The sequence below is a fragment of the Pieris rapae genome, chromosome 23 (genome assembly GCF_905147795.1).
Source record: "Pieris rapae chromosome 23, ilPieRapa1.1, whole genome shotgun sequence".
Taxonomy (NCBI): Eukaryota; Metazoa; Arthropoda; class Insecta; order Lepidoptera; family Pieridae; genus Pieris; species Pieris rapae.
Genome location: NC_059531.1, coordinates 3,361,640 through 3,433,728, shown reverse-complemented (window position 1 = coordinate 3,433,728; position 72,089 = coordinate 3,361,640). Strand labels below are relative to the sequence as shown.

The 72,089-nt window shown below is 33.5% G+C and overlaps 2 protein-coding genes across 2 annotated transcripts in view; both read left to right on the top strand.

Annotated features, from left to right (window-relative positions):
- The window catches only part of LOC123690306 (chymotrypsin-2-like), a 3,296-nt gene extending 3,115 nt beyond the window's left edge, over positions 1-181 (top strand). The window contains exon 5 of the mRNA XM_045633566.1: positions 1-181. This exon is cut by the window's left edge and continues 8 nt beyond it. Coding sequence (XP_045489522.1) covers positions 1-145 — 145 coding nt within the window. The 3' untranslated portion in view covers positions 146-181.
- Positions 182-38,760: 38,579 nt separating this feature from the next.
- LOC111002046 (pair-rule protein odd-paired) lies at positions 38,761-71,730 on the top strand. The gene is made up of 3 exons (XM_045633556.1): positions 38,761-38,874; positions 43,675-44,438; positions 70,378-71,730. The coding sequence occupies exons 2-3, from the start codon at positions 43,751-43,753 to the stop codon at positions 70,986-70,988; spliced, it is 1,299 nt and encodes a 432-aa protein (XP_045489512.1). The 5' UTR covers positions 38,761-38,874; positions 43,675-43,750; the 3' UTR covers positions 70,989-71,730.
- The last annotated feature ends 359 nt before the right edge of the window (positions 71,731-72,089 follow it).

The following is a 72,089-nucleotide window of genomic DNA, read 5'->3' as shown; positions in this document are numbered from 1 at the left end:
TGGTGGATCCTTGGCGTGCGAGAACAAATCTGTTGGTATCGTCTCCTGGAACATTCCGTGTGCTCGTGGAAAGCCTGATGTCTACACGAGAACCACCAAGTACTCCAAATGGATTAAGGACAACATGGAGGCTAATAAGCCCTAATTGAGTGCTAATTAAGGTTTTACTATGATTGCTATATAAGTATCAATAAATGTTATATTTCTTTATTTAAATTGCCCGTGATTACTACTCCTAAATCACTAAATGAACCAACAAACAAATAATTATATCATTAATATCCTGAATTGAATTTTCCATTTTCCACCACAAAAACAAAGCATTATTTAGATACAATTTTTTAACACACACTAATTAAATCTACCAAGAAACCAATATATTTATAGCACCTGTAACGTAATTAAAAAAAATTAAAAAACTCTCTACATAGTAGCTTATCCTTTAAATATATCAAATACGCAATACTCGTCGAGTTTGCTAATCGGTCGAGCCGTTTCGGAGGAGTTCAATTACGTACCCCATGACACAAGAATTTTATATATTAGATAATGGTGTATGGTGGATATAATAATAGTAATTATTATTATTATGTAAGCCTTAAAAATTTTATGCGGCTGAAAAAGCTAAAGCCTGCAAATACAGGGGTCTAGGCTCCGAATATGATTTTGTCCCATTCGGTGTCGAGACCCTTGGTCCGTGGGGTCCTAGTGCTATAAGGCTTTTTAGGGCAATATCAAAAAGACGACATCACAGGAGAACGAAGAGCTGGCAGCGACCTCGCACAAAGAATAAGTCTAGCTATTCAAAAGGGGAACGCTGCCAGTATCTTCGGAACCTTGCCTAAAGGGACTTCTTTTTAAAATATTTTTTAATTATTAAATTTTAAGGTTAGTTATTATTTATATAAGAATTAACTACAATTATATGTTTCATTGGTTTAATGTATTGAAGTCAAGTTTATGTAATGTATGTTTGTAATGTTTTTACACAAAAACTACCTTTTTTCACCATTAGAAATCTTCACTTACTGAGACAATAATTTATTTTACAATACTTCGGAATATTCAATAAGTAATAAATTATATAAAGTGTTGCCTTATTAAAAACTGATTATATATATTGATATTCTGAAATTAATTTATAGCATTGAAAGATTTACTAAAATATAATACAATATTTACATTCCTACTCTTGTCTATTTTTCTTTTATTGGCAAAGGCCTCCTCCAATTGCAAAAAAGACGCAAAGACTCTTATTTCATCAACCCACCTTAGGAATGGTCTACCCTTTTTTCTCTTCATGTGACTTGTGTACCAATTCATCGATTACTTGCTTCATGTTGACTGTCCCTTGATGGTATGCCCAGCCCACTTCAATTTTAGTTTTTTAATTATGGTAGTAATTTTTTTTGTATGATTTTTTATTGTGTAATGTTTATTCTGTCATAATTTTTATTTCATTAGTTCATTAATTTTAAATTGCACCCACGGATGCAGCATAGAAGACAGGAGACCTATCAGTTCATATAGCAAGTTTTTGTGTATTATCTGTAAATTATTTTCACTACATCTATCACATACTGTTGTACTTTGCTAGAATACACGTCACTCACGTCTATATACGTACATCTAAACTACCTAGATGGCGCTGTTCTAAAGAAATCTTGTATAAACTGTATTTATTTGTTAAATAAAAAAGATACAGTTTGTCAAATTCTAAAATCAGTTTTAAATTATTTTTGCTTAAATCAAATCAAATCAAAATTTATTTATTCATGTAGGTAACAATGTACACTTATGAACGTCAAAAAAAAAAGAAATATTAAATGAATTTAATTTTACATTTACTGCCAGTTCTAAAATCAAGGGCGTAGAACGGAAGAGAAGAACTGGCAATAAACTTAATTTTATGTGTCAGTTCTTATTTATACATCTACAGAAATACATACATTATCTATTATATACTATGCAAATACGATAATTTCGAGAGCCATTAAATAAAATACAATTATGAACATATATAATATTAAACACATAATATACACAATATCACTCTGCGAACATATATGTCGATAGTGTCAGATACAGCATTCAGAAGGCGCAACGTCCTGGATAACAGGGATCTGTGCAACAGAGTGGTTTTTGCTCTTGGTGTCGCAAATAACGTAGGCCTTCGCCGTCGCACTTATCCCATAGTGTCTGTGAAGTTAGCACTTACCAGCAGAGGACACAAAATAGAATTCTGGCGGCACACTCAATAGTTCTATAGTACTTTTAGAAAGTTTTTTTTTTTAATAATATTTTCTTGACTTTGAAGTCCAGAAAATATTATAATCGTAAAATGTTCTACCAGCTTCTCGATCACAGGAGAGCATTTCTTCTCTATTTTGATAAATAAGGTCTCATTAAAGCAACCAATTCAATAGTTCCCTATCATTTAACACATTGCATGCTTAAACAATGGATAATCTTAATATATATATTTCTTGTGTGCGTGTGTATGTGACTGAACTCCTCCTAAACGACTGGACCGATTTAGACGAAATTTTTTGTGTGTGTTCAAGGGGATCTGGGAATGGTTTAGATTCACAATTTTTGTATTTTTTGAATTGTTTTTTTAATTAATTTTCAATTGATTAGTTGTTGTTGATTTTGGAATGTTTTACATTGGATCCGACAGACGGCGCTACCATCGCAGTGTCAAATTTTAAATAATATTCGAATTTTAATTTTAGTCTGTCCCGAAATTAAAAAAAAGTTTTGTTATCATTGTGTTATATCGTGTGTGACCATGTGCTGGATCGTTAGATATTGTCATAACATTTGAATAAAAATTTTCATCAAAATGGCTTATTAAAAATTGAAATTTTGAAATTAAAGACGTGTAGACAGGACAACGTCTGTCGGATCCGCTAGTAGTGATATAATTTTTTTTAAACAAAACATTTTTCAGATGCACGTGGTTGACATACAACACACAACACATTGGGTGCTGAATGCTTGGATCCGTGAGCTAGTCATAGCAATAGTTTCTAAAAATGACGGCATGCTCGCACGGATCCGAGTGGGTGGCACCGCTATTAACTACGCGCTCCACTCGGATCCGAGAAAAGAACACTTAATGTGTTAATTCAAGAGTAGAATGAGTTCTCTTTCTAAAAACTATCAGGAACTGTGGAACTCTCCTATTCCTTCTCCTCTTGTATGTGCTGCCAGAACTCTCATTTATTGGCGCTCTGCTGGTAAATGCAAACTTCACAGACACTATCTCATAGGTAAGAAACCCAATTATCCCTACCCGCATCAGTTAATAAACCTACATTACAAAGCAATTAATATAAATAACATAAAACTATTAATATCCAACCGTGAGCAAACCACCAATAAATGATCAAAATCATCCCTTTGAGATGTAATAAATAAATTGTTTTATTGTGTCATTACAAATTACTGTTGAATTGAGACATCCCGCTATCATTTATTAGGCACGTGAGTCAAACTATCTATTTATAATATGCTAATGAAGCCCAAAAACAAACATCGAATGTGTAACAATAAATATGTGATCGTTAAAATGAAACAAACGTCCGTAATTTATTCACGAGTCACCTTTAAGAATTCCGTGGATGCCTTCGCGGCGGGGACCCGCAGACGCGATATTTAAAGGCGCCACAAAAAATATTCAATAAGCCATTGGGCATTACATATCGTGGACATAAATATCTTTAGGTATAACTGGGTCATACTTAACGTGTAATTCCCGTTTTCCAATTATGAGTCCCGGTGTCCCCGATCTGTGCGCAACTGTCCCGATTTCCGTTTTTCGGAAACCGCGCGAAAATGTTAGCAGCAGAATATTAAAACAAAAACGAGTCTAGAGTTTTTGAAATTCTAGTTATTATTAATTAATTAGTTCTTCATCTATATCGTCACCAAAATTTGTTATTCTGATAAATATGAATACTTATTATTAATATGAAACATGTTGGGTTTCATATATTTTGTGATTGTACTAATTTTAAGCAAACAAACTTTGTTTAAATAAATAGCTTTAAAAAGTGCTTTTTTTTTCATTGACTAATTATTTGACCTAAATTGAACCGATATCAGTTCATTTTCCTAGATTTAGAAAAAATTACAGTCATAGCTAATGGGTCAGAAAGATTGCAATGGCCCAGTGAGAAGAAAAGTGGAACCACCAGAAACATGGGAAGACAAAGAAAGAGATAGCGGGGAAACATTGGTAGATAGTTGTGTCTTCGTCGAGTGTACTTACGCCCGAACTAAATAATATATAATTAATCAACAATCTGTGACAGTCGATCGATCTCCTATCTGCATCCTAATAACTAAACCCTACGAAGACAATCCATTTTTGGCGACGGATAGAATGCAATTCGCTTTTTACACTCATATTTTATAATCAATATAAACCAAATAAAGTAAATAAAACCGTACAAATAATATTAAAATATACATGTCTATGTTTACAACGTATCAAATAGCTTTTTAATTATTTTAAAAACTGATGTAAGTTAAAATCTTAAGATAAGATATTGGCACAGTTGTCATTTTCATACAAAAGTCTATCCACATAGACCGATCCGACCTATCTTGGATAGCTTATATCGACAGCTATTACAATCCGTCGATTGGCTATTAGCACTACTTGATCTATATTTGAAATGAGATGTCTATCTCAGATGGTGCAAGAGAAGCAAATTCGCTCGACAAGGATTGCGTGTTTTTGAATTTTTAAAATAAGATACATGTGCTATGTTTACGTAGTTGTGTATTCGTCATAATTCTTAAAAGGCCGGCAACGTACTCGCGAGCCCTCTGGCATTGAGAGTGTGACTTAACATCAGGTGAGTCTCCTACACCTTTGCACCCTGTTCTATAAAAAAATATACAAAAATAACCTGTTGATCGAATTAGTTTAAAATCTTTTTGTGTCAAATGATTTATGTAACGTCTTTAAATGTAAAAGGTCGTAAATCAAAACACACAAAATGTCCGGATATTTATGACTTGCTATTCCTAGAACATTGTGTAATTTAAAAATCATTGTTCTTATCATCCTTTGTTTTAGTCACATGTGTATTGTTTAAGTAACCGTACTCAAAGAAGATTTAATGGTGGTAAAAAAAATGTTTTATTTATTTTTTGTCATTATTACTTAGTGGAAAGAGTAGACAAGAAGATAGATTGTTAGTATTTCCCTTAATAGATGTAAGTAGTGTTAGAGATGTTAAAAATGCTTTAATTAAATTGGGTTAAGTTCTTATAGTAGTAGTAGTCGTAATGTTAATATTTATATGTTCGCAGAGTGAATTCAAAGTAGCGATATTGTGTATATTATTTGTTTAATATTATATATGCACTATATTATATTTTACTAAATGAATCTCGACATTATCGTATTGGCATAGTCTGTAAGGATAAAGTATGTATTATTGTAGTAAATAAATAAATAAACAAGTAAAAAATTTATGCAGAGACAAATTATAAGTAGATAGATGCAGAACGCTAACATCTCTAATGGCAGGTGCGTCTAAGTAAAATCTAATTAACATACGTTGTAAAATAAAATACTTTTTTTGTTAAATGGTATCACATGAATTTTATCTAAATACAAGCTGACCTGGCAAATGTCGTTTTGCCATGTATATCATTTATAATAAAAATAGGGGTTGATCGTAGAGGGTTGAAAATTTAGGCCTGTATCTATTTTTTAATGCTGTTGCATTTGATAAAAAAAAAATTTATATAAAAATTAAAAAAAATATTTAGTGGTGTACCTTAACATTTAGGGGGATGAAAAATAAATGTAGTCCGATTCTCAGACATACCCAATATGCACACAAAATTTCATGAGAATCGGTCAAGCCGTTTCGGAGGAGTGTAACCACAAACACCGCGACACGAGAATTTTATATATAAGATATATGATCTCAAAGAACGATCTTCCAGTTAATGACGTAAATGATATGAATTTGGTTGCTGTTTTATGTAATGCAACGAAGTGTGAATAAATAAATAATTTGTTCTAAATAAAATAAACGCGTCAATAATTACGAAATTCAATTAGAAAAAAACACCATTTCACTTCATCCCGATGAAGTTTTGCCATCATGCTTCCATAGATTATGGCACATGTTTAATTACGTTGTTATATTCTTATAAAGTTTACAATACGGCTCACCCACCGTTATTTGATAGATGCATAACACGTCAAAACTTACAGAATACTGCAAGTAATAGTGGTCAGTTTTTATCTCAATTTATCTCATTTCCTTTCGACTTTATTATTCAACTGATTTATGATATGCACCGTCACTGTGGGTTTGACCAGTTGAAATCTGTGTTTTCTAAACATAAACATTGTTCGAATTCAATGAAACCTCCTTGAATGCTAAATGTTTTGTTATGCATCGTATTGTATATCGAAAATTGTCGTTCGAGCTTCCTCGTATTGATTTATTGTATTGTTTCACATTGAAATATGCGTCTTAATTGTTGTTATATTTGTATTTTAAAATTTTGTGTAGTCAGGTTTTTGTTTTATATTATTATTACTGGCTTATTCTTCAGGGTATGGATAACATCCCTGAGATCGTAGGTTCGACCACCACATGTTTGCTTATTCAGTCACTATTTGTGACTTTCGTAATCGATAGGTACATCTCAGATCTTACAAAAATTGTACTAAATATAGACAAAGATGGAATACATATATATATAAAAAGATTCAATCATTTATGAACGGAAAAATATAGTAAAACTTATTCAATACATTTAAGGCTCTATCCTAGCACAAATTTCTGTGTCAGTGACTCGGGGCGGACTGCAGTGCGAATAATGTAATTTTTTTTTTTCTGAAATGGATTACTCGGTTTGCGATAAACTATATTGTGTAAAGTTCAAAATCATGTTCTATATAAATTTTCTTCATAAAATGAATTCAAAGTGTCTAAATTGACTACGTTTTGATTTCTTTTCTATCGAGCGAAGTTATTTAAATCGTATATCGATATTTCAAAATGGATACAAAAACTACTCAACTCCATCATGATTCAGGTTAATTCTCCTTTTAAGCATATTCCCAATTAAAACACGCCAAGGCTTAAATAGTAGACGTGTGAGAATTAATTAAAAATAGGCGTTTGTAATGACAGCGTAAACGCTAAACGTCGGAATTTGTTGAATTACAATCTTCAAAAACTCAGCAGGTTTTTTATTTAATTTTAAATCGAACAGTTCATGACACTGCCATTAAACCCTTTTGACTCACTCAAAAAGCTCGAGAAATTTCCATTTTTTCTTATTTATTAATTCTTATATAGATTTGTTTTAGCTTCATCACATAATGTGAAATGAAATGAAATGAAATACGTTTATTTGGTACATAGGATCATGATGGTATTACTTATTCTACGTCATTAAATTCGAGCCTGTTAGCATCCGTACTCATCGGCAAAGAAGACAGAGGGTGTTGGCCAAGAGAAAAAGCCGGCGTAAAAAACTCTCGGTACTCTTTTTTAAAAAAAACCAAATCATTAAACAATTCTACAATATTTAAAACAAATATAGCAAATTAATTAGAATTAGCCTGCCCAGCACTAGTCCCAGGACCTTTTATCAACTAGATAATCGCTAACTTTATAGTAAGCCTTTTTACATAGCTTTTCTTTAATACATTTCTTAAATTAAATAAAAGGCAGAGATAAAAGACCCTCCTGTGTATTGTCATGTTAAAGCAACTTATTACGAACGAAACGCCAAAAGAGACAGTATATTATGTATATTTATTTGAATTTGTGTAATGTTGGGATTTTCATTTGTATGTTTTGCAATGAGTGCAGTGGTTACACATTAAAAACAAAATTAAAATTGTAGTAAATACGTAGGTAAGTACATTATTAACAAGCAAGAATATCGTAGCCAGAAAAAGTGAAAGTTTTTATAACTAATGATCTGTAAATATCAAATCAAATCAAAAATCATTTATTCACGTTGGTAAAATAACGTACTAAATTAAATGCTTTTAATTTTACATTTACTGCCAGTTCTCAAATCAAGGGCGTAGAACGGAAGATAAGAACTGGCAATAAACTCTCCGCCACTCTTTTTAATCGCCAAGTTTACTTTAGTTATACATAATAATAATAGCCTTTATTCAGATACATTTACATTTGAATACATTTCTATTTCAATCTACTTTAGGTTGGTCTTGTATTGGCAAATGCTTCCACCAGATCTCGCCATCTCAGCACTGTAACAATCTCTGTCATGTACCTACCTGCTGATTCTTTAATGTGGTCCATCCACACTCTAATGTGTCTTCCTCTTTTTCGTATGATGTACGTTCGGCACCAGTTTAGTACTTTTTTTGCCCCATTTAAGAAAAGTGGAGTTATATACAAAGGTTATTGAATGCCTGCGAAGGTCAAATAATAAACAAATAATTTGCAATAAATTAAAATTGCGACTATAATTTGAGATTTAAACTATCCTATCTCTCAAGTTGGATCGAAATGCACATGGTGTGCGAATTTTATTATAATCGGTTAAGTGGTTTAGGAGTCCATTGAGGACAAACATTGTGACACGAGATTTATATATATTAAGATATATCTAGAATTAGACATATATTGTATTAGCTTTACGTTGGTACTTAAAAGGAAGTCGATATAACATAACCCAGCTATTCCACTTATTTTAAAACAAAAAATAAAAATGCATTTAAATTTATTGCGTCCATTAATCGTTTTTAAATTATAAAAATGCCAACATAATATTTATAAAGCTGAATATAAGTGCCATTTTGTAAATCTCTTATAAATATTACCATACTCGACACCTGTCTTTAAATACATCTGTTTTCGATATACCGATTAATAAAATATGTCTCGTGAACTAAATCACATGAAATAAGGTTGATAAGGTAACCGGTTGTTAGGCGGCGCCTCGTGGGAGGGGCGGGCGGCCACGCCCTACGCCCGCTACATTATGTTTTCAACCCGTATGTATCATTTAATTATTATCTACTATGTTATATCTTAACACTAAAACATATTCGTTGCTAGTAGGTGAAGGTAGCCTAAGAAATAAAGAACACAGTATCTTCTGTCAAAACTGGGATACTAATTACATAGTATTGTCTTTTATTAACATAACTTTTACACATGTAAAAAAAAAAACATTACGTCGGTTGAATTTAAAATTATGTTTAAATAATTATAAGTTTAAATACAATAATACATAACTATAATCCGTAAAACAGTGTTTTTCTACTAATTACATTTTCATTACTAAATAATTGCGGTACAAAAAATATTCTGTCTTGTACACGTAAGAAGGATTTATCGAATTTGACGTCATCATCATCTCAGATTTGAGATGGATATCACTCGCATCCCCGACGTCGTGAAAGAGACGCGCGTTGGAACTAAGTTGGAAAACAGTAGGTACATAATGATCAAACGGAGAATCTGAGTCCAAGACCTCAACGGCCACTGGATCGTTTTTTATTATAGAACAGGGGGCAAGCGCGGAGGCTGACCTGATGTTAAATGGTACCGCCGCCCATGGACACTCGATGCTAGAAGGCTCGCGAGTGCGTTGCCGGCCTTTTAAGAATTTAGGAGAGTACATTAAAAACCCTCCATAAAATACAATAGAAGACTCTGAATGATGATAAAACAGATGAACATGGTCCCACGTAAATTCTAATAAATTGTTCGCTGCAGTAATAAATTACCGTCGTCCGATATTTATGTTTTCAATTACCGTTCTGTTATATTAATGTTCCTATAGTAAGCTATTTTGATAAACTATGTCTACCTACGCTAGGTAAAGGGAAGGTGGAATCACCATCAAGATCAGCAGTTACAGCCGTATATGACTTTGAAGATCTTCTACGGTTTTTTTTTATAGAACAGTTGGCAAACTGGCAGGACGCACCTGATGTGATACCGCCGCCCATGGTCACTGTCGATACTAGAGGGCGAGTGGGTTGCCGGCCTTTTAAGAATTGGTACGCTCCTTACTTGAATGACCCTAAAGGAATTTGCAGGCTTTGTCAGCTATATCACAAGCCGCACCAGCTATGTTGCTGGTTCCATGAAGGTGAAGGGGCTAGTGTGCCTGATAGAGAAATTTATCCTCAATAACTATCATGGTTTTTATTAATGTTTCACTTTTAATTTGATTGTCGAGTGAATTATAGTGTAATTAATATGAATATTAAAATGAATTAATATTATTTGTCTACAAGCCTACCTTTTTAGTATATACCAACATATGAATCATATTGCTACTCCATAGAGACTGTTATTTACAATAAAAACCAAAGTACAATTTTTAGCTACATAAAACCCTTCCTCATACTACAAGGAATAATTTATTTATTTATTTATTTATCACTACATTTTTCTATCTTAACAGTAATTACTAATACGATAGCATTCCAAAATCCCACACCAACTATTCTAGATAAAAACATTAAAAAATTAAACTTATATTCCTAAATCTATCTATCCATAACTAACAATATAGCTAGCAATAAAATATCTTATTCGGTTATAATATTTTGAAAAACAATAAACAATCGTTTTACTACCGCATTTACCATGGAGAGTGTTCAGAGGAGTTGTTCGGATTAATACCTGCAGCTGAGTTTCATCATCGGACGTCAAGGCGGAATACGAAATTCCACCCGTATCACCTAGCCGTCCGCCGTTCCACAACTAAGTGTTTTTCAGGGCAGTATTTGCCGCGCACCACCACTTTGTGGAACCAGCTGCCCACAGAAGTATTTCCGAACGAATTTGACTTAGGGTCCCTTCAAGAAAGGAGCGTCCATGGGCGGCGGTATCACTTAACGTCAGGTTTTTCCAGCTCCTACAGAGCTCCACTTATAATTGAAGGCATTATCTTTTTTTTTGTTTTTTTATAGAACCGGGGGCAAACGGGCAGGAGGCTCACCTGATGTTAAGTGATACCGCCGCCCATGGACACTCTCAATGCCAGAGGGCTCGCGAGTGCGTTGCCGTCCTTTTAAGAATTGGTACGCTCTTTTCTGACTGACACTGTCTGTGTAATATTTTCTCTCTGTGTCAGCTTTTGAACACACTTTTTGGGTTTTAACCCTTGTTTACCGCTATAGCCTTTTATATTGTTTTATGCAACGGTTAGGTTTGGGCACCCCGTGGCGACGCAGCGCGCATGCATTTGTCGGGATCACATTTATGTGCCACTAAAAATCAAATAATTTACAACATAGACATACTATTAAAATACACATTTTAAAATAAACGAAAACTAAACAACATGGCTTAATGTTATTTAATTTGGACAGCATACAGCTTGCCAGTGGAATGTGTAATGCGTAGGTTAATTTATATTTAAATGAGTATCTGTATAGTGTTGACCTAGTGTCTTCAGCGTGCGCATAGCCGGGGATCGAACCTACGTCCCTCATTGCGAACCAATGGACTTTCTTTGTGTGTAAAATTCGCTTGAACGGTAAGAACGGTGAGGAAGCTAACTTGCCTTAGACCCAAAAAGATGATGTGTCAGGCACAGGAGGCTAATCATATTAGATGGACAGACCATCATGAAACAAACTCAAACTCAAAATATCTTTATTCATATAGGTAAACATGTACACTTATGAACGTCAAAAAAAAACAAATTAAATTTGCATTTTACAAACAGTTCCCAAGTCAAGGGCGTAGAGCGGGCAAGAAGAACTGGCAAGAAACTTTCCGCCACTCTTTTCAATTTAAATTAGTACCAAAGAAAGAAAGTCTGTGACAGAATGACCAGCCCTGTGGAACACGTCTACTCAACAGCATAATGCTGAACCAGGGCCAGTTTCAACCACAACACACACACACATTATTTCTTTTTCAAATTTATTATTTTGTGTGTTTCGTTAATAATACAGGACCTGGATGACCGAGCTTAGCTCGGTATTTTTTTTTATAAATCGTGTTTTTTGGAAATTACATATAAGTACGAATTACATACTAATAAAATGATGAAATATGAACAATATCGATTATATATGCTGGAATAGCTTTAGTGTTGTTGTGTCGTTAAAGCTATTTAAAAAAAGTAGTATTATTATTCGCCGAAGTCAGTTTGAATTGGGACTTCTCAAACACCACCTTTTTGTAATTTTCTATCATTTATTCCTAGCTAGATCGATTTATCGCTCCCGAAATCCCCCGTATACTAAATTTCATCAAAATCGTTGGAGCCGCTCCCGAGATTCCAATTATATATATATATATACATACAAGAATTGCTCGTTTAAAGATATAAGATAAGATATTATGTCTGTCTGTTATATGTGGTGTATGTATTAGCAAGCTCCATTATATAATTAATACCTATATGAGAGGGTGACATGTAAGTACCTAACTACTCTACGTATCCCTAAGCCCTTCAGACGTACCCTTAGTACTTGGGGTCCTAGCGCTATAAGGCTTTTTAGGAAAATATCAAAAAGGTTAGTCGACATCATAAGAGACCGAAGAGCTGGCAGCTACCTCGGAGAAATAATTAGTGTATAGTTATTATATAAGAATTATTTTTATTAGGTAAATCATGTCTGTATTTAACATTATACTGTTTGTTATATATCGAAAGCATTGTTGGGTGCCTTTCTCGAACCTAATTCGCTGTTTTGTTGATGATTTTTTTTTCTGCTCTATGTATCAAACATTCTTGATAATTTTATTTTATTGTGTGCTTGTCTAATCTTGTATATGTTTTTAATAGTATTTTTTAATTCCTTTTTTTTTTACAAAACTTATGTGTACATATTAGATAGAAGATTTATTAATTTATTAAAAGGCAGAGATAAAAGAGCCTCTGAGATTTTATTAAAGAAGAGTATCCCTTTTCCCAAAAAAGAATTACTAACTTTACATAGTCATAAACATTATCTTAAATACTTCTTACATATATCATTCTACCGTTAAAATGACTAATTCGATAAAACGTTTTTACCTCACCGATTATAATATAAAAGATATATTAATATAGCTAAATTTTATATCTTACAGTATTTTCAACTCTATAATATATCTGTATTGCGTCTTGATTTACTGACTTAATGTCCCCAAAATGAGGCAGTGGGCTTTATTAATTAGATGTAGTTTTTGAGGAAAATAAAAGAAAAACCCATAAAGCATACTGAATTACTAAGGTTTAATAATTAAATATATTATGGTTCAATTGAACCTAAGTTGTTTATAATACCGTGAAATCTTTACTCGGTAGCTGCAATAATTGGTTCAAAATCTTTTTGGTTTCTTCCCGTGACTATAGTCTATGGACGTGTCTCTGCGGGGTTCGCAAATAACTTGATTTCAATTGTACCAACATTACAATAACGAATACAATAAGGCCTACTAATAAAAACAATACAGATTGTATTGTCTTTTATTAACATAAAATTTACTGATTTAAAGAAAACACTTTTGTAAAGGATTGAACCTTTGTCATATAAACTTATAATTATTTAACATAATTTTAAATTTATTTAATTATAAGTAATCTTACAGCTTATATTTATACATATTATAATACAAAATACTAAGACAATACAGAAAGCCAAAAAAGATGACATAGATAAACAATTTATTTATATAAAACAACAAAGTGCATTAATAGATAAAGTTACATTTAAAAAAAACAAAAAAATAGTAAAACTAAGTTAACTGAATAGAATTTAAAACTACTACTTAAACAAAATCAGAGTCATCCCGCTTCTTCAAGTACTTCTTGACATCTTTCTTTATGAGGTGGAAAAGATCAATATCTTGATAATGGATGTCATAGTTCGATAAAACCCTAAACATTGGCGAATTATGTAGGTAATTCGACGTTATCCGATGTTTCGCGTGCTTTACAGCGTGCATGGTCACGGTGACTGAAGACAAAAGGTGTTTAATGTCAAAAAGTCACAATCACAGCCGTATTCAATGTCTTTTGACTTCGGTTACTATAAGTTTATTTATTTATTAACACTTCGTTGCATTACATAAAAGGAAAATATTAAACATAATTTAATGAAAAGCAACTGCCGGCCTTATCGCTTTAGAGCGATTTCTTCCAGACAACCACTAGTTTATACATAGCTTCAATCCGTTAAAAATGTGTTTTCTTTAAAAAAATTGATTTTTTAGCTAGAATTTTGTGAGGACATTGCGGTACGAAGTATCAACCGTAAAAAAAATTAGTATGTTTTGTAACTGTTGGTTTAGATTATGTAGGTTAGGGTAGGTTTGATTCCCGGCTGTGCACCAATGGACTTTCTTTCTATTTGTGCACTTAATATTCGCACGAACGGTGAAGGAAAACATCGTGAAAAAACCGGCTTGCTTTAGACCCAAAAAGTCAACGGTGTGTCAGGCACAGGGGACTGATCACCTTCTTGCCTATTAGATAAGCAAGTGATTATGAAACAGATATAGAAATCATCAGACCCATAAAGCTTGTATTGCCACTACTTGGAACGAAGTTCGGAAGACGAAGACGGAAAAAATTTAGACGAAAATTGTAACGACTAAACTAGCGACATCTCTATGATGAAACGGAAACGTTTTCATAAAACAATGTACCTACATAGGAAGGTGTCAATAGAACTAAAGTCAGATTTGTTGTCAAAATGAAACACAATAAATTAATACAAAATAATCATTTTAAGCACTCAAAATTGAGCCTACTGATAAAGTTTATATTACATTACATTTGTTAAAAAAAATATTATTACAACTTAAAAAGGATAATTTTATTACAATTACTTCACTAATTAATCGAAAGGAACTTCGTTCCATCCGGGTATCCCTTGAAACCTCTTCAGTTTTTTTTATATTTTCATGTATGATTCCATTATTTACTTATTTCTACAAATTTATAATGGGACCTAGTTTTTAATTGTGAATGTTTCATTTACTATATAAACGCTAATGTATAATGAAATTATGTAAAAAAAAATATTTATTTTGTTTTAGGAGAAACATCGCATAAATAAAAAAATAATAATTTTTAATAATATTTTTTAATAATTAAATTTTAAGGTTAGTTATTAGATATATATTTTTATGTATTATTTTATTTGTTTTGAATTAATAAGAACATGTTTGTAACATATATATGATGAGGTTAACTTTAATAAATAAATAAATAAATAATAATATCTTAAATATATATACAATACAATTATATACGTTTACAGGCAGCTGACAGGTCTGAATGAACTTTTGACTTTTTACACGTAATTTGTTTGATTTGTAAAGATGAATGGCCAGCGGTAGGTCTATATGCGCTTGCGTCGCGACTTATTGTTTGGTCTTCGCGGGTGTCCCTGGAACCCTGCCATTTTCCCCACAGGGTTCTGCTAAAGACCCACCATGTTAATATAGAAGTAACCAATGTAAAATGTCAGTTTGACATTTGCATTCAACTGTTATTTGTGTTTACAAATTATACCTTTCATTTCGGCTATTAAATTGAGGCCAGTAATAGTACAAAAAATTTTTCTCTTTACATTGTTAGTTTGATTATCATCAGATAATTTTTAGACGTCTGTAGCAAACTTTTACGTATTTTTTAAGTTCAAAATTTCGTGAGACTAAGATATACATGGCAAAACGACGTTTGCCGGTTCAGCTAGTTGATAATATAACCAATTCGACTTAGGGACCTTCAAGAAAAGAGCGTACCAATTCTTAAAAGGCCGGCAATGCACTCGCGAGCCCTCTGGCATTGAGAGTGTCCATGGGCGGCGATATCACTTAACATCAGGTGAGCCTCCTGCCCGTTTGCCGTTTCTATAAAAAAACAAAAAACAAAAATTACGAGCGTATAATACCATTTATTCCAAGACTTATTTTTATTTATCATTTATTTACTAAAGTCTATATACTTCTTCTAGTTTCTAGCTTTACCTTAGGTGTGGACTGTTTTCACCACGATGTGCAAGCGGCGGTCATAGCGGGAAGGGTGGCATATTCATCATTTTATTCAGCTCATTAAGTAGTTAGTATATCATCTCTTCTTTTTCCTGTATCTTAGTAATAAAACTTCTTACGCCCAATACCAATAACCTATCTCAATTCATTTTTAAGCATCTGAGAAAGACATCTTAATCCAAATATTAATAAATGTGTGCCAATAACCAATCGACGGAATGTAATAGCCAACTATCGAAACAAGCTGTCCATGGTACATTGGATCGGTGTATGTGGATAGACCTTTGTATGAAAATTACAGCTCAACTGTGCCAATATCCTATCTTAAGATTTTAAGTAAAAACACTTTTTAAAATAATTAAAAAGCTGATAATGTTATAAACATAGAGATGTATATTTTAATATTATTTGTACGGTTTTATTAACATTATTTGGTTTATATTGATTATCAAATAAGAGTGTAAAGAGCGAAGAGATTGCATTCTATCCGTCGCCAAATTTGGATTGTCTTCGTAGGGTTATTGGGATGCAGACAGATAGATCGACTGACACTATCTGATTTTATAATATTTTTAATCTGAGATTGTGGATTAATTATTGGGTAATGGGTAGGTTCGGACGTAAATGGCGTTCATATCTCTCTCATTTTAATGTACGGTATTCATTGGTTCAAGTACCATTTAAACCAGATCACTGGTTTGGAAGTACTTGGTAAATGCACATATAAGATGCCCATTGAGGAGCTCTCACGCACGTGACATTCAAAGAATGGGGTAAGGGCCAAAAACTATTTATGTTCATTTAAAGGAACATATGCGATTTCTACTTGAGTAACTTCAGTGTTCACTAAGGTGCAGGAAATAAGAGGTATGCTAACGATCAATGGACCAGTACCCCTCAGAATTAAGCACAAAGATAAAAGGAAAAGAAGAAGGAGAAGAGAAGTAATAATATGAAGTAGAGTTGTATATATATATATATATATATATATATATATATATATATAATTTATTGCCAGTTCTTCTCTTCCATTCTACGCCCTTGATTTGAGAACTGGGAGTAAATGTAAAATTAGAATCATTTAATGTATTTTTTTTTGACGTTCATAAATGTACATTATGTTACCTATATGAATAAATGATTTTTGATTTAATTTGATTTGAAGGCATTTTTTATTTATTTAACAAGAGTTCATCTTATGTTAAGTGGCCTATCACATTGCCAGGCGCGCAAGTACGTTAGCGGCCTTTAAGTAATTGATACGCTCTGGAATCCTATTCGGAAATACTTGGCGGTGTTTCGTATTTTGGCACGAGGTCTGATGATGTAATTCAGCTACAGGTCCAAAAAACTCCTCTGAACACTCTCCATGCGGTAGACGATGCAGAAAGAGTGAAAGAGTGGTGGAAAGTTTCTTTCCAGTTCTTCTTACCCGCTCTACACCCTTGACTTGCGAACTGGTTGTAAATGTAAATTTACAATTAATTTTATTTGTTATTTCGACGTTCATAAGTGTACATATTTACCTATATGAATAAAAATATTTTTGAGTTTAAGTTTGAGACAACGTATTTCAAAGAAGTGATTATTAACTAAAATATGTTTTTAGGTACGGGATTTTTCCTTTCGAACGCGTGCGACTAAAGTTCGTTTAGAGTATTTATGTAAAACTAAAATATGTATGATCAATGAATGCTAAATCTTTTGATAAACGATCGCAGTATTAAAATAACAAAATGTCGTCGATATATCGATGCCATTTTTTTGTTTTTGGTAACACAACATGTTCATCAACTGAACTGAAGGAATGCGTCATCTCACTACCTTAAGAGGGTATATTGCCCTCATTATAAGATGTTTTAAGTGTTCTTGCGCACTTGCTACGCGAACAAAGCAATCGACGCGCGACGCCACCCCATCGAAACAATACGAAATACGAAACCGAACGGAAACAAGGACCCCTGACGATTTTCTTTCGTTTGACTCTTGACTAATATTTTTAACGCATTCAACTCATTGTTGAGGCGTATAATTATTCGATTGTTGCGTAAAATCAAAGAATATGCTCCATTCCCCTGAATTTGCGAACGGTTAAATCTTCTCACGTTTGGATTAATTGTTAAGTGGTTTTGTTTAAATTGAAAATCGGATTTTTAATAAGCCTTTAATTGCACGTGTAGATGAAAATCATAGGAAATGTATGCCTGAGTTGTTTGGCTGGTAGCCAAAGCTGCAGGTTGTATGCGTAAAAGCGATAGACATCTTAATTCAAATATTGATAATAGTGTGCCAATAACCGACAGATTGTAATAGCTTTCGTCGATACAAGCTATCCATTGAAGGTCGGATCGGTATATGTAGACCTTTGTATAAAAAAGACAGTTCAACTGTGCCAGTATCCTATCTTAAGATTTTAACTTACACCAGTTTTTAAAATAAATAAAAAGCTATTTAACATGTATATTTTAATAGTATTCGTACGGTTTTATTTACTTTTATTTGGTTTATATTGATTATCAAATATGAGTGTAAAGAGCGAAGAGATTGCATTTTATCCGTCGCCAAAAATGGATTGTCTTCGTAGGGTTTGGTTATTGGGATGCAGATAGGAGATCGATCTACTGTCACGGTCTGATCTCAGATTGTTTTCAAATTGAGTTTGTGGATTAATTATTGGGTTCGGGCGTAAGTCGAACATCGAAAGCTTTTAGAGATTACTCATACGAATTCCTTGCAAATATATTAGATTTAATAACTGGCTGATTTTTTCGTTCATTTTTGTTATTAATACAAATAAAGAGCGGACCGCATAATTTCCTATTTCTTATATTTGCCATAATCATTTTATAATGATTTAATATTTTAAAATAGTCCCGAGAGTTTTTTACGCCGCCTTTTTCTTTCACACCCTCTGTCTTTGCCGATGAATAGGGATGTCTACCGATTCCAATTTAATTACGTGGAATAAGTGATACCTGTAAGTTATATTCCATAATAAACATTTTATCTGTGTAAAATGGCTTACTATAAAGTTAGAGATTATCTAGTTGATAAAAGGGCGTGGGACTAGTGCTGGGCAGGCTACTTCTAATTAATTTGCTATATTTGTTTTAAAATAAGTATTGTTTGATAATTTGCTTTTTTAATAGAGTACCGAGAGTTCTTTACGCCGGTTTTCTCTCTCGGCCTACACCCTCTGTCTTCTTTGCCGATGAGTACGGATGCCTACAGGTTCAAATTAAATACCATAATAAACATATTATTTTTTAAACAGTACTTTTCTGGAGCTGGCCCGAATATATATTCGGGCTAATGAATTTTAAAGAAAACATTGTTTAGTATCTATCTCATGTCTAATTCCCCGTTTCGCTGGCTTTAAGCAAAAAAAACTAGTATTTATATTTGTAACATTTATGTAATAATTATTTATTTTATTTGAGGCCGACAACGCACTCGAGAGCCCTCTGGCATTGAGAGTGTCCATGGGCGGCGGTATCACTTAACATAAGGTGAGCCTCCTGCCCGCTTGCCCCCTATAAAAAAATAGAAAAGATAGCCTGTGGTGATACATAAATAAAAACGTGAATTTATTGTGAGTGACGAGCACAAGCTTCATATTTCCTCAACAATTGACGAACGTTAAATCGCGTCATCAAAACAATAATTGTTTCCCTTAGTGTTGTTGCTTTTAAGAAATCTCAAAATCCCCCTTTCACGAGCCCCTCAATTTCTTTTGTCGTCGTAATGACTGTGATTTACGAAATAATCACCATTCTCTTAGCCCATGGGGTCGTAAATCAATACGATACCTGTGAGAAAAGCTTTTTTTTTTTATAACCTATAAACCTTTTACATTTTGACACTTATAAAAAAAATCGTGCGTACAAAGTACACATGTCAGGAGTGAAATTCTTTGAAAATTAATTATTACTAAGATAAATCCGATAGATGATCATATATATGAAGACTATATGTATTTGTATATCTATATTAACAATGTTTACACACTGTATACGTGCTATCTACACTAATATTATAAAGAGGAAAACTTTGTTTGTTTGTTTGTAATGAATAGGCTCATAAACTACTAGACCGATTTTAAAAATTTCAACACTCGAAAGCTTCATTATCCACGAGTAATATAGGCTATATTTAATTTTGAACAAAAATAGGGTTTCGTAAGATATTAGGGTTTTTCGGACTCAAGGTGTAAAAAATCAAGCAAAAAAGTTACTTATTTTGCGTACCCTACCGAAACTAATAAAGATAGAACCATAAAATGTTCTAAGTAATTGTAGATCTTATAAATATCTACACAAAAGTCCGTGATACACTATACCTATCTATGTCGAGTGAGGCATAATAACCATAAATGATATACATGGCAAAACGACGTTTGCCAGTTCAGCTAGTTGATAATATAAATACATTCGACTTAGGGTGCTTCAAGAAAAGAGCATACCAATTCTTAAAAGGCCGGCAACGCACTCGCGAGCCCTCTGGCATTAAGTGTCCATGGGCGGCGGTATCACTTAACATCAGGTGAGCCTCCTGCCCGTTTGCCCCCTGTTCTATAAAAAAAACAATCAGCTTCTGATATTTATTTATTTAGTACTCCTACAGCTAACATAAATTATATATATTAACAAACAAATACACAGAGAATATAGCCAAAAATGGAATACATGATACATTTAACAACAAAAAGATTTATAAAAGGGAACAAACAAACAAAAATTATTTATTACATTTGACTAATTGTGATTTAATTTATTTAACTAAGCCTCGATTAGTTGTGTGATGATGTAAAAGTGTGGGTATGTACGTGATGGTGTGTATGTGGGGTATTAATCAGAAAAACTCCTTAGAACCCACTTCACCACCATAATGTCGACTCTGATCCTTGTTGTGTTGTACTTCCGAATTACGAGTCCTTGGCATTCCCAAAACCGTTAATTAAACAAAAAGATTTATTCCCATAAAAACTTAGGATTCACATAATTATAATTCATTGCTTTGTTTCTAATTTACTGTTATCACAAATTATGTAGAAATAATACTTCGGAACGGCGCGATGGGGTGCCGCAGTTTTAATTAAACGTTAAGTTATTGTTTAACTTTATTAATTTCTGCTCCTGCTACCGTATTCTAATAAAAATGTTGGAAGCAACAGTTCGCGGCTTCGGTTAATCTTAGAGCTGGGGCACTGTTCCTGGCAGAAACTCTCTCAGAACTCAGAAAGGTAAGTGGAAACTCAGGGCAAGATCTATGGGCACTTACAATTTGCTCAGACTTAACTTTCGAGTTAAGTCATAATCGGTATTTATAGAGCAAACTGCGAATCTGTCTGAGTTCTAGCTTAGCTTGATATCAAGTCCACGAAATCAACACCAAAATCTTTGAATATAAGCCTAACAATAATAATAGCCAAAAATTTACTTAGCCATCATATCTTTTACTTGACTTTAACGCTGGCAGTATTCCTGATCCTATATTATATTTTTTTCCAAAAAAATGTCTGTTTCTTTTAAAATAAATGATACATAAGACTGCGTTATTAAAAATAAAAAAACGCACAATAAACAATATAAAAATAGGGCATGAAAATGTCATATTAATAAGAACAGTTATTTATAATTGTTATCAAAACATATATTACGTAGTCTCAAAACTCTCCCACAAATAAAAACCAATCATGTGAAGGTCAATACGGCAGTGATCTGTAACTTCTGGGAGAAAGAGAAGAAAAAGGCCGGCAACGCACTCGCGATGCCAGAGGGCTCGCGAGTGCGTTGCCGGCCTTTTGATTCGTTCCACAACTGAGCGTTTTTAAGGCAGTTTTAACCAGCTGCCCACTGAAGTTTTTCTCTCAGAAGTTACAGATCACTGCCGTTGTCCTGCCTGTTCTATTAAAAAAAATAATAATTAAGCATTAAAATACAGAAGAAACAGATCAGTTTGTATCCTTTTTTACGTTCGGACCAATGAGGACCAACGTTATTTGTAAGAATCGAAGAATGTACAGAATCGTATCTGCAGTAAACAACTCTTTGAGTACATGCGAAGCAGTTTTATGAGTCTTCATATCTTCAGGCATATGATGCTGCAGCCAATGTTGATCCGCTACCAATAATACCAATTGCCAAGTAGAAATATATTTATTTATTTGTTACAAAAATACATACATTATCCTTACAGACTATGCCAATACGATAATGTCGAGAATCATTTAATAAAATATAATAAAGTGCATATATAATATTAAACACATAATATAAACAATATCAATTAATATCTATGTTACCCGCTCTACGCCCCTGACTTGCGAATAACAATTAATTTAATTTGTTTTTTATTGACGTTCATAAGTGTACATGTTTACCTATATGAATAAAGATATTTTTAAGTTTGAGATCGCTACTGTGAATTCACTCTGCGAACATACAAATATGTCGATAACTTAACATCAGGTGAGCCTCCTGCCCGTTTGCCCCCTGTTCTACTAAAAAAATTGGTACTAAGAAACCCAGTTCTTGAAGTACACTTGGGTTGCACACTACACCCCTAAAGACTTTCAGTACGTAGTATGACAATTGTAAGTCCCGTCTGTTTTTGTATTTCTTAATCTAGTCTATAGGTAGTTTATTGTGTAACTTCTTTTCTCTTTTATCATTGTAATTTTCCATTTAAATGTTGTGCACACTTGTCGTTCATGTATGTATAGGGTTTTTTGTATGTGTTTTATTTATTTATTTATTTCAAACATACACACATTATCTTTACAGCCTATGCCAATACAACAATGTGGAGAAATATTTAATAAAAATATAATAATGTATATAAAAATTAGACACATAAATTACACAATATCGCTACTGTGAATTCACTCTGCGAACATATAAATATGTCGATAGTGTCGGAGACAGCATTAAGAAGGCGCAACGTCAACGGGGATCTGTGCAACAGACAGGTTCTTGCCTTTGGTATCGCAAATAACCTAGGCCTTCGCCGTCCCATAGGTACTAATAAGCCCAGTTCTTGGAGTACACTCGGGAACTAGTACACTTGTTATATGTGTTTGTGTGTCGTATGTACACATCTTAAATACTTCCTCGATCGATAAATGCTCAAAAGACAAGTGTTTAGCAGAGCGAAACCACACTATATACTTCCACGGTACATAGGCACGCGTTGTGGTTATATATCATTGAATTTTCCACGGTTATTCATTTATTTATTAAGGGTCGTAATAAATTGCGTTAAGTGGGGGCGGCCGGAGTCCCGCGGAGCTCTGCGGGGGTGCCCATAACCTCGGGAAAAACGCGGCTCGGCCATAAGTGCCTCTACACAAACCAATATTACGATAAGGGTTGAACTAATACAAATGTAATTTACTTAAATGAGTTTTTATTGGAAAAATACGAAGGATATTACTTAATAAACATTTGTAAACGACACGTGGCAGCGTAGATTAAAGAGTTAAAAGTCGGCAACGCACTTGCTGCTTCTGGAAATGTCCATGGGTGATGGTATCACTTAACATGAGCTGAGCATCCATCATATATGGGGTACTGTGTTAAATGTTACATTATAAAAAACAAAAATCATTTATTCATATAGGTATCATAATGTACAGTTATGAACGTCAAAAATAAGAAATATTCATTAAATGATTCAAATTTTACATTTACAGCCAGTTCTCAAATCAAGGGCGTAGAAAGGAAGAGAAGAACTGGCAATAATCTCTCCACCACTCTTTTTAATCGCCAAGTTTTTTTTACATAATGTTTGTAAGGAGCTGCAACTATTACACCATGTTCCATATGACATCTTGAGTAATAAAGAATAATAAAGTAAATTGAATTAAAATACCTTTTGACATATTAAAACTAAATGAACGATTTTTTTATATTAAAAGTAAACTTTGTAAACAAGCATATTACAAATAAGAGGATTATATTCAAGATAACAAACATGCTGGATGTTTCCAAGCATTTCCTTCCGTTTCCAAGTTTCCTGCTCCATTTGACAATCATAGAGCCTTGACAGAATCAATTGGTTGCTGATCTAATTTAACATATTTTTCTTATTTTTTATTTTACAATACTACAAACTGTAATTATTTTATTTTTACTGTCACACTGGTATATAGTTTTTTTTTATAACTTTTTAATGTATACGGTTTTACGAATATTCTACGGTTTCGATATTTGTAAATATGTGAGGTACATGATTACAAACAATTTGAATGATTTAGATTTTATATTTTTATAGAGCTTTAAGAGTTTTTTTGAGCATAGGTATGTAAAGTAAACTGCCTAGAAACTGCGCGTTTTTCTAGGCAGTTTTTGCCGCGCGGCACCACTTTGTGGAACCCGCTGCCGACAGAAGTATTTCAGAACCAATTCGACTTAGGGTCCTTCAAGAAAAGAGCGTACCAATTCCTAAAAGGCCGGCATCGCACTCGCGAGCCCTCTGGCATTGAGAGTGTCCAAGGGCGGCGGTATCACTTAACATCAGGTGAGCCTCCTGCCCGTTTGCCCCCTGTTCTATAAAAAAAAGTAAAGATGTAATAATACCTAAACGTGGAAACTGATAATTGGGAATGCATCATATTAATTATATAATATTGAGCCTTTTTTAGCTGTAAGTTACCCTAAAATTGTAAAATAAAAATAAAATACATAATTAATACAGGTCGTATAGTAGTTTTATTATTGGAGTACACTGTCTTCACACACAATTATTTAATTAATGTATACAAATTTTGTAAATCCTATTTTAAGAGAGTAAGGGTCTGTTTCACAATGTATGGATAAAGTGCCAAACAGCTATGCAACACTTAAATTATTCGAAAGATAAAAGTTCCGAATGAAAATTTCGCGTTTCATGACGAATAGCGCTATCTGACAGTCGTGAAACGCAAAAATACTATTTATCCTACCAATAAGTAACAAATAGCTTATTTGGAACTTATTCGGACATTGTGAAACAGGCCCTAAGTGTGGAGCATCTGTTCCTTTCTTCTTCTCCACAAGAAACTACAATTTGGAAGAGCCAACTACAATCATGTGTACCAATGTAGTGTTGCAATATATAGTCAATGTATAATCATAGTTAAATTAGCTCCTCTTAAAGTTTTTTTTACTAGTAAAATCGAGTGTATAACATATATAAATTAATTAAAAACAGCTAAAATATCTAGATAATATATATATAAAATATAAAAGAAAGTGAACAAAATTGTTTCATTATTTGTATCATTTTTTTATTTATTGTTTTCTTTTCTTACTAGGCCGCCTGTTGCATCCCTTGTAATTTATATATATTGTGTTATTTGTGTTTCTTTCTAGCAACGAAGTATGAATAAATTAATAATTATTATTATTAATATAATATTTATTTATTAATAATAATAATAATAAATATTATTATTATTATTAATAAATAAATAAAATTGGAGTCTTTCCTCCAATTTTGTTCACTTTGGAGTAGAGACTCATGTGTTTCAAGTGAACAGGCGTTAATTGCTTTTCTCCACTACTTTGGCTGGTGCTTTTCTCCATCAACGAATAAGTATAGCATTACCGCGAGGAAATGTTGCCAGCGTTAAAGGTACCCTACCACAGGGACCAAACTTTCTTTTTTAAGCATAGATTTTATCGCTGGAATTGAGCGCGGCGACCGAATCAAGAAATTCCGTAACGAAAATAACCTAACACACTATGACGTAAAGGTGCGCCCAATATGCATTAGAGCAGGACAGAACGCATACTGCGTGTCGCATCTCTCTGACGAGATCGGTAACGTAAGCGCGGCCGGTACGCGTTAGAGTGAGACAGACTATATAGGACTAATAAAAAAATAAACAATTATAATTGCATAGGCAGTCCCCGAGTGCCACACGTTTCATTTTTTGTTTTTTCATTTGATTAATATTTTTTTTTTAAGTTTTGAAATTTTCTATACAACATCTTTTAGAATCTCACTCATAGATCAGACTTTATCTTGAATGTACAACGAATTAAACGGACAAAGAATATTATTAATAAAAGTTTCGACAATTTCACTGATTTATTGATTAGGAAAGTACACAAGGGAGTCTATCAAGATCTCGCCAATCAACTCCATTGAATTTTGAATATCGCTGTAATTGATAATTTTGGTATATCGCTATTTTGATCGCATATTGATAATAACTAATTTGTAACCATTCTTTATTTAACATCAGTATCTATAGAGATATTTTTATATGTGAATTTATTAATTAAAGTTTATGACATCATACAAAATCTACGGTCAATGTCACAAAAAAATTAAATACAAAAATTAATATATGTACTAGTAATTTTTGCTTATTGTTTAGCAGAAAAATTACCATCAAAACAACGTATTGGGTATGAGAACATAACTATGCTGTCTTCAAAAATGATCAGGCTACTACCGAATATTACCAGCTCCGCGAAGAATTCGAATGGGAAATGCCTGAACTCCTATGTTGCTATATTTAAGATTATTTGGTTGCCAGTTATAAAAAAAAGGAAAATGTTTGTATGGCTGTACTTTTAGTAGATACACTGGTTCCTGTGGCTTCATTACGGTGACAGATTACTCATGAGGTGTTAAGAGTTAATTTCTTAAACACCAGACACCGCTTTGTAAATTATACATTTTTTGTTTAATTTTAAATAATTAAATTTATATATAACCTATAATTTGTTTTACCAAACCCAATAACCTATCTGAATCAATTTTTGATAGACATGGCCATTTTAAACCAAATATTGATAAAAGTGTGCCAATAACCAGATTGAAAACAATCTGAGATCGTGACAGTCGATCGCTCTCCTATCTGCATTCCCAATAACCAAACCCTACGAAGAGCAAGAATAGCAAGAGCAAGATAGAGCAAGATAGAATGCAATCTCTTCGCTCTTTACACTCATATTTGATAACAAATATAAACCAAATAAAGTAAATAAAATCGTACAAATGATATTAAAATATAAATATGTCTATGTTTAAAACATCAAATAGTTTTTTAAATATTTTAAAAACAGCTGTAAGTTAAAATCCAAAGATAGGATATTGGCACAGTTGAACTGTCATTTTCATACAAAGGTCTATCCACATACACCGATCCGACCTACCATAGATAGCTTGTATCGACAGATGGCTATCACAATTCGTCGATCGGTTATTGGCACACATTTAACAATATTTGGTTTAAGATTGTCATGTCTATCAAAAATGTCTAAATGGATTATCTATCTCAGATGGTCAAAGAGCATTGAGATTGGTTATCGGGTTTGGGCATGAGGCAGCAATCTCAAATATTTGAAGGGGATAACCTTAAAAGTTTTCTTCTGAGACATGTCGAACTATGGACAGAAGATAGGAAGGCTGGTAAAGCGACACTGGAAATTTTGCGAGTCGCTAAACCACCATAACAGATGGGTTGGGATGCAAGCATCCCAAAGGCAGCAGCATTTGTTTCTAATTGTATAAATATTCTCTATCTATCTAATATCTAATTCTAATCTATATATCTATATAATTATATAATTCTAAAACCGTTAATCTAAAGGTATTTGAAATGAAGAAATAAAAATTGTTTCTCACAGACTTTCGATGACAGTATTCAAATTGTCCCCAACTTTTTAACAAATTTAAATAATCGCAGCGTCAAACGACCCATTTGTCGCGGTATTGCTTTCCGTGAGTTGATTTTTAAGCTATTTTCAAAATTTCGATTCGTCGCGTCCGATCTGACGCGGCGCGGTGACTTTGATCGGTTTTTGTGGGCGTCGGAGGCACTCCCTTTTACTAGCTGTACTTTCGCCCATGTATTTTTATTATTACGACCATATACTATGACTTTTAAAAGGAAAATCCGCGGAAAAAATCTACGGAGAACGGACAAGAGTGGCCCAATAAATTTAAGATAGATGTATCAACTACATAGTATAAAACAAAGTCGCTTTCTCTGTCCCTATGTCCCTTTGTATGCTTAAATGTTTGAAACTACGCAACGGATTTTGATGCGGTTTTTAATAGATAGAGTGATTCCAGAGGAAGGTTTATATGTATAATAACATCCATTAAATAGTGGAGAAGTACTGTTATTTTTGATGTTTCTAATGTGATGTCGTAAATAATTACATTTTTTCCGCTTACATTGCAAACGCAGGCTGAACCCTACGAGTTTTATCAAAATACATAATGTACTAAGTTTGAACACATTGAAAAGGTCTACAGAAAAGTCCGTGATGGTATATGTCTATCTCTTATGGATAACCCACATTTTTACATACAACGTTCACAGATTTTTTGTAGTGTATTTAGTATCAGCATTGCACCCGTGCGAAGCCGGGGCGGGTCGCTAGTTAGGTATAAAAATAATGTAATATTCTCATTTAGTTATCTGGAATTATAAAGAAATAGATATTTTAACTTACATCTTAAAAATAATTCAGTTTGTTCTTTATGCCCTTCAGGCACCAAAACGAAACCTTACCTTACCTTTAGATTTTTGAATCTGATTCATGATCATTTTAGTAAATCTAATAAGCAAATAGGTGATCAGCCTTCAGTGCCTGACAGACGTCGTCGACTTTTTGGGTCAAAGACATGTCGGTTTCCTCACGATGTTTTCCTTAACCGTTCGAGCAAATGTTAAAATGCGCACATAGAAAGAAAGTCCATTGGTGCATAGCCGGGGATCGAACCTACGACCTCAGGTATGAGAGTCGCACGCTAAAGCCACTACGCCAACACTGCTCAGTATATAATAAAGTCCCACACCAAAAGTATCGGTGATATTGGAAAGTTTTATAAAAAAAACATTTTTGAAATAGAAAAGAACCCATAAGAAAAATGTTATCAAGGAATTTGATTTGTTTTGACAGAGATATAGATTTCAGTCTGCCTGGATTTTTTACAATTAATAGTGATAAGCTTAACTTACATAGTTATTTTTTTATATTTGTTTATTTAATATTTTAGAATTTACTTATTTACTTACATAGTTGACGTGTGAGTTTAATATTTTGCAGTCATATTTTTTTTTATAGAACAGGGGGCAAACGGGCAGGAGGCTCACCTGATGTTAAGTGATACCGCCGCCCATGGACACTCTTGATGCTAGAGGGCTCGCGAGTGCGTTGCCGGCCTTTTAAGAATTTGTACGCTCTTCTTGAAGGACCCTAAGTCGAATTGGTTCTATTATATTTCCTTGCTTTCGTGTTGTTTTAGGGACTACAATAAACATAAATATATAAAAAAATCCAATCGAAAGCTCTGATAATAGAAAAAAAAATGAATTAATTATCCACAATCGATACAGCAAATCATTGAAAATACGGGTTGAAGCAAAAAGAGGCAATCGTCAACGGTGTGCGTTTCGAATCGTTTCATTTCCATTTCGTTTTTGCTTCGGCATGTGGCAGAGATCTGTTGATTTCCAACTATTAATTACATCTATTGTGATATTATAATCGATCTTTGATACGTAAATAATAGATAGTTTTTGAACGAAATTCCTTTGAACGTATTGTTTGTAATGAAACACATGACTGCAGATCTCTAATAAAATAACATGGCATAGATTATAAACGTGCTTTTAAAAACTAAATATTTTGACTGAATTAAACTTTTTTGTATTATTTTAGATATCGTTTATTTGTATAATTTCAGTGTAATTTTATTTTATTTTATTTAGTTATTTATTTCGAAAACGCTGGTAAGCGATAAGGCCATCCGTAATAAAAAAAATATTTGTTAAAAACAAAGTTAAATAAACGTACCTTTTGATACCTTTAGCTCATCATCCCATTTGACTAAGAGGGTCACACAACTTAGGTCACAAAACTTACCGATACCGAGTTTTTTTTTTAAACTTTGAAATCAATTTAATTTTAGTTTTAAATATAGTAATTCTAATATATGTAATAACTAACCTTAAAATGTAATCATTAAAATATATTATTAAAAGGAGTCCCTTTAGGCAAGTTTCCGAAGATACTGGCAGCGTTCCCCCTTTGAATAGCTGGACTAATTCTTTGTCCGAGGTAGCTGCCAGCTCTTCGGTCTCCAGTCATGTCGGCTAACCTTTTTGATATTTCCCTAAAAAGCCTTATCGCGCTAGGACCCCACGGACCAAGGGTCTCGACACCGAATGGGACAAAATCATATTCAGAGCCTACACGTATTACAGATTCAATTTTAGTTTTCATACTATATAAATATATTATTTTCTCTTTGTCATTATTATGTTTGACTATAAGTGCTTCTAACATTAAATATAGTATTTTATATCTCTTATGTACGAATGTATGAGCGTGCCGATAGTTGAAAAGCGTTTGTTAATAAATAAAAATAATAAAGGAAACTTTTTGGTGCCCTCTCGTTTAATTGAAACATTAATTTTTATTCCGATAATCTGTGTATGAAGTTTGTTATTATTGAATGCATTTGATATGTGTAGTTTTTATGTTCGAAATTCAAATATATAAAGACACATTCGATAATACACGGGGCAAGAATAAAATAACATTCGCATTTATTCAATCATTATTAAAAAAAACATTATCCACAGTTTCTAGAGTTTAAAGTACGTTTTAATATCACTCTTATTATAGTTAATAGGTAACATAAATCCTGGCGATAAATTAAAAAAAATCTATTAACAAAACGAAATATAAACAGAATATAATAATATTTTGTTTTTAAGAGAATGGCTGGAGAGGTATATCTAATCTCATAAATATTATCTAGAGACTAGTTAAAACAGTAAATTAATCTGGATACACCTTCTAACTAGGCGTAACAAATGTTTGTTATCATTATTTCAAATTAGTTTTTTATATTATATAATTATAAAATTGTACAGAAATAAACTCCTAACAACAACAAAAAGTATTTTAGATTATTTATCCATTCAACTATAATCTATATACATTTGCAAGCAGATAATAAATAGCCTAACACTAACCAACATAAACTCTAAATTAAAAAACTACTTTTACATGCATTTGTCGCGCTACTAAACAAGACTGCTATGGTTACATTAATACAAACCACAGCGGTTTTCTAATGTAACCATTTATTATATATTATATTATTTTTTTAAATGAAAGAAGAAAAATATACATAAGCTATAAAGATGGCCAATTTTAATTAATAATTCGCACCGATGCTCGAATGATCCACTCATTAAATCGCATGATGCGCGGGCGACGACGTGTATAAATTGCTCAATTTACTTCCGAGCAAATGGTGCATTTAATTATTTATCATGGTCCATTAATTATACGACACGACAACGACTATCGTATCGTTATTTATACAGGGATAAAAATCCGAGCGATGTGGGATTACTTTGGATCTTCTACCGCACTTACCATGGATTAAGTAGCAGCTAACTTTCATCACAAATACGCGCGTATCACGCAGACGTACGTCTCACAAATGAGCGTTTTAAGTCGTGCTTCGGTCCGTGCAGTCGGTTTTGTGCAAAATTCTAGTCTAGGCTCTGAATATGATTTTGTGCAAAATTTGCTAGTACAGTCAAAACCGTTTCAGACGACATCTTTTATACGATTATATTAACCAAAGTTAATGATCCCGGCTGAATTATATTATTTTATTAAAAACATCGTATCGGCTGGTACGACTATCGGTTTTACGACCAAATGATTAGTATATGGTTATAACAGATTTTGACTATGGTTTAAGGTATATAATTTAGCCCATATATAAAGATTGAACAAAATGTGAAGCGGGAAGGATTGGAAAATGGTAGCGTGGTTGAGAGACAAGTGAAAGAATTTGGAAGTCTTCTTTCATGGGAGGTCGCGCACTATTAAACATAATGATACAGGCTTAATCTAAGCCTGATTGTGTATCCGAATACAGGCTACTATTTATTTATGCTGTAAATTTTTCAGTTAAATTTTATCGTGTCGTGGTCGTGTGATATAATGGCACGCCATGCATGCGTGTACGTTCGGCTCCTTGTGTACGCCGAGGCCACAGCAGGAGCCTGCGATGATACCTTTGCTTATAAGCAGACTCCTTGTTGTAATTTAATTTGTACTATTTTAATCAACGTACCATGTATTAGTCATTCAATAAACGAAAATATCCCGCCTTACATATCTACGTCTACTCCTGATTCCTTTATAGGCAAGAAATCTCATCACGTCACTTTTGGAAAAACAGAAGAAAAAGAGAAAAAGGAAATTTGAATTGCCAATAATTTTTCATCCTCCGCCTACCACATAAACCTTTCTCTCTGACAGTCTCCTTTCGAATGTTCGATGCTCTCTGCATACCATAGAAATTCGACCGTGCCAGCCATATACTGGTAAAGTACTTGCCTGGTACCGCACAACCCTCCGTAAGGCGGAGAGCAATATAGAAATAATCTTACTCCACCGAGAATCGAACCAGATAGGTGAAGGGTACCTAACGGAAAAGTATTTAATAAGTCCGCTAAGAAGAAAGGTTAAGAAACAAGACATTTTTGATTGGGATTTCACATTTAGTAATTTCTAGAAGGAAATTAAACTATTTACTTAGCCTTTTAGTTTTAGTTAGTTATTAATATTCTATTTTTCTGTAGATTGAGGTTGTATAGATAATAATATATTTATTTTTATATAACTTCTGGTTATACACTTCTTGCGCTCAACATTTTTGTGTTTTCTTTTCTTACTAGGGTTGCCTGGAAGAGAGCGAAAAGGCCGCCCGTTGCATCCCTTGTAATTTTTATGTGTTGTATTATTTGTGTTTCTTTGCAACGAAGTGTGAATTAATAAATAAATAAATTTGTGGCTTCGAAAGTACTAAATAACATTAGCCGTACACCACCGACGAATACGAACTTCGACTTCTTTTCAAGGAGCCTACTGCTTCTTTAAAGGGCGGCAGAAACACTTCATCAGCTGAGTCTCCTCTGCTCCCTGGTCTTTAAAAAACTATGCTTCACCTAAAATGCCTGAACCTTAAATATATCTGATGAGGAACCAACAGGCTCTTAGAGTCCTTACAAATGGGCGTACCTATTCTTAAGGCCATATCCCAGGACGAATTGCTGTTCCAGTCTCAGGATGCGGTGCGCAATGAAGAGCTGGAGTTATGTAAAACATTGAATTACCGTAATTTTATCATTTTTATTTTGAAATTAATTACATGGCTTGCGATAAAATATATGGCGTAAATTTTAAAATCATGTTCCATATACATTTTCGTCATAAAATGAATTCATTGTCACGTGTGTGTATAAATCAGTGGTACTACAACCCCTTAGGTCTTGGCCTCAGATTTCTGAATCTATTTCATGATCATTTTTTAAAATCTAAAAGGCTAGTTGATCAGCCTCCAGTGCCTGACACACGCCGTCGACTTCTTGGGTCTAAGACATGTCGGTGTCCTCACGATGTTTTCCTTCACCGTTCGAGCAAATGTTAAATGCGCACATAGACAGAAAGTCCATTGGTGCACAGCCTGGGATCGAACCTAGGACCACAGGTATGAGAGTCGCACGTTGAATTTATGAATTCATTGTCAAAGTGTCAAAAATGTTTGGTTTTTTGAGGCTGATCACCTACTTGCCTATTAGATTTAAAAAAATGATCATGTAACAGATTCAGAACCTCATCTCTTTTTCTTGAAGCAGAAATATTCTTTTTTTTTTTATAGAACAGGGGGCAAACGGGCAGGAGGCTCACCTGATGTTAAGTGATACCGCCGCCCATGGACACTCTCAATGCCAGAGAGCTCGCGAGTGCGTTGGCGGCCTTTTAATAATTGGTATGCTCTTCTCTTGAAGGACCCTGAGTCGATTGGTTCGAAGTACTTCGGTGTCTTTCGATTAATAACACGATTGAACCTATCGCCCTTAACAGTACATGAATTAATTAATTCTCAACCTGTCAGCTAACCATGACTATTGATATCGGTTCTATGATACGCCGACGACTTTTTGCCGACGATTCAAAACGAATTAGATTCGGCTAAATGATGGTTATCATTGTGAGTTTCTCAAGATGTTTCGTCCACTTTGCCACGGTTTAAAGCGATACAGAAAGAAATCAAGAAGTTTCTGAAGTATAATATCATAATCACGGTAATACTATGTATAATATAATGTTATACATAATATTACCGTGTCATAATATACTAGCTGCCCCCGCGAACTTCGTTTCTCCTTAATGAGATTTTACTGAGCCTACCTGATAAGTACATACCACCATGAAACTTTTGCTATGCTATCCCAGAGACGGTTCGGTTTTCCAGAATGAAATCTTTTTAGGTTGTTCAGTGAATTTTTCTCTGTATAAACCTCAGAGATCACAACATAACTTTTGAATAACGAAATAAAAAAAGGGGTTGATTGTAAAGGGTTCAAAATTCAGAGTTATAAGTTTACTAATGCTGTATCAAAAAAAAAAAATTTTATTGAAGAAATTTAGGGGTGGACTGGACTACCCTTAACATTTAGGGGGATGAAAAATAGATGTTGTCCGATTCTCAGACCTACCCAATAAGCACACAAAATTTCATGAGAATCGGGTAAGCCGTTTCGGAGGAGTTTAACCACAAACACCGCGACACGAGAATTTTATATATTACCTAGATATAAATTACTTTCGTGTCGCGTTGTTTGTCCGCGATGGACTCCTACACTACCGAATCGATATTTATTATTATACGGTTTGATTAATATCAAATTTGCATTATGCAGTTTTATCTAACTTACATAGGATAGCTTACATCTCAATTTATACCCGTATAATATCATTTGCAAATATTTGTTTACAATAAAATAATATTATATATAATACAAACTACATAGTAAAATAAATTGATAAATAGAAAATGAGGTCCTGTTTCACAATGTCCGGATAAGTTCCAAATAAGCTATTTATTACTTATTGTTAGGATAAACAGTATTTTTGCATTGCACGACTGTCAGATAGCTATTCGTCATGAAACGCAAAGTATCTAATTCGGAATTTTTTCTTTCGAATAATTTATGTGTTGCATAGCTTTGGTACTTTATCCATGTATTGTGAAAGAGGCCTTAAAACTAATTTAAAAAGTTTGGTCTGTGTGGCAGCATTTACCTCGCTGGGGATAATTTACCTGGGGATAATTCTATAATATCTCATAACAATCTTTACTGGAAAAACAATTTTTTTCTACATCTATCTCTTTCTATCACAGCGTAAATTTAATTTGACAGAATTACACGAATGCAATTAAAATTAGTGTATCTAAACTTCGTTTTCAAATCAAATCAAAAATCATATAGGTAACATAATATACACTTAAAACGTCAAAAAAAAGTACATTAAATGATTCAAATTTTACATTCCTAAAAGGCTGGCAACGCACTCGCGAGCCCTCTCGCATTGAGAGTGTCCATGGGCGGCGGTTAAGGTATCACTTAACATCGGGTGAGCCTCCTGCCCGTTAGACCCTTGTTCGATAAAAAAAAATACTGCCAGTTCTCAAATCAAGGGCGTTGTATCACTATTTTTAAATTAAAGAATCTTTTTAGTTATTAATAACGTCTATTAGAATTTAATTCTTTAGTCTGCAAGGGTAGAACACCATCTGGTACATTTTGTTCAATAGCGGTGTCCTGCGGTGTCATTGTTCATGGTAATTTGTTGGCAACATCACTCGAAAAACACCCAGTAAATAATTACGTTATTTTTAATCTACAGGGAACCGTTGGCTATTTTAAAGGAATTGCGTATTGTTTTCGTTCGAATTATTAGAGAAATTCTAGCCGTAAATAAAGGATTCCATTAATTATTTAAATAGTATGGAACATAGTATTGTCTTTTATTAACATAACTTTTACACATTTAAAGAAAAACACTTTTTAACGGATTGAAGTTATGTATTATTATAATTATTTAAACATAATTTTAAATTTAACCGACGTTTCGTTTTCGTTTACACCTTTGTCTTCAGTCACCGTGACTACGCACGCTGTAAAGCAAGCAATATATCAAAAAAACTAGTCGACATCACAGGAGAACGAAGAGCTGGCAGCTACCTCGCACAAAGAATTAGTCTAGCTATTCAAAGTAATATCGCCGCCCATGGACACTCTCAATGCCAGAGGGCTCGCGAGTGCATTGCCGGCCTTTTAAGAATTGGTACGCTCTTTTCTTGAAGGACCCTAAGTCGAATTGGTTCGGAAATACTTCAGTCGGCAGCTGGTTCCACAAAGTGGTAAACTAACCTTAATAATTTAATTATTAAATTTTAAGGTTAGTTATTAGGTAAATTAGAATTACCATATGTACAATTTGTTTAATTATAATAATACATAACTTCAATCCGATAAAAAGTGTTTTTTTTAGTCTGGAACAACCTCCAATCCGCAACAACCGAGGTCTTTTAAACTCAAACTTCTTAATAAATAAAGGTAAACAGAAAATATGTTAAATTGATTCTAAATTTATTACCAGATCGCAAAGTGGTAGAGTGGGCAAGAAAAAATCTGCCACTCTTTATAATTAAAGTTTTGAGTCATACAAATTGTTTGAACTAAAGCAAGCAAGCAAATCAAGACCAAAGATCATTTAAATATTAAATTAATAATTATTTCAGGATAAAATGTTAGCTTTTGGAGTGTTTTGCTATTTATAGCCTACACAATAATAATTAAAATTGTCAAATATAAAATTAAATATCATTTTAAAAGATTTTTCAATTTTCATTCTGATCAGTGTACATAGCTGCAACTCCAAGGACCTATGGTAGTATTGCTGGTGACATCAACTTAAAGCCGAGTCATTTTTGATTAAAGTGTGTGTTTGCATTTCTTTATACATATGTGTGTGCTTTAATCAAATAAATATTTTTATTTCTTTCAAAGGTACCTATCTGATAAAATTGTATAGGGTTTTCATGTCGACATTTTTATATAAGACGAAAAATTGAGGCTAACCTATGACAGATGAAAGCCTTTCTTTATTGTTCTTTAATGGATGATACCACACCACCACATAGCATTAATGTTTCATAATGATGAGCTGTCATCTGGGGGCCTAATTGAGCAGTCTATGATAACTTCTCCATGAGAATGGTAAATCAGGTACCCATCTTATATCTTCTTAGACTAGTATCAAGAAAAGAGCGAACCAATTCTTAGAAGGCCGGCGACGAACTCGCGAGCCCCTAGAATGTCCATGGGCGGTGGAGCGGTATCCTGCCCGTTTTGTCCCTATTTTATAAAAAAAAATATGATTCTCTTTAGATTTTAACCTTCAAACAACAAGATCATTGGTAATAATGAAAATAAATGGCTGCATTACAAGTCTTTCGGGAGTCATAGCTCTAAGTCTCTAATCTTATTTATACAGGTGGAAAAGCCAATGTGGACTGAACATGCATGTTGCAGTACCCACACCTGAATTACTGCTAGAATGTGTGAGTTACATCTAATAAAGCTGGAGGCTGTTGCGTTCTACCGGGTGTCTCAGTGGCGCAATAAGAACCCTTCAAATACTTCATCAGTCAGTGCTGGAAGCAGTAGATTGGTGAATTCAGCTATTTCCTTCTCCTCTCGCACGCGCTTAGTCCTTTTAAAGAACATCCATTGATGCCCAGTCGGGGTTCGTGCGAGGGTTGAGAATACCGTGAAAAGCTTTTTGCTTTAACGGTACAAATATTTAAAACGTTTTCCACAAACGCAGCGCCCGTTCGACATTCCGTTTTTCCTAACGATTTCCTGTCATGATGAGTCTCATTATCTCACCAAGCGACCACACACGATTCCCATAAACATTCAAACCCTGGTGGGGGTCGTAATCCCATTCAGAATTTTTTCCTTCATTAAGACAGTTTCAACAATGAGATGGCTATTAATGCGATTGAATCGATAAAAACAGATCGCAATCCGGTCGCAATAGCAAAAAGCGCGCGGAAATGTGTTCAATCACGCACGTAAATGGGCGTGTATGGAAAAAGGGCTATAACGACGAAGAAGTATTTTATATATTTTATTAAAGCATTCGCGTGTGTTTGAAGTAATTTAGGGGTTAAATCATTTATGTCGAGTGCGCGGGAGTGGCCACGCCCTGTTACGTGAGGTGGTAGCGGCCAATCGGACCGCGGGGCGTGTTCCATATTTGAAAACCGAACAATGGAATTTAATTAAGACAATTAGTTTTATTTTATTAATTGTTGACGCGTGCTTTGTATTTGTATGAAAAATGTTGGGTTGAATTTATTTCTGAATTTCGTTTTAATAAATTACTGTAATCAATTGTCGATCTACCTTAGGGACCCGAAATATATAAATAATTTTACAAACAAAGTTCATTGACTTAAATAATCTGTGGGATTGAAACAAGTTTTTACTACACAAAAATCTGGTATTATACCAGTAATATTTGGAAATTTAAATTACTAATTAATAATTTAAATTCTATTAAGTCTATTACTAAGTAATTTATTATGTATTAAATTAATATGGCTATATAAAAGAACTCTTAAAAACAATAGTATTAACACAGCATGACACCTATTAGATTAAGAATAACACATGTTTTCCCTCACAAGAAAGTACACTAACATTTCCCGGCTCTTTCTTACAAAAAGCCTTGACACCTCTCTTTTCATCACATATGTTAGAGCGAGACGACTCTACTTTTATCAAATCACCCCGTACCCGCCCCTTTCGTTAGATTTCTTAGGAGCTTTTGGGGTGGCGACGCGGGAGTCCGCAGTCATGCTGCGATTGTCGGCAGAGCTGGTGGCTTCATGTTGTGAGCTTTCGTGATATTTCGTGATTGTGATATATTTTGACTGTGTTTTGTGTTTAGGGTGTTTTTAACGGATTTCTAGTTCATATGTAAGTCTTAGAAATCGATTTAAAATGTAATAATTTTTTTTACAAACATTTCCATAATCTGTTTGATATTATGATTATATATTTATGTTATGCATAACCCTATACTTCAGTCTTTCTTGACTTTAAATCAATAATTACGTAAACTAAAAATAAAAATTTCTAAAATAAAGAGTTGCATATTTTCATAAAACGCCATCAATAAATATAATTGCGTTAACTAATCGTATAAATAAATAAATAGAACAGATTAGAAAATAGAGTTTTATAACTACAATTTTTTTATCACGATATATTGATTTCTGTCACGTCAAAATTTGCCGCCGCAAATTTGGTGGTAAAGGATAGCTTTGTTTCTTGTAGCATAGATAATAGAACAGAAAACATATCAAATACTTTTTTGTATGTGGACTATATTAAAAAACGTAAAAATGAAATAATAGTTTTTCCGCCAATGGAATGTTTGCCGACGGAAGGTTCTTCTCGTGAAAACTGCAAAGAAAATACAAAGGAAATCTAGAAAAGGGTTTAATGGAAAATAAAATATTAATAAATAGACCCGTGTTAAGCGTTTACATTAATGATAAATTAATTAGGTCTACAAAATGTCGCCCATAATAATATTATTAATTGTAAATTGATTTGAGAGGTATCAAATTTCTTTTTAATACTATAATATATATCTACATTAGTGTATAGTAAATGACATAAGCTCTTCGAATTCCTGTTAAATAGTTGAGTCGTAAGTAACAAACATTTTGTTATCATTTTAATAGTTTATTCAAAACTTAGCAATCTTTCAATTTATATTTGATGATGATGGCATTATCTGCTGTTTTCTAATTAACAAATTAAAAAAAAAACATTAAAAACATCGACATAGTAAGACACATAGTAATAATAATAATTTAAATTGTCAATATAAAATTATAATTTTAATAAGTTTGGTCCTCGTAGATGAATCGTTGTATTACGATAATTATTCGTTGAGCAAAAGTACCATATCTGGGGTCAATATCTTATATGATTTGAATATATCCCTCATAAATCTTTAATACATAATATACAACGGAATATTAAGTCACCCACAACACCGACTTTAGTGTTACTTTGTTAACAGCTATTGACTAATTATACAAATATTGTTTACAAGTCAATATTGAACTGGCATTTAGCGTAATCTAAAGGTTTTACTATACTCTGTAGTGTCACCCGAGTCTTAAAATATACCATGCTATAACCTTTGAGGTCTGGGCCTCAGATTTGTCACCAATCCGTGATCGATTCTAATAGCCAGCCTGTTAGGCACAGACAACTAGATGTAATGTGCCGATTTCTCATGATGATTTCTTTCACCGAAGGAATGTCAAATACGTAGGAGAAAGAAAGACCATTCGTGGACGTGATCGAACCTAGGCCTCCGGGACGAGAGTTGAAAGTTGAAGCCACTAGGCCAACAATGCTCTTAATTATTAGTTATTTTTTAATTGGGCCGCGGTAAATATTTTTTTTATTTAAACGAAGGAATTTATGAGCTTATATACCTATAATATGCTTTCTATATACCTACACTGTGTTATAGTGGAAATACAATTATAGCGGTATTAATGTACTATATTTTGTTTAGTAATTGATCTAATCAAACACCATTAATTTATGCTTTCATCTGATGATTATATATTCTAATGGAAATGTAGAATAATTATTTATTAAAAAAATGTCTTATTATCGTTTATGAAAATCTAAACATTACTATCGACTATACCTACGGTATTTAAAAAAATTTAAGCTACAGTTTGGTTCCGGTGGCAGTAGGTATAACTGTGAAGTATTTCCTTGCTGTATTTGTAGATATATTATAAATAGTTTTTTGTTAAGACTTATTTAGGTTCCTTGAATATCTGGATATGGCTACATTTGTCTATATTTTCAAAATAAATCAATTAAAAAATCGTAAATTATTTTTTAAATAAGCTAAGCTCAATAAAGTTATTTGAAATAGCAACAAAATGTAAAACTTTTTTCTTGCCTAAAACGTTCAAAGCGAATGTTTCAGTTTAAAATGTTTTATTTATACATAACATTTAATAAAAACACACAGTGATTCACAAAATAGCATTAATCAAAGAATAAAAATAAAAAATAATGAGAGATATCATTTATTTTTAAAGAACACGTTACATTTTAAGTGTGTTAGGCGTATTTAATTTTACTTATTTATTAAAGCCTTTATTCTGAAGGGATAGAAAGATAGTAGCCTCAACCTGCTACGGTTGCTACTTCTCTCGCTTCATCCACTCTCATAAGATGCACCATGCTCGTCGATACTTTTATACAATAATTTTTACTAAGATAATTGCCCCAATAGATGATCACAGCATGTATTTGTATGTCTGTTCCACCCAACTAGCTTACTTAACCGTTCAATGAACAGCCTAGCCGTTTAACTAACGGCCTGAAAGAAATTCAGCCGAAGCGTTTGTTACAACATTTTTTACAATTATGAATTATTATTGTTAATGTTTAAGGGAGAAAAATAAATAAATTATTATTATTATTATTATTTATTAAACTGGATAACTAATGCAACAATTAATAATGAAACAAATGAAAAACTATAGTACTAGTAAAATAATAGTTTGACTAAGCTTTTATTTATCAAAGTTAGGCATTTAAAATATAATATACAAAGATGACATCGTCTGCGTCGCCTCGTTTGATAAGATAATTAAAAATTCTAGCTAAAACTGATGTGATGTGATGTGATCCTATACAGGCCGGCGACTTTTTGGGTCTTAGCCTTTTCGTTTAAGCTAAGTTTCGTTTCGAATCATGAATGACAGAAAGTCCATTGGTGCACAGCCGGGGATCGAACCTACGGCCTCAGAGACGAGAGTGGCACGCAACAAGTGGTACCGCCAACACTGCAAAATTTATACGATCACATGGTTGTATAAAAAGAAAATCATCATCATATATCGTTGTATAATCATCATTATATATTTTATAGCTAGCGCATTGCAAACACTAACTGCGGCAATAGATATGTCTAATTCAACTTTTAACAACTTATATTAACTGTGATTACTCTACCCCTTTGACAATATTATATATCCACAGACTAAACGCAAAAAATGTAAGAGACGAAAAATTTTGTCTTATTTAGCGCCGTCAAGCGAAAAATCGCATAGAAAGATTTAAGGCTTTCATATACCTCTTTATGTTACTAATGTGATTAAAGTTAATACTTTGCAGCTGCAAAAAAATAGGAAAACTTCAAAACGTCAGATTTTTAATAATCCTATTTGTCTGTGGAGAACTGTCAACCCGTTGCTTTGTGAGTCTATGGGGCGTCTACAGATAAAGATTAGATGTATATCTTTGGCATTGTTTAAGGGCCAGGTAATATCGGCCGGGCGTAAAGCGCTAAACAGAGTTGTTTTCAAATAATACGATTATGTTGAGTTGAGTGAATGTTTTTTTTTGATTGACAGTTATATTAGCTCTCTGAACGTAGTTCGCCATTATTGGCAGGAAATTTTGAACTTATTAATATAATTATTTTTTATTATAATAATAATGCGTTGTAAATCCAGGGGTGGAGCCGCTCAAGTATTGCATATGCAGATTAACTGCAGTTTATCCCCCCTCCTTCCTCTTGTCATCAAAAGTAAACAAAGCTCTCAAAAAATAATAGAACACAATTTTTTTTTGTAGGAATCCTCGAAAATGCATTTCGTTTTCAAGTATTAGCAACTCGTATGTATAAAAAGTAAATAATATTTTTTACACCATCCCACAACACAACTTAGGCTTAGTTAATTAAATTAAATCACAATTAGTTAAATGTATTAAATACTTTGTGTTTGTTTGTACCCTTTTATAAATATTTTTGTTGTAAAATGTATCATGTATTCCATCTTTGGCTATATTCTCTGTGTATTTGTTTGTAATTATATATAATTTATGTTAGCTGAAGGATTACGAAATAAATAAAGAAAGAAAGAAATAAATAAATAAATAAATAAATACTTGAACGGCCCCAAAGATAGATCCAGTTTCGATATCCCTTATATTGAAACACGCAAAAACTAGAAGCAAATCAAACTCCGGAGTTTATAAATAGTATGACCTGTTTTTACTATGCTATAAAGGGTTCGTAACAATATTAAATATACACTGAATTGGAATTTTTGTCTCAGGCATATAAAAATGTCCTATAAATTTATCCACAGTTTAATTTAATGTCTAAAACTTTTTTTATTCGGTGCCCGCGTGGCTCGAATGTTATTTTGAGAAATGGCTTTGAATTTGTCTCGGTGTTGTTTTTTTAACAATGCCGATATACTATTGATTTTCTTACTTTAACGATGTATTTTAAATTACTTTATATATAATCTAAATAACCAAATAGTTAATGTTTAGATTAATTTTATGTGCTGATCTCGGTATTCATTAATTACGAATGATTTATACCCTTTAAACTTAAAATATAACTGTGTTCAAAATGTGTGTCAGGAACAGAAGACTGATAATTGCATATCTCGTGATAATACAAAGGGGTCAATCGCTCAAAGATCTGCATCTATTTTTTTAATAGACAAAGCAATTTCAAATTCAAAAAATATTTATTTATGTAGGTAACAGAATGTACACTTATGAACGTCAAAAAAGAAATATATATTAATGGTTCTAATTTTACATTTACTGACAATTCTCATGGGTGTAGAACGGAAGAGAAGAACTGTCAATGATATATAGGCATCGTCAATAGATTGGTTGTAATATTTTTATTTATTGCAGGTGATATTGGAGCTGTGGAAGAGAACTGGTGGGAGGATCTTCGACGTACTCAACAGCGGGAAGTCCCGCCGCGTGGATGGTGGCGGGCGATTGGGGCTATGCGCCGGCGTCGGCAGCGCCCGCCATGAACGCCTTCCTCGAGACAAATCACGCTCACCTCGCTTCATACGGCCTCAAGATGTCCCCTGAACCCGCATGCGGAGTCGCTGCTCAGCATAGAGCCGCAGCCCCACACCCTCCGCATCCTACGCACTACCAGCACTACCCGTTGCACTCCTACCAGCCAGGATACTTAAGAGAATATGGCGGGTGCGGAGAACTCTTCCCCCAACAGCCTCTAGAACAGAGTTGGGATTGGCGAAACGATGTGCACTACCAAAGCGCACCGCCCTTGATGCCCCATGCGCATCAGCCACACGCCTTCCTACGCTACGTCAGAGCCCCACCAAGACGGGACATGCGATGCCAATGGCTAGACCCCGAGCAGCCACCCCCTAGGAAACTATGCAATAAGCTTTTCTCAAGTATGCACGAAATCGTGACGCATCTGACAGTGGAGCATGTTGGTGGCCCAGAGTGCACAACGCATGCATGCTTCTGGCAGGGTTGTGCGCGGAACGGGAGGCCATTCAAGGCGAAATACAAACTAGTGAATCACATACGTGTGCACACGGGCGAAAAGCCTTTCCCGTGCCCGTTTCCCGGTTGCGGTAAAGTGTTCGCGAGATCAGAAAACCTCAAGATACACAAGAGAACGCATACAGGTAAGATTATTTTATGTTGCTTGTTAAGATGTCCTAAGGTCTTTTAGGGGCCGCATCTTAGGTAAAATTGTATTCATACCTATTTTATCTTATATGTAAAATTCTTGTGTCGCGATGTTTGTGGTTAAACTCCTCCGAAACGGCTTGACCGATTCTCATTAAATTTTGTGTGCATATTGGGTATGTCTGAGAATCGGACAATATCTTTTATTTATCCCCCTAAATGTTAAGGGGAGTCCACCCCTAGATTTTTTTTTTAATTTTTAGATAATTTTTTATTTTTTTATCAACTGTCTCAACAACATTAAATAATACATACAACCTTAAATTTTCAATTTTCCCTCTACGATCAACCCCTATTTTTTATTATAAATGATATAGGTACATGGCAAAACGACATTTGCCAGGTCAGCTAGTTTAATTTATGTAAATAGGATGTGGAAGAATAAAGGCTTATTATTATAAAGTTTTTAGGTAGAATTGTATATTACTTAATTGATGCACATTTGAAATTACCTCTTAAACTATACACACACAAAATTTAGGGGATTTTAGTCATTATTTGAAGAAGGGGGAACAATTTGTAGGAGTTAGCATCACAGACGACATCCCATATAATATTTTAAGAACTTACATAATACTAATGTATGTAATATGTATATGTAATATATAATCCGCGCGACACTACTAGGTATGTGGAACCAGCTACTGAAGTATATCTTAACCAAATCTTGAACTTTCAAGACAAGAGCGTTCTTAATGTCAACAATGTACTGCCGAGCTCACTGGCAATGTGTCCATGGGCATGCGTCACTGTACATGTAGGCATTTGGTGAGCTTGCCCATGAGTTCTATAAATCTTACATTATATTATCTGAATCTTACCAAATGTTTTTATAGTTAATTAAAGTAAAATGGTATAACGCCCACAAAGGACCATATTAAACCAAAATACTGTAAACTATCTAAATGACATTATTAACATTTAATTATAATTTCTGACAGAAAAGACAGAAACAGAAAAGTGCGCCGCCTATTTCCACATTATGTTATTTATTTTTAATGTAACATCTGTTGTCTTAGTTGATTTTCTTAAAGCTGTATTCTTTGTTTTGTCTCTTCTTTTCTTTCCTATCACACATCGTTCCATTGATCTTTGACACACCTGTAGCTTTGTATGCTGCGCTTCAGTGGGCGCGGCGTATTAATTATGACTAAATAAATAAATAACATATACGTATTTATTTTGTCAGCCAAACAATGTAATGGATAGGAATTTGTAACCCATATGGGAGTTGTCAAAACGTATATTTCCGCATTTCATAACTCATTAAATTGTAATGCCCCACATCCCTGTGGTCCATCTTGACATCTATAGAAAGCTGCCTGTCGACTTGTGCGTCCGTTTCTCGGTAGATTTCGATTTATTATCCTAGAACACGTCGTATTGTATGCTGTTAAAAGTGTGTCATAAATTAAAACGTCCTGCGGGCTTACTCTGCAATTACAATGGCGACGGTATTGGGATAGTCTCGAATTTGTGTGAATTTTGACGTTTTAACAGATCTCTAATGATTTTTAGTTGGAAAATCGAAACGAATGATGTGATATGAAAAGTAGTGGTTTACTCCACATCTTGGATATGATATATTTAGCCATTTATTGAAAATCTTTACAGAGTAGCCCCACAGTTGTCTCATTCCCTAGAATTGGCGACCATCTGCATTGTCGATTTTTTTCCGGTCATCCTCTGTTGCGTATACTATTGTCCCGATTCGATAGAAAAAAATGCTTTTGTGGTGAAGTTTGGAGAATTGTTTTATGAACGACTATAAATTTTACTTAAGTGTCTTAGAAATTTCACAGCTTAGTTATTGTAATGAGAATTTAAACGTCGTAATAAAAAAACTAGACGTTTTCTTAATATATAACTCAACGACCGCGTTCCGTTTTTATTAGTTTTATATTTTAAACGATTCTCTATATATCTCCTCTGCTTTTATTTAAATGCCAATTGTCAAACAGATATCGTAATTTAAAAAGTAATAACATCATTGATCTATGATATTCTTAACGACCGAACTTAACAGATCAAATGTCAATTCCACGCAAGGAGTTTTCATAACTTTTTTTAAATAAGGCGCGCAATTTATTGTATACTCTGTGGTATACTTTGAAAAAAGAATATCTAAATTGAAAAAGTAATAACACGATTGCTCTCCGGTGTTCTGTACGATACAGGTCAAATGTCAACTCCACGTATCACCAAGGAGTTTTTATAATATGACTAAATGCCCAATTTATAATATGCTTAATCAAAGTCTTATAGGAACCTGTCACGGAGAAAGTCCATTTCCGGTAGCTCTTCTGTGAGCTAAACTGTCAAAGCATTCCACATATACTACAGAAAAACCAATATGTTTTTGATATACACGTCACGCTGCTAAATTTACCAAGACAGATTAGTCCCCCTTTAGTTAACATCCTTTCTCGTTTATATTCTTAGTGTTGTTTTTGGTCAGTTATCTTAAATATTTTAGCATATTATCGAGATGAGCCTTCTGTGTAACTGATATTTTTATAAACCAGTTTCAAATGTAACATAATACTGTATTTGGAAGTTGGTAGCCCAATTTATTTGCTATTGCTTCACAGTAACATTTCAATTTATAATGATTTCGATCTTAAGATAAATCACCATAACTTTTGTTTAATGTGGGATCCAAATAGGATTCTTTAAAGAAAAATGTCTGGAATATCGGTTTCCGAGACATTTTTCTTTGGCTTTCTTAATTTAAATACAAGAAATATGACAGAATAAGTTAAATAAATCCAGAATTTGTTAAAAGGCCGGCAACGCACTCCCGAGCCCTCTGGCATTGAGAGTGTCCATGGGCGGCGGTATCAGGTCAGCCTCCTGCTCGTTTGCCCGTTGTTCTATAAAAATTAAAAAAATCTGGATATTTTATTATTATGCTAACAATTAGTAATATACATAAGGACTTATTTAAGTTACATAACCTAACTTAATCTACATTATATGGGCCGGTTTTAGTAATCAACATGTCGTGACACATAGGCCGTCCAACTGTTTCCATTACTTTCTAATTTTTGCTCTTCTTGTCCAAGTTGTCTCCTACCCCATAATTATGACTCCCGGATATTCAGTTTAAACGGATTATGTTAATTAGGCGATCAAAGTAGAAATATGAGTTTCTTACATGAAAAATTAATGTATAATTCTTGTCAAATAAAAGACGACAGTGTTTGTGGGAATGTGCCGCGAGCGATCTGGCGCGCGTTAAAAACCCCGCCGGCTAGTGAATTTGAGTTAATATTATCTCAATAAATTGCACTATAAAAACATTCCTATTAGTTATGTCACCTTTGTTTATGTAATTTCTATGTGCTAATATGTGTATTTGTAATGTGATATGTACTTATATTTTTTTGTATAATTAATAAAAGATTGTATTAAAAATACAATATTTAATGTGACTGGCAAACATAAACACGAAAAAATTACGAATGGTGAAGGAAAACATTGTGAGGAAATCGACATGTTTTAGACCCAAAACTCCGCATGTGTCAGGCACTGGAGGATGATCACCTACTAATAGATTTAAAAATGATCATGAAACAGATTCAGAAATCTGAGGCCCAAACCTCAAAGACGTTGTAGCGCCACAACTCCACGCGCTAAAATGACAGTCCAACTGTGCCAATATCCTTTCTTTAGATTTTAACTTACCAGTTTTTAAAATAATTAAATAAAGCTATTTGATATGTTTTAAACATAGACATGTATATTTTAATATTATTTGTACGGTTTTATTTACTTTATTTGATTTTCTATTGGTTATCAAATATGAGTGTAAAGAGCGAAGTGATTGCATTCATATTTGATAACCAATAATTGATTACGATTGATAACGCCCGAACCCAATAATTGATCCAGATATCCGGTCGTGACAGTCGATCGATGTCCTATTTGTATCCCAATAACGAAACCCTACGAAGACAATCCATTTTTAAAGACGGTTAGAATGCGAGAGATAGTTGGCTATTACAATTGCCACACTTATATCAATATTTGGATTAAGATGTCTCTGATGCTCAAAAATAGATTAAGATAGTTAATTGAGTTTGGGCGTGTCTGATCTCAGATAGTTCTCAATCTGAGATTGTAGATTAATTTTTGGGTTCGGGCGTGTCATAAAATATTGGGTTGTCCAATATTTTTTTGCTTTTTTCCTATTAAATACGGTTGAAACTATGCATATGTAGTTTCCACATCATTAAAAGATACGAGAGGGAAGCACAATGCTGATATGATTTGGAAGACCCTATCAAACGCAGAACCTAATATGCCGTATAAAATGGGTGCATTCAAAATATTTTGCAAACAACCCTTGAACCCTTCAGAAGTTGTGGTTGGGGTATTGTGTACCCGTCGAGTGCCAGTTTAAACAAGTATTTTCCACGCGTAATAAACTAAATTAGATTTTATCTATGATAGATACATTTTAATATGTTGACTATATTTTATGGTAGGAAATAGAGTTAATTATAGTATTGTCGTATTAACATAACTTTTACACATTTAAAAAGAAACACTTTTTTACAGATTATAGCTTTGTATTATTGTATTTAAACTTATTAATTGTATGTTCATACAATCCGCGAAAATGGAGGACACCGTGAGCAATTTCTGCAGAAACCCTACATCTTTTAGTTGATACCAATTCCGGGGAAATAAATACAGATAATACAACATTTTCTACAGCTGTGATACTCTTTGACATTCAACACCTTTTGTCTTCAGTCACCGTGACCACGCACGCTGTAAAGCACGCGAAACGTCGGCTTAATTTAAAATTATGGTTAAAGAATTATAAGTTTAAATACAAGCGTGCGACACTCATACCTGAGGTCGTAGGTTCGATTCCCGGCTGTGCACCAATGGATCAATGAACATTGGCTCGAACAGTGAAGGAAAATATCGTGAGGAAGCTGGTTTGCCTTACGCCCGAGGTCCGAACACAATAATTAATCCACAATCTCAGATTGAAAACAATCTGTGACAGTCGATCGATCTCCTATCGGCATCCCAATAACCAAACACAACGAAGACAACCCATTTTTGGCTACGGGTAGAATGCAATCTCATCGCTCTTTGCACTCATATTTGATAATTAATAAAAAGACAGACACAGGACTTGCCGTTTACATAGGTATATAATAATCATGAAACATACATACATCTGAGGCCCAGAGTCCAAAAAGTTCGCGTCAGTGATTTAATTATTTAGTTTCAGATATTATTTATAAATTTCCATTGACTCACTCATTCACTCACACATTTGCGCCCACACACTCACTCATGCACTCAGGCGTATAGCAGTAAAAAAAATAAAAAAGTAAGGTTAAATAATGTAATTATTTTGAGGAATTTACAATTAAGTTTGTTTATGGAACAGCTGGGAACCCTGACACAGGTATTTCTTACTTAAAAGGGTTTCCAAATCTTACACCTAGGAATGAAAATGTACTAAAAATGAATAAACATTTTTTTATTTATTAAATTTAACTTAAATTAGATAAAAAACACAAATACATTGATGTTTATCTTGCAATTCATTTTTGTTATTGTATAATGAAACACATAATCTTATAAACGCAGACGGTATATTAAACATTTAAAATATTGTTGTCACTTATATATAAATTTGTATTCACATTTTAAAAAATCCACATACAATAAAGAAAATTTTAATCCCACATATGATAATGTTGTAACCATACAACACTCGGGTGCTTTTCAAAAGACTTTATGATCTCCGTCGGCCATCTGCGCCGGATTGATAAATTGTATAAAAAATATTGCTAACAATAAAATAGATAGATGTGTGAGTGAGGGGATCGGCTTAGTGTTTGCTTCTTTGTATCATATTCACTTATAAAATTAGAATTTACTATATTTTCATAGATTTCTAAATCCTGTATTGGAAATATCTTAAACTTATGCCAGGAATATAGCTGCCGCGAACTCTGTGTTATTTTTTACTTAACCTACCATTGTAGTAGAAAAACCAACATATTGCTATGCTATATTTTCCGAGCAACTTTTAAAATGACTATTTTTATTTATGTTACTATTATATATATAGATATTACCAATGCGACGAATAATACAGGTACAAGTTCCGATGACTTATAAATAAATAAAAATTAAATATTTTCTTAACCTAGTAATAAAAAAATTAAAAACAATTTTTTTTTAAAAGATTGGTCCCTGTGGTACAATTGACACTGTTAATTAACTGCATAACAATTAGCATTCTTAATATTCATCTTAATTAAGTAGTAACGATGCATAGAGAAATCGTTTAACTGCATAGGCGTGGCGAAGCTTGTCAATACATCCCCTACACAATTGCCCCAGTCAAGATAAGCGGTTTACTTTCAAAGATCCCTTATGTAATGCGAGCCATGTATTGATTTACATGACAATACGTCCCATTAGTAAATGACTGAGATTCTGTCACCTGATTTGTACGCAAAAACTTTGTGTTACGAAAAATTCACCAACGCTTGACAGTGCTAACAGGACTCCGGAGCGCGCGTAAAAACACATTTTTAGCTTCGCTCCTGGAATTTGATGTACTGTCTGATATATTCGCGGCATTCATTTCACTATTTCCACGAATTTTCTCATAATTACCTCTAATAGGTTCGATTCAGAATGGAGACAGCGGCTTTAGTACGACCTTCTCTATCACCCAAACCTATTTCAATGCATTTTTGACCATATAATAAATAATCACTTTTTCTTCTCTCACATGAACATACATAGTTATTATATCTAAACTAAGATGATAACATTAGGAAGTATGTGAGAGACTGGTCTCTTTAAGACCTTTTGGAGACCTGAGTGACGTATAGCCAACATCTCCCACGCCAGACCGGAACACGTACAATCAGGTCATTGTCATGAGATACAATAGAAGAAAATAAGTACCTAAATGCTAAAAGAAAACATTGCAAACGGAGTCGTAAAAATAAATTTGGTGTGTGTGTACTATTGATAAATGTGTGCCAATAACCAATCGACGGATTGTAATAGCCATTTGTTGATACAAGCTATCCATGGTAGGTCGGATCGGTGTATGTGGATAGACCTTTGTATGAAAATAACAGTTCAACTGTGCCAATATAGCTTCGGGCGTAGGCCGAGCACATATTAAAAACTTCAGAACAATGTACACTATATACGTATTTATTTCATTTTACAACTTAATCATTAAAGTCATATTTAATACAGAAAAAACATAATACATAAAAAAGCTAAAGTCTGCAAATGTCTGCAGGGGTCTAGGCTCTGAATATGATTTTGTCCCATTCGGTGTCGAGACCCTTGGTCCGTGGGGTCCTAGCGCATTAAAGCTTTTTAGGGAATTATCAAAAAGGTTAGTCGACATCACAGGAGAACGAAGAGCTGGCAGCTACCTCGCACAAAGAATTAGTCTAGCTATTCAAAGAGGGAACGCTGCCAGTATCTTCGGAACCTTGCCTAAAGGGACTCCTTTTAATAATATTTTTTAATAATTAAATTTTATGTACACTTATATACATTAAATTGAATTTCTTAAATCAAGACTGTACAAAGAGAAGGGGTAAGTCTTTTTTTGAAGTGAAACTTCTTTAGGCGCATAAATTGAGATAGAGTAAGAAAGGGAGATCGAGAAAAATAGACGCTATTGGTTGATATACGCGTTTAGTAGTTACATATTAGAACTTTAGATGGCAATTCTGCGGCAAAACGTCTTGTGCAGTAAACGCAGATTTTTTTATATTATCATTGGCACATACAGCGGGTACACAGTATGAATATAGATATACAAATACATAGAGTGATCATATACGGGCGGATGATCATCTATTGGGGCTTTCACCTTAGTAATAATTAATTTACAAAGAAGTTTCACTTCTGACATGTGTATCTAATACGCACACACATTTTTTAATCACCAAAAATTTTACAAAATGTTACTCAACAATAGAGCATTTAATTTAATTAAAAAATACTGACTTTTCACCCCAATTTACAATTACTGTGGGAACTAATACAAAACGAAAATAATTTCATGTCACAAACCTGGTAACACCAGAATTCCCTCTAGCAGTTGGCTCCGTACCCTTACCAAAAGCTCAAAAATAAACCCGTAATTATAATTAGCAATCAACGTCCGATTAGTTAACGACTTAAAAAAGAAATAAATAAGTGGCGCTGCAACCTCTTTAGACCTTGGCCTTAGATTTCTGAATCTGTTTCATGCTCATTTTTCAAATCTAATAGGCAAGTAGGTGATCAGCCTCCAGTGCCTGACACACGTCGACTTTTTGTGTCTAAGACATGTCGGTTCCTCACGATGTTTTCCTTCACCGTTCGAGCAAATGTTAAATGCGCACATAGAAAGCAAGTCCATTGGTGCACAGCCGGGGATCGAACCTACGACCTCAGGTATGAGAGTCGCGCTGAAGCCACTAGGCCAACACTGCTCAAGTCAACGACTTACCTTTAGATTCCAAAATCCTTGAACCTTTAATAACCCTGAATACTACTGTTAGTATTACTGCATCGATAAGCCACTTACTTTCTGGTACATTGTCAAGGTGACTATAACAAAAGCCTGTGTTTAGTTATAAATTCATTTTATTTACTTTTAAGAATCAAGATATTGTCGAATTATTAGGGTTGTCAACATAACAAAAAGCATGCAGGCTCAACTCCACAATAACAATTTATTATGGTTGATACATTGCTGCCTTATTACATGTAACATGTACTATATGTAACTTATATGAGAAAGTAAAATTTAAAAATAAATTAGTTGTTAATTAATTAATTACTATTAATTGCAGCAGGCTTATGATGGCAGAGGTTGTTTTTATAAGTTCATGATATTGAAATCAGCTTATAAAAAATTGTTTCATCTAAATAACAGATGAGGGTATATTTTTCTAATCCCGGATCTTAGACTATATAGTATTATTCAAATTAAACAAATATACAGTATTCACAATATTCATACCCTACATAGTAATATAATTTAAAGTAAATAAATAGAAAGTTGAATGAAATTTAAAATTATTGGTTTGCATTTCCTCGCTGTATTGAGTGAGATACTTATTCGTTGAGCCAGGAAAGCACCAGTCACCGGCGCCAAAATCTTTAATTAGTTGAACCCCAAGACCCAAGACTTCAAAGGAACAAAATTAGAGGAAATACTTATATATCGTTCCACAACTGCACGTTTTTCAAGGCAGCTTTTGCTTCGCACCACCACTTTGTGGAAGCAGCTACCCACTGAAGTATTTCCGAACCAATTCGCCTCAGGGTCATTCAAGAAAAGAGCGTGCCAATCCTTTTAAGGCCGGCAACGCACTCGCGAGTCTTCTGGCATTGAGAGTGTCCATGGGCGGCGGTATCACTTAACATCAGGTGAGCCTCTTGCCCGTTTGCGCCCTGTTCTATAAAAAAAATATATTTCTTATTTACATTTTCAGTATTATGTTTTGAGTAATAAATAATGTGTTGTGGGCATCAGGTACATAGGTGAACCGTGTTACGACAGAAAATAATATATTAATCAATAAATATTTCAATAACATGAATTCTTTCGATTCTTTTATTTACTCTATATACACTTTGTTAATTATTTAAAAGCACAAAGAAAAGCCCATGGCATATTCAAGAAGGTTTTGTTCGAATAAGAAATTCGCTCGAAAGGCACAGACTACGAAAATTATCATTCATGCAAAACTGTGTCTACGCGATGCCCCGCTGCGTTTAGAGGCATTATTTTTTGCGATTGCCAATATATTATGCCAATGTTCTGTTAAATTTGTGCTTGTATTTAAAAATAAGATTTGTCTTTGCTTTATTTCTCGTCCGGATGCCCAACACATTGATAATTAAAACTTTTAACACAATATCGTTAATTTTTTTAAAGTATTTCTGTGTTATTTTCCAACGTGATCTTTCGTCTTTATATTTGTCATAATAAACTCAAAGACATACACACACAACAAGTATATTTATATATATAACAAGGGAACCATTAAATTTGGAAATGTTTTTTTTTTTATTTTGTTTTATTAAGATCAGTCACTTTTTATTGATAAACAATTAGACATGAAAATATATCAAACAAAATTAAAATAAACATTGAAAAATTTAAAAAAATGTAACTATTCGTCTCAAATGCAAGACTGCATTTTACTATTTATTTAGTACCTACTCCTACAGCTAACTACAAATAATATATAATTACAAACAAATACACTGAGAATATAGCCAAAGATGGAATACATGATACATTTTACAACAAAAAGATTTATAAAAGGGAACAAACAAACACAAAGTATTTAATACATTTGACTAATTGTGATTTAATTTATTTAACTAAGCCTAAATTGGTTGTGTTGTGTGAAGATGTAAAATTGTAGGTTTGTACGTGATGGTACTATGCTATTTTACTATCATCATATATGTTTTAGTTTTTGATATATTTTGCCTTGTTATCATATGATACCGTCTTATACTTCGTACGAGTAAAAACTATTAAAATCAAACCGTTCTCATTATCAGCAAAAACTTTAATTACGACTATTTACCTCATTACTATGTGAATGTCAATAATGTTTTTACAAAAATAATGCGCCTATATCAACCCACCCGCATCGCTTAATGAATAATGAATCGATAGAACCAAGATAACTCAAATCTTTATGGGATAACTTTTTGTTAACGTTTTAAGATTACAATTCAAGATTTATATTAGAATAATGTCTAAACCCTTTTTTGATAAATATGCTATCTACAAAGTCTTTATTTTTGACCCTTATTTTATTTAACATCTTTATATGTATAATTCGACTGTGTTTGTATGTCGCTGCATTTCTTTTAAACTAGATGGTTTAGATTCACAAATCAGCCCGGCAGATGGCGCATAATACTTTGTTTAATATCCTAATCGCTTGAAATATCATTCAGGACAACGTCTGTCTGTCTATCTGGACTGAAGAATCACATATAATAATATGTTATTCTCGAGGCATCATCCCTCAACATCCATCATGTGCGACTCTCATCCCTGAGATCGTAGTTTCGATTCCCGGCTAGGCACTAATGGACTTTATTTTAACATTCACTGGAACAGTAAAGGAAAACATCGTTTGTAAAAGCGGCTTAACTTTGACCTAAAAGTCAGCGTGTCAGGCACAGAAAGCTACTACCTAACCTAACCTACTTGCCTATTAGATTGACAAATGGTCATGAAATAGATATATGAGGCTCAGACCTAAAAAGGTAGTAGCGCCATGGTTTTATAGACATCAGAATTACTCTGTAAATTGGATTCTAACAAGTGAAATATTAATTACAAACACGGTAAGGTGAGCAAATCAAATCAAAATATTTTTATTCATATAGGTAAACAAGTACACTTATGAACGTCAAAAAAATTAAATTAATTTTAAATTTACATTTACAACCACTTCGCAAGTCAAGGCCGCAGAGCAGGCCAATCGCCAAGTTTTTAATACAAATTGTTTGAACTGAAGCAAATCAATCCCAAGGATTAGGATCATTTTAGTATTTGTCACATTTATAAAAAGCTTTATTAATTATATTTACTTTTAACGAGGGCTTTGAATTTATTTGGTGATAATTCTCTAATTTCGCTCGGGAGTTTGTTGTAAAAACGAATACAATTTCCATATAAGGAGTGGTTTATCTTCTGGAGCCTGGTTGGTCGTACACTCAAATTAGTTCTATTTCGCTTTTTATATTTTTATACATTTTCAAGAGGTTTTTCTTCGTTAATTAAACATATATCCATTGCCGGGTTTCTTCTTCTTTTAGTATCTCTCTATTACTGGAAGTTGGGCATCATCCTCTTGAAGCGTGTCTTCTGCAAATGCAGGACTACCACTGCCTACCGTTGCGACACCACGACTTTTTCATTCTACCAACACGTCATTTAATTACATACATATAATGGATGGGTAGAAGCCCCATTTGGGGATACTTAAACAATATAAGGAGAAGGGATTTCTGATTTGATGATTGAAGGAGATTTCGAGCACTTGTTTAATGTGGATTTAAATCAATAATTATTTGAAGGCTCTGTCACGCGTAAAATGATAAGTTCTTGGTTGCCTGGAAGCGATCGCTTGATAGCGATAAGGCCGCCAGTTGCTCTCCATTGTTTTAATTATACTATATTTATGTATGCAATGAAGTATTAATAAGTAAAAAAATATCGTTGATTTTGAGGTCGATACTTAAATAGAAAAGTCCTAGCGCGATAAGGCTTTTTAGGGAATTATCAAAAAGGTTAGTCGACATCACAGGAGAACAAAGAGCTGGCAGCTACCTTGCACAAAGAATTAGTCTGGCTATTCAAAGGGGGAACGCTGCCAGTATCTTGGGAACTTTGCCTAAAGAGACTTCCTTTAAAAAATATATTTTAGTTATTACATTTTAAGGTTAGTTATTAGGTATATTAGAATTACTATATGTACAATTTGTATAAATAATATTTATTACATATTTGTTCAAGCTTATAATAACGGAATTATGTTTTTTACTAACTATCTTTGCTATGATTTATAATTAAAATTGTTCAAATAAAAGAAATAATATAAAAGTTATGGAAACGAACGCCCAGAACGAGCTTTAAGCTCTCGGTATTAATGCTTTCATAAAAAACGCTTTAACATCAAGTCCATAATTTTTCTAGACACCTTGTTGGAGAAAAAATTTTGTTCTTTGAACAGCGCTAAATTCCTAAGTCTTGTACAGTGCGGTGGGTCCCACTGAATCATTCAAATGTTTTTTCGCCGACACCTCAGACCTATCAATATGTATGGCATGCCTTTGCTAGTCTTCTATATGGATATTCACTACACGAAATATAAGACAAGTGACACTGGCAACATTACAAAATTATGGATATATCAAAAGTCACCGAGCCGATATTGGTGAAATTTGGACAAAGTTTTTCTCATACATACAGAACATACAGATTAGACATTTACTGGCGGTATAAAGAGTTGTAATATAGACTACCAAGAACAGTTATTTTGATGGTTTAGGGCAGAGAGAATTTGTAACCCCTGCGACCCCACTTTAGCGTCGACTAAAGTTCCATGTTTGTTACCATGGTTACCATGTTTTTTTCAGATCGAAGACCACTGTGGCTTAGAATCAGCGTTACGTATTTCAGAATTCGATTTTCGAATTAATTTAAAAGTGTAAAGTCTACAGATGTACTTGTCCAGAACTCAAATTTCAAATGAATTCGAATTATTTTAATCCCTTAATATATTGTCACTAGTACAAAATTCTATTTTCAAATTTATTCAAGTCATATTAATCCTTCAGAATGTTACTAGTAAAAATTCTATTTTCAAATTAATTATAGTCATTTAATCCTTCAAAATGTTGCTAGTACAATATTCTATTTTTAAATTTCATAATTAGAATCATTATAATCCATCAAAATATTACTAGTACAGAATTCCTTTTTCAAATTTATAAGAGTAATTTTAATCTATCAAAATGTTGCTAATACAAACTTAACTTTCATATTTATTCGACTGTTCAACCTTACAATATACTTCTACACATTAAAAAAGGTCGCACAAGCAAAAAGGTAAACGTTCAAAATTACATTCCACGCATTTTACACCAACACCAAAAAGTTCTGATGGAGGCTTCGAGACAAGATTCGGATAACAATCGAAATGTTTACACGGTAAAAAATAAACGATTCAAACCGTTTTATACGATAAAGTTTCGATTTTGTTTAACGGAAAATAAATCATATATTGAACAAGCAAATTTATTTATTATGAACGGGTTTTTGGTCATGATGTAAGACGAAGATAGACATACATAACTCGCCAATTTTTAGGGTCCAGACTCATAATTAATATAACCATATTGCTTATTTATTTATTTATTTATTAAGTCTACAACATCATACATATTACGAAATCTACTAAAAATTTTATAAAATCTTCTATCTAATATGTACGACAATATATTATGTAAACATAAGTTTTGCTAAAATAGGAATTTAAAAAATACAATTAAAAACATAAACAAGATAAGATAATTATACAATAAAATAAAATTACAAAGAAAGTTGGTACTTAAAATAGAGAAAAAGAAAAATCATCAGCAAAACAGCGAATTACGTACGTAGCTAGTTAGCGTACCTACAGGTTTGAGAAAGGCACCCAACAATGCTTTTTCTAAAACCGATCAGCCCACTACCGAATATATCAAGCTCCGGATAAGCTGTGTTCAATCCGTTATAGTTGCGAAGAATTCGAACGAGAACGATTGCTTCATGTAAACTTACTGATGTTTAGAAACTTAATTCTTAATATATTTTAACATATGGGAGTCACAGATCTCGCAAAACTTTATTCATAAAAAACCCTAATTGCGCCGTTTTAGCTCAACTTTCTGTCTCTGTCTCTTTCTCTTTCTGTCTCTTTTCATCATAGCGTAAATACTAAAGAGTGAGACGAGAGGTTGTTACTCAAACTGTACTGTTTATTTGTATTACATAAATACACATACATCTTAATATAATACGTATTAGAAGTTATAATACATATTTTAAATAAAAGGTTAACAAATAATAAAAATTAATATTCGTAATAAATTGGTTTGTCCCCAACATGCCCAGGGGCTGAAATTTGACCCCGCGTGGGTGTTGATAGGTAGACATCGAATTTGTCTTAATGCGAATAAAACACAAATTGCCCGAAGCGTAGTCAATAAAACCGATACTTTATAGGGTTTTTAAACATCATTTTGGTTTGAATACATTTAACTATCAGCAAATTAATTATTACTAACTTACATAATGGGACTACGTATTACGTAATACAGAATTTAAAAACCCCTGCGGCCGGATATAGCGTCGACTAAAGTTCCAAGTTTGTTGCCATGGTTACGATGTTTTTTCAGATTTAAGACCACGTTTTGTATTAAGGCCTATGTGGTTTAGAATCTACGTTACGTATTCACGATATTCTATTTTCGAATTATTTTAAAATGCAAAATCTATACTTAGTCCAAAACTCCATTTTCAAATTAATTCGAATTATTTTAAACCGTTAATATGCTACTAGAATAACATTCTATTTTCAAATTAATTTAAGTCAATTTAAGCCGTCATAATGTTACGAATATAAAATTCTAATTTTAAAATATGTAATTCTAGTCATTTTAATCTTTGAAAATGCTACTAATACAAAAATTCTATTTTCAAATTACGTAATTAGTACTCGATTTTTTACTGCATTTATTATTATTTTTCTACAGCTATTACTACACATTCTTTTTCTTTTTTCCGTCTGATGCGCAAACTTACTGTTGTGGTCTCTAGGGGAATAATACATACAGCATAACACTGACCCAGGGCTAGTTACAACCACCACACACACTACACACTTAAAATGTACCTTGTTCCTTAGAAAACTTATTGTTACTTTTTGATTATTATCATTTTATGTGTGTGTTTCGATAGTAATAATAATATCTATAATGTTTTTTAACAATATATTTTTTATAAGACCACTATATATCCCTTATAGGACCTTAACTGCAAATTTGAATTTGATTACCCAAATACGGCCTATGTCTATCTTACAGTTTAAAAAGATTTATAGATGTACAATATTTTTTATCTGTCCAACGATGATGCAGGTTACCTGTCAAAACGGCTGACAAGCAGTGACGAGCGCTCAAATGTTTTGTTTTGTAGCCAACTAGTTTACTTAGAATTTACCATCGTAATTAATTTATTAGAAAACAAAAAGCATTAATAAAATTGAAAAGCTCGATTTGTATTTTAAAAATATATAGAATACGGGTAAAGTCTTACCTATATCAAAATCAGAGACAAAATCAGTAAAATAATGGTTGGCGTAGTAGAGTTCGTAGGCGCGATCCAAAAAGAAGTAAAAGTTATCGCCTTATATAATTATCAAATATATTTAATAAATGGCATGAAAATGAGTAAAGATTACTGACGTATTTCCGAACCACTACGACTTAGGGTCCTACAAGAAAATAGCGTACCAATTCTTAAAAGGCCGGCAACGCACTCGCGAACCCTCTGTTCTATAAAAAAAGATCTTTATTAAAAAAACTGTACTATAAAAAAAAAATCTTTGTTAATTTCCATTAATTACAAATTATCTATTCATTAACAAACGAACCATTTATTCACAACGGTCACTGGTAAGGTACAGAAGACATCTTGTTTTTAAATCTATGAAATGGGCGCCAAAAATATATCATCCAGAGACAGACAAAAGAGAACAGATATCTTGGGGTGACGTATTAATATTGGACACGTTAGAGCGAGACAAACACTGATTTGAACGCTCCGCTCGAAGTGGCAGTTCAATTTAGTATTTTGCCGGTCAAGTGCGATACTTTATCATTGTGAGGAAAATGGTTTCTTGAAGAAATTTCAATTTCGCTTTATAATTGTGTAGAAGATTAATATTATCGTTACCATGGTAACTTTATAAATACATTTTTTCATTACATAAACGGTTGCCATAGCAACGAATGCTATCTTTATAGGCCTTTATTAACTTTGATTAGTGATTAGTGCAAGTGATTAGTGATTAGTAGGAAACAAGTGTGGACGGCGATTGATTAGTTGGCTGCTAAGTGATAAGAAGCGTGTTATATTTTTTTGCGAGTGAACAGCGAGCAGTGACGTTTGCCCCCTGTTCTATAAAAAAAGACTGAGCTCGTCTGATATCAAGGGGTAAGGAGTTCCAATATAGAGGAGTGATAGAATCCAATTATGACTATATTTATTTTATATAATATTTCATATATATGTAAAAATCGTTTATTTTGGCGCAATGACCGCGCAGTTTGCGGCCCCTATTATACTTTTATTGTACCCTTTGTGTGAGATGGCAGATATTTATCGAGATTCGAACCTCGAACTCATAATCGTTTCGCATAAAGCACCTTGTCACACGGTTGTTGGGTGCCTTTTTGTGTTAAAGAAAAAATTAAGATCTAATTTTAAATGTATAGGAAGATCATAAATCATTAACTTTCTTGGAATTTTTTGGAGTATAGTGTATTATTCTGTTGTATTGATTTCAATATTTTTTTTTTAGTTTAGTATCTCAACTGAGTTATTTACAATGCATTAAATACATCGCAATAATAATAGTTGTTTCTAATAGTAATAGTTGTTTCTTTATAAATTGTAAACTTGTATGTATAAAATTATACATGAAAGTATGACGTCACAAATTTTTCTGTTAATTATATTAGAACATAAGCTAGCAAGTGAAAGAATAAAACAATAAATTACAAAGTATTACTGTGCAGTGTTGCACCATCAGTTGAGGTTCAGCGATTCGATCCCCGGCTGTGAAAACAAACTCAAACTCAAACTCATAATATCTTTATTCATTAAACAAACATTTATGAACGTAAAAAAAAACAAATTAAATTTACATTTACAACCAGTTCGCAAGTCAAGGGCGTAGAGCGGGTAAGAAGAACTGGCAAGAAACTTTCCGCCACTCTTTTAAATCGCCAAGTTTTTAATACAAATTGTTTGAACCGGCGTGCCTTACACCCAAAAAGACAGCGTGTGTCAGGCACAGGAGGCTGATCACCTGCCTATTAGATTGACAAGTGATCATGAAACCAATTCAGAAATCTGAGGTCCAGATATGAAAAGGTTTCAGAGCGATTTCTTCTATTTTATGGTTGACTTACTTTGTTTTAAAACGAATATATTTAAGTATTATATTGGGAGGAAATTTGGTCGCATTTCACTGATTTGTCTCTAATTATATATATTTTTACTTTTATATTTATGAACTGATTCAAAATGTGTATAAGTGAGTCATAAAGAAATATAGACGAACAATTCCGTCATAAAAGGGGCAGTGACCGCCGGCCATAGATACACATTAGTAGAAGTCTCGCACGTGCGTTGCCAGCCTTTTAAAAATTGATACGCTCTTTTCTTGAAGGACCCTAAGTCGAATCGGTTCGGAAATACTTCAGTGGGCAGCTGGTTCCACATAGTGGCAGCATAAGCGTCTATTTCACCATGCCTCCTGCTGATAGAGGACAAATCTTGGTTTTTAATTTATTTTATTATTCTGTATTACTTAAGGTATCATATGGAACATGGTGTAATGGTTGCAGCTGCTTACAAACGTAGTGGAAAAGAAAAAAATTGGGGACTAAAAAGAGTGGAGGGCCAGTTCTTCTCTTCTATTCTACGCCCTTTGTTGAGAACTGGCAGTAAAATTAAAATCAGAAGCATTCAATGTACTTATATTTCTTTTTCGACGTTCATAAAGGTATATTATGTTACCTACATGAGTAAACGATTTTTCAATTTGAATTTCGAATTCTGTGACGTTTTTCACGAAAGCTCCAAAAAGGTTTTTTCACTTGTCATAGACAATTTTTACAATTAAACTGGTTTTTTTTTTCAACTAAATTCGATGATGAATCGTTTCATAGAGCAAAGGTCAGTTATGATTAGGTCAAAACAAGATCGTGTTTTTAAATACTCGATTGTGAAACGCGCCAGTCATCGGCGGCCTATTAACTGCTATCGGAGATTGAATTAACTGAAATAAACTGTAGCTATTAAGTTTAAACAATGCTTATTAGTTTTAAATTAAGATATTGTTGATGGGTTATGTTTAGTTTCTGACATCGAGGCGGAATACGAAATCTAGTTTTTAATAATTAACAATTATTGTTATTTTTAAATATTAAGTTTATTTTATTTATTTTACTATACGCCTTTATACAAGACTGCATTACGTGCACTGGTAACTTTTATTATTATTATTTTTCCTATTTGGTATTTATTACATTCCTTTTCTTTCTTTGCTTTGCGACTGAGGCGCAAACTAGCTGCTGTGGTCTCTGGCAGAATGACCAGCGCTGTGGAACATTCTGCTCCCCAGCATAATGCTGAACCAGGGCCATTTACAGCCACATCACACACTCATCACACATTTGAAACGAGTCAAATGAGAAAAGAAATTTTATTATTTTTGATATTTCATTTTATTTTTATTTTTTTCTTTGATTATTGTTATTTTGTGTGGTTATGTGTGTGTGTTTTGTTTGTGATAAATGTTATGTATGTCTGTCTGTCAAATTCCAACCGTATCACCTCTCATCCACCATTCCACAACAGAGCGTTTTTAAGCCATTGTATTTCCGAAAGAATTCAACTATGGTTCCTTCAAAAAAAGATTGTACTAGTTCTTAAAAGGCCAACGCACTATTTTCTAAAAGGCCAACGCACTTACGAGAAGGCTCGCAATATGTGTGTCCATATATCAATGAGATATTATTTAAGAATCTTTTTTTTGTGGGGAAATGCGTTTCGCAAACCCTCCCGCGGCACGGTTGCCCGGTGAAGGGTTATGTGGGACTCTCCACTGTACCAACTAAAACCCCACGGCGCCACCAAGAAACGCCCGAGACAGGATACGGTAACAGCTAAGCCTTAGCCGTATCCAGATACGCGATCAGCCGTTAAAACCTTGAGACCTTGGCTCAGCAAGGGCCATTCACAGCAGGGATGTGTCAGCCCTTTTTTTAGACGCATGTACTGTCCCCCCGCTGAAGCGACAGCGTGACCAGGATTAGACACATCTTTAAGAATCCACTCCATCCGACTAAATTTCTCTTATCCGTTGAAGTACGAGAGTTTGGAGTATACGCTGTAGCCACAGATGAAGCATTCTGTTTTCGATACATTTATTTTTACATTTAAACAATTTGAGAGCAAAGGCCGCGTCATCTTACATTGCTATTTTGAAAACGTGTGTTTTCACAACAGCACTTAAGAAGTAACTTAATACACCATTTGTTTTAGGGCGATGTGCCAAACTTTTGATCTTAATTGTATGGTGTAATTTAAGTGCCTTATACTACTTATGTATTAAAACATTAGTAGCTAATTTCACATAAATATAACGTTTTTTAAAACTCAATTTAATTATCACTACAACATAGTATGAAACAAAGTCGCTTTCTCTGTCCCTATGTCCCTTTGTATACTTAAATCTTTGAATTAACGCAACGGATTTTGATGCGGTTTTTTTTAATAGATAGAGTGATTCAAGAGGAAGGTTTATATGTATAATAACATCCATTAAATAGTGGAGAAGTACTTTTATTTGTGATGAATGAATGTCGTAAATAATTACATTTTTTCCGCTTATATTGCAAACGCAGGCTGAACCCTACGAGTTTTATCAAAATAATGTACTAAGTATTGTAATTTGTACACATTGAAAAGGTCTACAGAAAAGTCCGTGATGATATATGGTATATGTCGCGTATATTATCGGAGCTTTCCAGCAAAAAATAATAGTACACAAACGTAATATTAGTAGGTATCCTCAAAAATTCATTTCGTGTGTGTAATAATAAATAATTACTGTTGACGTAATCACCAAATAGGAAAATGACCCCCCCCCCCCCCTAGTGCTAACGTATTTTGAACTGCCCCTAACCACTAAACCATCACCCATATGCCCCATACAAAAAAGTGTCTCGATTGCATTCTGTGTGATACAGCCGTTTAAGATAAACATCTGACCCCCGTCCCAACGTGGCATCCAACGAATTCACGATGCATATTCTCGCCTTGTTTCTTTTGGTTTCTCGTAAATATTTATATATAGTAATATTATAAGGCAGAAACTTGATTGTCTGTTGCATTGGATGGGCTGTGAAATCACTAGACTGATTTACACCATTCACCGTTAGGAAGACAGTTTCAGATAGATAGAGAGTATGAAATTACAATACTACAGATGTATAGAAGATATGTAACAAAAAACAATCTTGTATTTGTATGTATTGTGGAATCAATTTTCGCACAAAGACGCTCTTTACTTACTAACTTACTAACGCCCGAACCAAATAATTATTCCACAATTGTTTTCAATCTGAGATTTCCCTCTTAACATATTTATTAATCAAAATAAAGTAAATAAAACCGAACAAATAATATGAAAATTTACATGTCTCTATTTAAAACATATGAAATAGCTTTTTAATTATTTTAAAACTTTTGTAAGTTAAAATCTAAAGATAGGATATTGGCACGGGTGGACTGGCATTTTCATACAAAGGTCTATTACCATCTATAACCAAAACTTTGCATGGCGAATTTTGAGTAAATAAATATGAATGTTTGAAAAGTATTGTAATGAATTTAAGATACTTGTTATTATTTTACAAATTTATTATTTAAATCACGTTTATTTTTAAATAATATTTATATTCAATTTACAAGCTACTTTATTTTGATGATTGTACTTGATTCACGATGTAACGAATTTATGATGATATGTTATTACTTTACAATTTTATTATGTTTATAATTAATATTTATAATTTACAGTATAGATTATTTGATGATTGTATTTGTTTAATATGTTTTACTCGATGTAAGTTAGTTGATTGACTCGATACCGACAGTGACAAACATAATGAAGGGTAGTCTTGATACGATCTAAAATAAGTGAGGTTATTCGGACCGATCCGTTTGACGAAGACGGACGTTAAATTGTAAGCTGTGTGGTTGTTTAAGGATAAGAAGTGTTGGAAATATACTTAGTTATTGTTGTAACAAAGCAGGCGTTTATTATTATACACCGAGAATCGAATAGAGAGAATTTATCTCAATATGAATGTATATTACTATTTTTATTAAAAAAACATTCTTCGGATCCGAGTGGTATACAGCACATTGGGTGCCGAATACTTGGATCTGAGAGCTATTGATGGTAATGGTTTAAAAAATGTACGGCACCCTCGGATCCGAGTGGATGGCACCGCTATGACCACGCTCCACTGGGATCCGAGAAAAGTGCACTTTCTGTTTTATAAAGGGCTTCTTAAATTTCCGTTTTGCAAATGACGTAATGACGTTAGCCTCCAAAAATATCTACTAATTTTATAAGAAGCATATATATATCTTATTTGCTTGCAATATATTAACATAATGTTCGGTCGTGCGAAGTTAAGGTAGGCTTGTGATTTCTACTGTAGGATTAAATAACATAAAAAAAAGATATATTTTCGTTTTTGATACAGTGTAACAATAGTAAACAATATTTTTATATTGTTTCCAAATTCCTCTTTCCACGTCTGTCTTCATTAGCTCCGTGTTAACGCTATACCTCCAATCCACATTTATCTAGGGCTGCCTCATATGTATTCACGAAAAAAAAAATGGAAAATATCAAGTGTCATCTGACACGTTAATTGTCAAAAAAAATCATGTCACTTAATTTCTTCCCAAGTGACAGATACGTCGTTTAGGCCACCGTGTCGGTGGCGCGTGCGCAGATAACCGATCGCATTGGATAGAATTTGTCGTTAATTTTTTGTTAGAGATGAAACGATTAGTAATTAGACGGGCGACACATGTTTTGGCCTCTCGGTCGCCAAACGGAATTTTTGTTTTTTATAAACCAGTATTTTGACCGGGATCATGTTAATAAAACCTTCCTGGCCAAAAGATTTGGCCGATAAACCTTTTCAAATTCCATAATTTTATTTTTATGTAATCCTATAAAACCAGTTAAATACAATTTATGGTTAGTTATGTTAACCTTATTATATTATTAAACTATTATTATCTAATTTTATCAATACTTATTCACTGATTCAACGGAAACTGCAGTGTAGACTTTTTTCCATGTAACATATATTTTGAACATACTTTGAACTTGAGAATAGGCAGTAAAAATGTATCTCATAGACATATATATAAAATGTATTACCAACGAAACACACAAAATACTAATAATAAGAAAAATAACCGAGAGAGAGGAAACCGACATCTATTAGACTCAAGTCGACGACGTGTATCATGATCTATAGGCTGATCACCTACTTGCCAATTAGATTTAAGAAATGATCATGAAACAAATTTAGAAAAATCTGAGGCCAATGCCTAAAGAGGTAGCGCCACTGATATTTTTTTATATAATAACGGGGGCAAACGGGCTGCGACGACTGTCTTTTTGGGGGGACATCCATTTTTAGTGGGTGCGTTGTCGGCCTTTCAGGGAGGAGTACGCTCGAATTTTGAATTTATTTATTTTTAACGAGGGCTAAGAAAATATTACAGTACCTTTAAAATTCTTAAATGACATTTAGTTATACCATAATTGTTGTGTCTTCCGTGATAACTGTATCAGGTCCTTAAGCTAACAAATAAACACAATATCCTTTTATTACCACAGAAAAGCCTCCATGAGCACAATGCAAGCCTAAAACCGCGGTAAACCTCAAAAAAAGTATTTCTTTAACAGACACTTGAGATTAGCATCTGTTCAGCGATCTCCAAACACAATACGGGATTATGGGCCGATAGGTTTATTTGTACACAAAGAATCATGTTCGTCACCTTGGCAAACTACTTGTTTGCATTCTTCCATCCGATCTGTGAGATTCACAATACGCGTGGAGTATGTGTCAATGTATCAAAATATGCTCGAATTACCCTTATTACATATTGAATGCATTGTTATCTGGCCAGGTATACTGTATTGAGGAATCTGCGGAAGGCAAGCAAATTCCGACAGCCGTGAAATCCGCGGTTATGACTGGCCTTCACAGACATGGCCCATTTTCTAAACAAAGATTTGGATTTAAGAGAAACTTAAATTGTAGTGCACTCCAGTTGGTACTTGCAGTCCGAGATATGGAACCAGTCGGTTATGATGACTGCAGACAGAGAAAAACCTCTTTCGATTTCGAAAATTCACACTTCGTTGCAATACTTATAATACTAAAAAAAACACAAATAACAATACATAAAAATTACAAGAGATGCAACGGGCGGCTAATAAGAGATCTCTTGTTTCATATTAGATCTCTTCGTGTATGTCATGTTTGCCTATAAGTGCTAGTCACGTTAAAAATAGTATTATTTTTGTGTGCCTTGTAACAGTGTGCCAAGCGTTGGCAAGCTTTTTATCAATAAATCAATAATTAATCTCCTCCAGAGAACCTACCTCGTAAGAAAATAATTAAAAAAATAAAAATGATGAGTGCAAGAAGTGCATAAGCAAATTAAATAAATTTAAATACATTAAAAAATATTTAAATTTATGTCATGTTTTCATCGGTAAATTAATATTTTTGCATAGATCTTTTATTTTCATTATTGGATATATCAGTAATTACCTACTGTGGTTAATTGTAAAATTATTAATTATTGTGCTTAGATATACGGAACGTATTTGGCTATGACAGGAAGAGAGAAAGAAAATGTGCGCGCGCACTGTTGTCTCTTGCTTATATCCCCCACTCAACTTCCGTTCGCCTTGCTCGATCACACTTTTCGTAACGCTTACGTCACGCGTTCGCCAGCTTCCCAAGTCAAGCGTGCGTAAAGAAGTTTCACTTCAAAAAAGAAAAGAAAAAGGTTCGTTTGGATGGGAGACACTGTCAGTTGAGTGTGTAGTGAGCGATTCCTTATATCTACACCTTGGTCATTTCAAAACACTATTAAGGCATTCATATATCAAAGGTCCCACTGTATCTCCAACGAAATTTCAACCAGAGAAAAGGGTAACTGGTGAATAAAGAAACGCATTAACATCATTGTTCATTGTAATCATCACATCATAAAACGTGCATCGTAATTTGCACCTTTTGTTGCATTCTTTAAGTTGAATATTGTCCAACGCGCCATACAGGTCTGTCACGACAATGTGACAAAAGTCTTCTTATGAATGATTTATGGCCCTGTTAAGTACACGGTGCAATTGTTATTATTTATTTACCCTCGTAAACTATAAACAACGAGCAAATCTTGTTATTTATTGCGATTGGGCATTCGCTGCCGATATATTACAGAGTTATTGGGACAATTTTTTAAAGGCTAATATTGTACTGGTTACGGCGATGTTTACGAAAATTATTTCGTATTTTCTGTTTTCAATTAAACTTCGTTATATAATAATACAAATAACAACTAGACAACCCTAGTACGGAAAAAATATATATGCCAGTATTTAGAATTTTAAGGTTAGTTAATAGACATAATATTGATAATTAATTTAATAGATGTGTATGTGTGTAAAATTTGTGATGTCATATTTTCTTGTATAATTTTATACATTGTTTAATAACTTATAAATAAATCAATTATAATATATATGTTAGGTGCAAAAATATACAATATGTATATAAAACTCATGATAATTTGACACTTAGGTTAATTTAAATTAAATTTTTTTCTTTGAAAAGTACTCATAAATTTAATTAAATCATAATATATCATAAAAAAATACTCCATTCATTTAATTTAAATTGGTCCTATCAGAGTAAGTAGAGGGTGTCTTAGTTGCCAATGTGCATTATTTGGCTTGCCTACGTGTATCATACATATATACCCGCCAATTCAGAACTGAATCACTCGAAAGAAGATTACGGATTTCTTTTCGAAATTAGATGATATACATATTATTATTTAACTTAAAAATCACGAATTTTGATCGAACTCTTATTTACTTGATTGACACCGCTCATGGGTGAAAATTATCAAAACGGCTGGGTCGAGCTGGATGCAGCTAGCCCATGACGGATACCTGAAAATCTTTGGAGGCATCTCGCAAACTAATTAGACATTATATATCACTTAGAACAGATAAAAATTGATAAAAAAATATTATAGGTTTTTTTTTTATTGAGTTTTAATGATTGTATGGATTTTATAAAATTTGTATTATTTAACCAAGTTATTGTCTTATCATATTCTTTGGTATTAATTTGATTTTTTGTCACCAGGTGAAAAGCCGTTCAAATGCGAGTACGCGGGTTGTGACAGGAGGTTCGCCAACTCATCGGATCGTAAGAAACACTCGCACGTCCATACATCAGACAAACCATACAACTGCCGTGTCCATGGCTGTGATAAATCGTACACCCATCCATCATCCCTCCGCAAGCATATGAAGGTCCATGGTGCAGCAGGGGACGCATCACCGCGCTACGACAGTGATGGAGATGACTCTTCTTCAGCTGGAAGTGTTAGCGTAACCGCGGGAGCAGCGAGCCCGCCAGTCCCAGTTCCACCACCACCAATCCCCCCAGCTCCACACCATCCACAACACCATCCCACCATCACGGACAAACTAGAAAGCCTTAACGATAAATACTTAACTCCCCACGACCAAAAAACCTATGACAGACCGCCATCGCACCATCAGCCACATTTAACGAATATAGGTGGTAACGGTATGATGGAGAACAAACTAGGTTTCACAGGTCACTGGGGTCAGTTCCAGCAGCCGGCTCCACCTGTGCCCCACGGTGTGCCTGAATGGTGGTGTCCTTCTCAAGAGTCGTACCACCATCATCACCTAATGCACCATTCTGGGGCGGCGGCGGCCTACTGACCACATCGCGCTTAGGGAACTGTCATTCGCCGTTCAACCTAAATTTTCGTGCCTCTTTCAATCCGCCTAAAGCTTATAAAGGCTGAATGAAGGTTTACTAAGCGCGTCTTTGCTTGAAATACGCTTATTCATAACTATTGTGGCCAAATAACCGTCCGTTCGTAAAGGGTTTGACATTGACAATAGACATCTGTGTGGTATGTTAAAACAAAGCACAGCTAAACAATGACATAATAAGATGTCAGGTATTCGCAAGTGTCAAGTTTGACAGTGATTAAAAATTTACAGTTACCCCAATAGGGGTTCGATTGTTCTGTTTGACACATTTTATTCTTGATAACTATGGATATACCACATTTCTATTTAAGGCCAAAGTTCCAATGTACGCATTATTTTTGTAAATTATTAGAATAGCCCAGTGATAATAGTATTAAGTAATTGACATGTAAATTATGTTTTCGCTAATTTGGTCGTTAACAGCGCTACTCAGAGTCGGTAACTTAACTTTTATTCACTATACGAAAGCCAAGTCACGCTTAAATTAACTAATGTTAATTAAAACGACTCTGATTACCACTGTTAGCCTCATTGAATGTCCTAATCTACAAAAATTTGGGGCTTAGACTAAATACAAATAAATATGTATTTTATCTATTTTTACACAAGCCGATCTAGACTGATATATGTATTATAAGTTGTATAAGACCTTTTCTACAGCCATGTATATAGCAGAATTAAAATTTATTCAATATAAATGCGTATTTAAATAACATAACTAAAGTTTAACTAAACCTAACACTAACCAACTTAATAAAAAACTTTTGTTTGCGAAGATAATTATACATTCAGGTTGATCACATAGACAGGACATACCAGGGGGCTGGGACGTATTTTTTTAATGGTCCAAAGTCTCTCTGGCATTGAGTGTCCATGGGCGGCGGTATCACTTAACATAGGTGAGCCTCCTGCCCGTTTGCCCCCTGTTCTATAAAAAAGTCGTATCGGTCATGTTACCACAAAGTGATGCGCGTTCGAAACTTAAAAAGCGTTTGCATTCTGCTGCAGTCCATTGGTAGAATTTAGCCGTAGCTTTTAGTCCAA

Bases quoted from the DNA above. Each gene is read 5' to 3' on its own strand.
- LOC111002046 (XM_045633556.1), top strand. From the start codon at position 43,751: ATGGTGGCGGGCGATTGGGGCTATGCGCCGGCGTCGGCAGCGCCCGCC. The intron at 44,439-70,377 runs GTAAGATTATTT...TTTTGTCACCAG, and splicing joins ACACAAGAGAACGCATACAG to GTGAAAAGCCGTTCAAATGC.